Source organism: Camelus bactrianus, chromosome 16 (genome assembly GCF_048773025.1).
Source record: "Camelus bactrianus isolate YW-2024 breed Bactrian camel chromosome 16, ASM4877302v1, whole genome shotgun sequence".
NCBI classification, from domain to species: domain Eukaryota; kingdom Metazoa; phylum Chordata; class Mammalia; order Artiodactyla; family Camelidae; genus Camelus; species Camelus bactrianus.
This window is the reverse complement of record NC_133554.1, coordinates 9,206,490-9,277,053: the sequence shown is the minus strand read 5'-3', so window position 1 is coordinate 9,277,053 and position 70,564 is coordinate 9,206,490. Positions and strand designations below refer to the sequence as shown.

Genomic DNA, 70,564 nt, shown 5'->3' with positions numbered 1-70,564 from the left:
CCTGAGAGAGTCCAAGCAAGAACTGCCCAGCTGAGCCCTTCTGGAATTTTTGACCCATAAAATTGTGAGCAAAAGAAAAATTATTGTTTCAAGCTTCTAGGTTTTGGAATTATTTGTTACGCAACAGTCAGTAGAAAACTTTCAATGATGAATAAAATTCAGCCTTTGCATATGGCAGATTCATGATTTAATTAGAGTCTGGAGTTTCTTTGATCACTGCCCAAACTAGGACAGGGTGGGTGCTTAACACAGGAGCACACATCGGAGCTGGCCAGTGAGGGAGGAACGACATTCATTCAGAGAGGGAGGAGTGGCATGTGGAAGACAAAGAGGTATCACAGGAAGTCAAGTAGGTGCCAGGACAGGCAGCGCCTCTTGGTGCCAGGATAGGTAGCTCCAGCATGACCTCTGAGACGTAGCATACAGGGGTACTCAGAACCACTGGTTAAAGATGGCACATCTTCCTAGAATATGCCTTCAGCCTATTAGGAAGTAAGTTAAAGCATTCTCATATGAACACCAACAAGAATATATTACAAAATAAAAATGGAAAAGCTACATGATTTTTTAGGATTGAATTAGAAAAGTTCAAATTAATTTGATACCTTTTCAGTTCTTGCTGAAGCCTCCGGGGAGTTTCAGGCTGCTTGCTTAGGGATCCTCTGATGGAAACTTGGAGAAGCTCTGTATAGGGGAGGGGTTGCTCTCAGAAGGTTTTCACCTGGAGATGCGTATAATAATTTTAGAAAGATTTCTCAGCACACAACTCTGGAAGATGGTCAGGGCAAGATTGAAAGCAGAGAGCCTGTTGGAATGTCCAAAGTAGAGGCTTCATGGAACAGGAAGACAGTGGGGATGACCACATATTTATTCTTTTACATGTATTGCTCTATGCCTGTCACTTGACATAGTGCATTGTCACTGGTGGCTTGATGACTGATTGGATGCTTTATTGACAACCTAATAAAAGTCTGTACTCATTCCATAGCTGGCTTCCCTGGCTTCCCTGGCTTCCATCTCCTGACATTGGAAAGAGAGATCAGAAAGAATCTCCATCCTGGCATGCCTTCCTCTTGCCCAAGGTCAGCTTGGATTTGATATGAGGACTAAGTTCTGCTGACTGCCAGCCCATGCTTGGCTGAGCACACCAGGGCTTAACAAGGTCTGAATTGTTTCAAAGAGTGTTTTTAACAAGTTGTAAATGTATTTCACCAAGTCCCACTGCTGTATATAATTGATGCAGATGATGGAAAGCAATCATGATCTTGTGAATCATTTCTGTCTGTTTACAAGTACTTTTCATTCCCTATCTTCCAGAAGGATGCACAAAGCTAACTTTAAAGGAAAACGTATTTGATATTGACATATGGTAAGACTGTCTTGCATTCCACTCCCTCACTGGCTCATATGATATGTGAAAAAAAGGCAAACTCATAATTACTATAGATTTTATTTTTTAAAATACCCACAGATAGTTGCTTTTAAGTATAAACAAGGACATTTGCAAGAATGATTATTTTATCTCCACTTGGTTTGCTTTAGGATAAGAAACACGGCTGGAACCTTGGGATGTTATTATTTGCTTCTGCATCTGTCTCTCTAATTTAAAGAAATGAGATGGGTCCAGTTTATAGCCACCCCTTATTTGACCCCCCCCCATTGCCCTTGCTAAGCCTTAGCACAAGTCTTCATTTATAGAGTGTATGAACAAAATGAATAAAGGGATAAAACTTCTGGAAGAAAAACTGAAAACCCTGAGGGGAAAGTTTTTCTTGCTTATGGTGATTGAGGTTGTCTAACAATCTATACAGTAGTTGGACTTAAGGAGTGAGAGTTGAGGACTTGAACTAGTGAGTTTGTATCAGTCAGCTAATGCTGCAGTCATGCTGCATAACAAACTACCCCCAAACTCAATGGCTTAAAACAGTAAGTCTTTATTTTCCCAATCTTGGATCTGCAGATTGATTATAGTATAGCTGATCTAGGGTGGGTTCAGCTTCAGCTACAGGGTAGACTCAGGTCTTTTTCACATGTGTTTCTTCTGGGGCCCAGTTGGATGTGGCAGCATCTACCTGGTAAGAAATCTTCTCAGGCAGATCACTGGATTACAAAAAAGCAAACTAAAAAAAAGAAAAAAAAAGCAAACTCAATTGCACAAGAACATTTCAAACCTCTGATTGCATCACATCTACTAACATCTTATTGGCCCAAACAAACCATGTGGTTAATTCAAAAGTCAAAGAGTAGGGAAGAACATGAGGCCATGGAAAGGGTGTGCTATTAAAATTTATTACAAAGTGATGAAGAGTTAAAACCAAAAATTCAGGCTACCACGAAGGAAGCCACAGGGGTAAAGAGGAGAGAACAGATAAATAAGAAGATAAGCAGGAAAAATAAACAGAAGTTGGGAGCAGATGGGCTGTAAGTGGAGAGAGAAGGGGAGAAATCTATGATCCTTCTAGGTTACCAAGTCCAGATTTTAGTCCCATGAAACAATGAAAACTACTACCAGAGACTGGGCATTCCCAAGCTCAGGACACTTCCTGAGGCATCTTAAAGATCTTCCAATGTAAAAATGTCACAGTAGCCCATAACTTACTCTGTTAAAAAGCAATAATATGTTCTTGTCTAAGAGTTATTCGGTCTCTTGATGGGAGTAGAGACCTCAAAGCAAACTGGAAGTAAGATGGCGGACAGCTAACTGGTACCAGCTCTGTGACTCCTGCCCCACACCAGCTGGCCCCTCCCCACCCTACTACCACCTGGCCCCTGCTCCTCGGGCCCCAGTTTTCTGATGCGAGTCTCATAGGTTCATCAGTGATTTTCTCCATGTGAAATCCAAGGCACTCTTGCCGGCTCTCCTCTTATTTTAATTCTCAACACCGTGAAACACTGTCAACCACCCCCTTCCTGAAATTTCTATTCCTTGGGATTCTGCTTTGTGATTCTCCTTGGCGTAGCCCTCCTACCTCCCTGAACATTTCTTCTCAGTGTCTTTTCCTGGCTCATTCGTGTTTTCAAGGAGGGAAGTGTTGGCGGAGGAGAGAAGAAAGAAGTATTTGGCAGTCAATGGTCCAAAACTCTTTTGCCTTGGAAACAGCTAGAGCCTTGTGCTGACAACGCCTGCTGTGATACGGAATTGGATGGACGGTGAGCTCATCTGGGGCCCACTGCTTCATTTGAACAGTGACCCCTCCCTCCTCCTCCCAACTCCTATAATAAATGCAGACATGAGCTCAGTCAGTTTTGGCCGCCTCAACATTTCTGCCTCCCTTCTGAGTTTCTGGGGTTAGGTAGGCCTTGTAGCTAAACCGTCTGAATCTCTCCACATAGCCTAGCGGGGTCTGGCAAGTAGTAAATGCGCTCTTACTGATCGTACCAAGTTAATATTTACCACAGAGGCAGAGGGGAAGGGGCACAGCCTTGAGTTAAAAATAGGCTTCTGTTGCCAAAAAAACCAGTCCCTGTACCCTGAAGAGCGGATCCAGACTCGGAGACAGAGTTTTGGGATCAGAAAAAAAGAGCAGCTCTATTGGTTTGGCAGGCAGAGGGGAGTCACAGCAGACTAAAGCCTCGGAGACTGTTCACCCCCCCTTGGGATTGGGGTCTTGGGGTTTTATAGAAAAACTAGATGGAACAGAAAGGAACGATTTGTGGGCACTTCATCTCGATAGGCTCCCTCTGGCGTCAGGGAAAACTCCTGAGGGTCAGCCCATTCTTCTGAGGTTATCAACCTGAGACTTTCTTCCAGGAACACAGCTTCTGGGTTAAAGGATAAGTTATTCTGGGTAAAGTTTGGGGGCTATTTCAGCAAAGCAGTTGAGCAAGTGAAGCAAGGAAAGAGAAAAACAAGATGTGTCAGAAGAATCAGCAAACAGCAGCGAACAAACAGCAGCGAACAAACAGCCTTAGCATCGGGGAAGCCATTTTGTTAGCTGGGTTTCTACTCGTGCACCTCTACTTCACAACAACCTTCTGCCCAACTTTCCACTGCGTCTCTCCTCCCTGCCCCTGTCTGCACTCCCACTAAAACTGCACCCTTATTAGGCTGTCTGAGCCTTAGCTCCATGACTTAGCTCTTCAGGATGGCCGTGCCCCTCCCTACCCTCTCCCACCTATTCATCACTCACACGTCAGCTCAAAGGCCACTTCCTCCAGGAAGCCTTCACTGATTTTTCAGCAGGAAGCGACTCTTTTGCCTCTGAGCTCCAGTAGCCTTCTTTCTGCACCTCTTTTGGAGCTCTTTTCTTTTTTTTCCCACTGTCCAAATGGGTAACTGTTAACTTCTGTCTGCTGCTAATGTATTTCCTTCCTTGATCGCCAGCTCCTTGTCATGGGGAATTTGTTTCAAGTTTTGCTTTTCCCCTGGTATTTAGCTAATGATATGAAGAGAGTAGGTCCTCAAAACATCGTTCAATAATAAACACGTGGGGGCGGGAGTGGCCATTGAGTGAGAAATCTGATATATTCTTGAAAACTCCTAGCTCAAGCTTGTCATTTTGGAAGAGAGAAGACTAAAATCAGTTTTTATTGAAGCTGTCGCCTCTTTGCAGAATTATCTTGTGGTCTCTTTCATTGGGCCAATTACGTTTATGAAGATGAATTACGACAGACGAGATCCCACTTGCCCGGATTACTGTGTGCTAACTATGTAATTAGCGGCTGGCGTCTAGGAGGGGAGTTTGTTGGATACTTCCATCAGGAAAAAAAAAACAAGCACATTATGATCCATAAAAAACAATGAGCAGTGATAATTTCATTTTTATTGGTCATTTAAAACATTCACTGATAATTCACCCCATGTTTAATAGGCATCTTTTTGGTTCCTTCGAAATATATACATAAAATTGTCACTCCTCTAAAAAAAAAAAAACCCTCTTACATAACCATTTCACTTCCTTCCATCAGGAAACCTTAATGAAAGACTTTCAAAGACGGAAAGTGTGGAGTGCAGCGAGGGCTTCAAACCGGCGGTACAAGTCGTCCTGAATCAGCGGGTCTGTCCTGAGACTCCAGCCTGGGCCAAGCCCCAGACTAACAACAGCATTCTCCTCGACGCAAGGGAGTTTTCATGCTTGGGAGGGTTCATCCACTGTTCTGCATTTGAATTAGTACTGGATGAGCCCTTGTGACTCGTATCTCTTTCTTTCTATAATCGAGAGGGGTTTCTGGGTCCTTCCAGGAGACCTAGACTCCAGGGCTAGGCCCAAGGTAGGCGTGCAACAGGTGTTGTGTTAATATTAACTACATGAATGAACGCCCTTAGGCTGGCTTGCTGCCTGGCTGAAGGCTATTTGGATGGACAGATGGATGGATGGATGGATGGGTGGATTCAGTTGAATCGGGTGGGACTCCCCATAAGCCCTTCCTTGCAGAGGCTGCGTATCCCACTCCCCCTGGCTCCTGGCTCTTACGGAAAGAGGACCAGATTCTTGAGCTCCTAGGAGGCAAGTTCTAGCCTCTGGACCCACCTCTCGAGTTCAGAAAGGATAATGCTTTCATGGGTTTCCAAAACGACCTTAGGAAATGACTTCCACCTTCCTAAGTGGAAATTCAGTCCTCCACAGGAAATGTGTTTTCTTTTCCTTCTTGTTCCTTTTGGCCGTGCAACTTCGTTTTCTGGCCCCTGTCAGATCGCACCCTTGGCCTCTAAGTTCCCTTTTCTGTCGTGGGCCAGGCCAGAGAACCATCCGGGATGAAAATGGAGTGTGAAAAGCCTACTGGAGGCCTCTCAGAAGTAGGAGCCCAGCTCAGCAGCCTTCAGGACATGCTGGTTTCTTTCCAGAAACAAGATCCACTGATTGACTTGCGCTTTGAAGTGCTGGGGGCCTGACAAACCTCCTCAGCGTATGTGTATGTGTGTGCGTGTGTGTGTGTGCGCGCACACGTGTGACTGAATGTCTGTATGCTCCCGTGTCTCCAGAATTCTCCCTGTGTGGGGCAAGCGGGGAGAAGGGAGGGTGGGGAATGCTCCAAGGCTTGCCCGCCGCCTTCTGAGCATCAGGCAGGGCTGGGTGGCTGCCAGCAGGCAGCCGGGCCAGGCCACAGTCTGAGTGCTCCTGGCTGAACCCCAGGTGACTGTGGCCCATCCCTGAACTAAGCTTGTCTGCCGGATGCTCACCCAGCACCCACGGCTTTTCAGGGACCAACACACAGGTCATTCTTCCTACCTTCCTGCACCAGGGACCTCCATCTGCAGGCACCTGTGGCTCCCCACAAGCAAAGCCCCAGCTGCATCCTGGCGTCCGCTCTGCCGTACGGCCCTCCATCTGCCCTTCCTCTCATTCCCTGCATCCCACTCGGCTCTCTTGGGCTCTGCAAACATTTCCTGCCTGTACTGCTCTCTGACATTATGTAGCAGCCTTGGAACTAGTGCTTGTAGCTGGAGGATCATGAGAGGAGCTGTGAATGAGCCAGAGGTACCCACCCCTGCTGGCCTCAGGACAACTCTAAGCTCCTGTCCTCCTGGGCTCATCAGAGCACTGTCCTGGAACCCAAATAATGAGACATTCTTCTCTTTTCACTTAGGACTGTATTTGGAATGACATTCATTGGTGTGGCTTCTATAGTAAGTGTGTCAATGGAATTTTCCCAAGTGGCAGGGGGACCACCGTTGCGTGATGGAAAAAAATACTTATGATCACTGCTTTGATTCTAGGAAATGCCTTGCTTTCATCAATGGAGTGGATAATTTTTCTATATTTGTGTGATTTTTCCCCCTCATTACTCATTGGCTCATCGATGAGTTTGATTATTCATTCAACAAACATTTCATGAGCACCTAATGAAGCCAACGGATCAGAGTAATTAGCTTGGGAACTGGGCACCCTAGATTCAAATCCCAGCTCCCTCAATTCCTTATCTGTTAAATGTAGTAAATATAGTATCTGTGTCATGAGACTGTTCTGAGGGATTCAGTAAAATCATGTTTTACATCCTCCATAAATGTTAGCTACTATTACTGTCATTGATGTTGTCATTGTTACTTTTAGCCAAGTGTCAAGTGGGATGCTGGAGAAACAGATAAATAGCATGGCCCCTGCCCTAATAAAGCTCACAGTCCAGCAGCAAAGGCAGAGATGAAAAGCACCAATGACGCTTAGTGGCAGAAGGATGGATGTGGACCCTGGGGATTCTGGAGGAGAGACCTATTGACTCTGCCTGGGGGAGCAGATGGAAGGCTCCTTGGAGGAGGCAGGTCCATTCAAATTGGGCCTTGACAGGTATTTAAGAGGCTAATAGTCAGAGAGGGGAAAGAATGGCATTCCAGGGAAATGGGAGACCAGGATCGTGGGCAAAGGACAGCTAACCATCTTGAGTGGCTGAGCATCAACTGAAGATGACAGCAGTGAAGAGGATGGTTATACGGTCAGATTACAGAGGGCCTTGAATGCCAGGCCAAGGCGGGGCATTTGGGTTTTATTCTACCGGCCGCAGGAAATGATTTCAGGATCTTAAGCAAGGGAACAATGGGTTCTGATCGTTGCCAAGGGTACAACTTGCCATTATAAAAATAAATACGTTCACCCGAGACTCTGAGAAAATTGGCAGGAATAGGCAGCCAGATTTTCAGTGCTTTGCCTGTGTGAGTCTGCTTCCTGCCGCAGGCAAAGGGGCCAAGAAGAATGATGTCACGGGGGCTGTGGGATGCCGCATGTCCAAAGCAGGCAGCCAAATTGCACCTACCAGGGACCATGAAGCGGGGGAGGTAAGAAGAAAGCATTTAGCCCGACACCTAGCTTCCTCAAGTCCCCACGGTCCCCGTGGGCTCCTAGAGATCTGGGGAAATTAGAGATGAGACAGGGAAGCACGGAAGGACCAAAACCAAAGCAAATTCGAGTCTGAATCCTCGTTCTACCACTTAACTAGCAGTGGGAACATGGAAACCAACTGCTGAAATTTTCTGAGGTTCAGTTTCCTCATCTGTAGAATGGGAATAAAGGTGACTATTTCACAGGATCATGGTGAGGATTCAGGGGGAGAATATGTGGGAAGTTTTAACGCCAGGTATGCAGGACTTGCTTTTCAAATGGTAGTTGTTAAAAGGGGCCTTGAGGACTTTGAACAAACTAGCAGACCTCCCCCCCCACCTCCCACCACCCCTTCCCCTGCCAGATCTTCCCAGTTAGACTCTGCGAGGCTGCAAAGTGCCCCAAGACTGGCTAGAGAGAAACAGGAACGAAAAGCACAGCTCCCCTGCCTTGGAGGGTTTATCGTCAGAGAAAACAATAGCATATCATGCATTTTTCACCACTTTTCTCCTAAGAGGGTAAAACACGCATCATATACCTTTTATTCCCCCCCAGGACCTTTCATGTTTTAGCCGTAAATGGTAAAACACATCAATGAGTTTCTCCATGAATATTTATCGAAATTGCACTTTGAATGCAAAGCCATTTGGAAAGTGAAACTCCAAGGAAAATGCATTTTGTGCAGCCATTGATCTTAAAATATTTACTATGAATATGCTCAGCCTGGAAATATTACAGATTGCTTTTTATTATTTGCTCTGGATGAAATCGCAGGGATTTGGCCCAGGTGGTTTTTACAAGCTGCACAGTCTTGGCAAGATGATCTTCTGGCCTGCATTCAGCTTGCGCTCTGTCTTTCTAGTCCTTGATTTGTCGGTTTCCAGAACCGTCCCAGAGATGTCTCTGGGATTTACAAATGGTGAGTGAAAGGGAATGAGAGGCACACCTGGAGCAGGTGAGCTTTGAAAGCAGATAATTAGAGAATCATGGACACTTGAGCTGGAAGGAGCATAGAGGTCACCTTGTCCAAAGCCCTCACTTATACGTGACGGTGCCCTCAAAGATTGGATGCCATTTCTCAGCCCACCAATTGGACTGGCAAAAAATGGAAAAGAGTGATCCTTCCCAAGGTCTGTGAAGATGCAGGAAAATAAGCATTTTCTGCATTGCTGGTGGAAATGTGAATTGTTACAGATTTTTTTTTGAGAGCAGGCCACCAATGTTGATTAAAATGATAACCACACTCACCCTGTGAATCAGCAATTTTACTTTTGGGAACCTGGCCTATAGCTCTAAAAGTGCCCGTATATAAGCGCGTAAGTAGGGGATGCTATTTGCAGCATCGTTTGCAGTGGCCCCGACTAGAAATAGCCTGGATATCCATCCAAAGGGAAATGTGTGCGTCGTGTTCCCTGAGTCTGTAGACTGGTGGTCTCTGAGTATTTCTGATTGCTCGTTTAACGACAGCATGCACCTCCAATAAAAATATGGATATTTATTTGCATGTATGAATATCTTAAGTGTAGGATAAACAAATACAAAACGAATTTTGAACAGATGAGATAAAATTAGAGATTAAAACCTTCAATATTTTTTCCTTGTGCCAGTGAGGCATATGCACCCTGTTTTAGAGATCTTTACTAGAGAATATTATGCAAAAATATGATAAAGGAATTAAACTGAATTTGGGGGAGCCATCACCTGTTTTTGCAAAAGTGTGATCATACAACGCAGATTGCTCTGCATTTTTATCTTCCACTGAATGATGCACTATATTCGTGGATATCGCTTTTTAGACAGAGACACACACACACGCACTTTTATACACTCACAGGAGTACAGAGAACAGTGTGAATGGGTTCCCACTCTTGGGACTATATCAGAGGCAGGACAGGAAAGTTGGAAAAGGAGAGAAATTGGGGGGAAAGATATAAAAGAGGCTAAAGCAAAATGGGAAAATATTCATGATAGAATGCTAAATAAAACGGTAGGTAAAATCTACGTTCTACATTAGTTCACATCGGTAAAAAGTAAATTAGCAACTGAGAAGGAACTAGGAAACAATATAAACAAATGAAAGGTTTGTTGAAGTGCACAACAGTTGTCTTGGCGTTCGGTTGTCATTTAACGTTGCTATTAACAGCTTCCATCTCGGGCTCGCTCTGGGATAGTTACTACTTGGTTCTCCTCTCGGGACAACGCCATCCTCCATTGGTCTCTCTGCAGAGACCTTGTGTGTGCTGGTGTCTGTGCTCCCTGGCCCCCATGCTCCTGTGCCTTCATTTCACACACGTAGCAGACAGGCTGGGGTGTCTCAGGACCAAATCCAAGTGACCGACAGAGATAATCCAGTCGCCCCAGCTCAGGTCAGGGGGTCCTCATGAAACTGTCCAGGAAGACAAGGTCATGAACTTAAACTCAGACGTCAGCTCCACCACCGTGCTTGAGTGGGAGAGAAAGGAACGGAGTCTTCCACAGATGAATGGATGGGTAGGAGCAGAGACAGTTCTGGAGCCCAAGTCCTGCAGATCCTGGGTCTGGTGATCTTTCCCTCCCTCGGACTTGTCTCATTCTCCATGTCCCAGGCTGGCGACCCTATGTAAGACTTGCTCAGTGATTTAGGGGGTTAGGACAGGCAAGAGGTGTCAGGGCATTTCCTTGGGAAAAAGGCAGAGTAATTCACAGAACAGAATGTGAATCTTTAAAAGAATGAGACTAAATGAGGGTGTCTCTGGGTTATTTCCATCTGTTGTTCTTCTGAAATCAAAAATCTGCCTAACACAGTTCATGCATGGAATCCACTGTCCTGTGTAGCCGTCAGATCTGAGGGTTTGCAGGCATCCTTTGCACCCAACCTTCTCTTCCTGGCCCCATGGCTTGGCCTGACCCTGAGCAGTAAAGCAAAGCTCAGGCCAGTGATGAGAGAGAGAGAGCAAGAGAGACAGAGGGTCCTTGGACGGGGGAGCTATGGTTGAGATAAGCTGTGCCCAGTGCTCTGAGGGGCAAGAGACCAAGCCACATCCACATCCTCAGTCAGAACTCAGTGGTGTCAGAGATGGTCCTACTGCCCTTGGCTACTGGGCCATTTGAAGGGAAAATTGAATTATAATCCTAACATCCTTTGTACATCTGGTAATTTGTCATAGCAATTAAATGCTAATAAGGCAAGGGAGATTAAATGGCTAGTTTCCTTAAAGATTACACTCCACCACCCAAGGTCAGGTGGAAATTATAAGTAATGTAGTGATGTAGTCAGATCACTCTGGCTGAATAAATGTCACGACGAAAGCAAGGAGTCGTTTCGTTGAGTTTTCTATATTTGAACATCTCATTAGAGTCTGTGTCATTCAAAGACGTATTGGGTGGCAGAAAGGTGACATTTAAGGTCTCTCATGGAAAGCCAAGCCCTTAATTATCTGGTGGAGGTTAATGTGGCTGTGGAACAGGGGACGCCAGGGCGGAACAGGGAATAATGGATTATGCGAAGAGCTGGTTTCATGGGTGAGCCCATGGATGGGCCATCCCACGAGGATGTCTGGCCAGAGTTTTCCTGCCTTGCTGGTTCCCTGCCAGTCTGAATGTGAGGACCAGGACAGTCCTCCTCAGTATCAAGAAGAGATGTCTGCAGCTGTAAGGGAGGAGACAGCAGGAAACGAGCCCTCACCCTCAACGGTGATGCAGGCAGGAGCCCAGCCAGCCTGCATGTCTGAGGAAGCATGGCTGGGGACGCTGAAGGCTGTGATGTGACTGTGCTGGGGACAGGCCCAGCAGAAGCAGAAGCAGGGTGGACTTCAGGGGGCTGACTCAATGGTAAAAGGTCCTCCACTGGAGCTGGTGGGCCGCTATGAAATGGCTCCCAAATGATCTCACCTTTTGGTATCCATGCCCCTATATCGCCCCCTCCCCTGGATGTGGGCTGAACCTACTGACTTGCCTCTAATAGATACGATACAGTCAAAGCGATGGGATGTGACTTTCAAGATTAGGTGACAAAAAACTGTGACTTCTGTCTTGTTCACACTCTCTTGATCTCTTCTCACTTTCTCCCTCTAATGAATCAAGCTGCCGGGTTGTGGGATGCCTGACAGAGAAGCTCACGTGGCATGGAACTAAGTGTGGCCTCTGGCCACCAGCCAGCCAGAAACTGAGGTCCTCAGTCCAACCAAAGCCTGTGGGGAGTGGAATCCTGCCAATGACGACGTGAGTGAGCTTGGAGGCGAGTCCCCTCCCAGCTGAACCTTCAGATGAGACTGCAGTCCAGCCCACTTCCTGGCTGTTTAAAGTTGTGGCTTTAAGCTGTGCCCAAGTTTGGGGATAATGTGTCACACGGTGATAGATAATGAATACAGTGCCCTTTAGACTCCACGAGGCTGCCAGGGTGGGGAGCTCCAGGCTCCTAGGAGGCAGACCCTCACCTAACCTAGAGAATGGGGGACTGGGAGACAAACTCACCTTTTCCTGCCTGAGCCAGGGTGTGGGAGCGGGTCCAGGGAGAGCATCCTCTGTCCTTTCCTCTCTCACCACCTGTCCAGACACAACCTCCCTCTTCTGTTGCTCTCAGGAGAGAATGGTGGTGTCATGGGCGTGTTCTCTGTGTTATACTTTGGGGCCTCAATAGAAAGAGGTTTTTTATTTAGAAGAACAATGTCTTGCTGAAGGTTTAATGATTAACTTTAGGGAAGTGAGCTGCAGAACTGAAGAGGCGAGAGCAGCTGCTGCTCCCCAACTGCCCCAAGGCAGACAAGAAGGGTGCCTGTTGGCAGTGGAGACCCCCATGGAGCAAAGATGGAAATGATGCCATTAGTCCGTCTTCCTGAACATCTCGGAAGGGCCTTTCGACACGAATCCTGCTAATCTGTCTCCTGTCCTTCTCCACAGGTCAGGAACAGAGGGCTGACTGAGAATGTGTGTCCTAGTCAGGACAAGTCTCCAGTGGAATTTGGGGGCTACCATATTTCTCCACCTTTTTTTTTTAAACCTGTAGCACTGAATAGTTATAGCTCAACCCAGTCCCCAAGCATCTCAGTGAACAGCTGATGGAAAAATTCAACAAGTGTCTTCAGCAACTTACCCTCAGCTCACAAACAGGAAGAGCATGGTTATTTTCTTCCAGGAACATGTTGTTTTCCTGGGCAAATTTAAAAGCCAGGTGATTTGGGATTTTCACGCCTCCTTCTTCCTTCCACTAATCTTTCCTGTACCTCTTGCCTACCAGGTCCTGTGCCGGGGTTGAGGTTACAAAGACAAACACAAAATACAATACTGTTTCCGTCTCCACTGGTTGAAAAGCCAGTGGAACAAATATGTAGATACGGCTTTCCAAGGGAATGAGAAACGTTAGTAAGTCATCTATCAAGCTGAAAATAAAGAAGTATGGAAGGAATAAATAAAAATGCTTTTAAGAGGATTTTATTTTTCCTCGGGCGCTATCCATTTTGGAGAAGACCTGACAAAGCCTGGCTTCTCAAATGACCTGACTCTTGTCACTTGTAGTGGTCAGGATGGCCGGCACATGATTTAAAGGGGCAGCTGGAGCCCACAGCTACATGCACACATACACACACTGCTGGGCTCAGGTCCACCAAAGATGCTTCTCTATTAATATGTTGGAGAAGCAGGGCCTTTCTCTCGCCTAGGGTGTTTGTGACTTAGGATGAAAACTCTGGGCACTTATATTACAGCAATTATGGTCTCTCTCTAACCTCAGCCCTTTGGAACGGCCTGCTCCCTCTGAGTAGGTTTTCAAATACTGGGGATGCTTGATACATGGCCCTGAAAATTGAACTCGGGTGCCCACCCAAAAGTATTTTGGCAAAGAATCAGCAGTGAAGTGAATGGGGTCGCTTCCAAATGAGCTGAATGTGCACACTTGCCTCATTTCCAGCAAATTCTTGAAGAGTTATAGGGAGGCAGTACAGGGGCAATCAGGCGGTTTCGGGGAACAAGCCCACACTCCCGCCCCAGTTCCCCCACCCATTCTCATCGGCTGACCTTGTAGGAAACTCGTCCCCCCACCCCCCTGACTCATTTTTCTCATTGGTAAAATACCTTTATTTTGCACTTTGGGCAAGTCAGTCTCAGAAACTAAAGTTTTCTTCCTCCCCCAAATGGATGGAAAACTAAGGCCAGAGAGGAAAAAAGCTTTGTCCAAGATCACAGCAGAGCAGGGCTGGGACCACAACCCAGCCCTTCGATCTGCAGACCCTACACCATTTCCTCTCCACTTCGACCTTGCTCAGGTCCACTCGCCCAGTATTGAGTGGTCATCGATGTGGGTTCAGAAGAATCAATTTCTCCCCGAACCTTAATGAACTCCGTTGGAGGCATAACACTTTAAACACCTCCAATGAATTTCCGGTCAAAAGAAAACAAACCTCAGCGCCAAGAGTTCTTGCAGCCGCAAGGATCAACCCCAGTGCCTCCATCTCCCCTCTTGGGGCCCCCTAAGGACTGAGCAGCTCCTGCTACTTTTAAGAGGAGGGGAAATGCATTCTGGTGTGCAAACATTATCACATATTCATGCACCGAAAATCTAATTTTAGCTGCAAGAGGCCTCATTATAAGATGCTCACATAATTAAGCAGCTTCCTTCCCAGGGTTTGGAAGCCTGTCTATTCTTCTCTCTCATTTATACATCACTGGGCCTATCAGAATGAGTTTTCATTTTTAAAAAAATTATATACTTTGGCTTTTCCAAATTGATCCACAATGGGGGTGAAATCCATGAAAACGAGATGTTTTAACACAGGTCTGGGTAACTTAACTCCACAAGCCTTGGTGTTAAAGTTGGAATCTGTAGACAGTCACGGCTTCCCTGTTCTGATCTGACTGGCTCCGGATGCGTTTGTCACACTTCTGTCCTAAATACAGAGCCTCTTACTCCTTGGCCAGCTGGGACAGTATCCTCTTTGCAGAGAAACTGAGGGCTATAGATGAGACCAAACTTGAAGAGAGACCAATGGACCTTCCCCAAAGGACAGACATAGCCCCTTCCTGTGCTTCTGAGGGGCTGACTCCCAGGGCAGGGAGGTGATGGCTGCTGAGGACCATCAGCATCCAGGGCCTTAGAGCTTCCTCCCTCACTCAGAATCTGGGAGCATCTGCCAAGGGCTGGCCACACGAGTTGACTCCACTCAATCCGGATACACCTGACCCCATCATCCCACTCACCTGCATGCCTGGCTAAGGTGCACAGTAAACTACAAGGCCATTGAGCAGGTGGCACTCCACCTGGAAAGAGAGGAGGTCTGTGTGTACCCCAGCAGCAGGGAACATACACACCAATCTACTGGGAGGAGCGGGCTGGTGCCGTTCTCCTGATCCTTGGGGTGGTGGGGGAAGCCCAGGAGGTCATACTCTGGCTGCGGTCCTGGCTGGTCCGCCAGCCACTCTTGTGGCCTCACAGCCCCCTTGGCATCTGAGCCTTCTCCTCAGAGATCTTCTGGGTGGTCAGGAGAGTGGGGGCCAGAGCCAGGGAGCCAGTCTCCAGAGGAGGCCAGCTTCCATCTTTCCCATCACTCAGAGCTGCTGTCTCCTTTGAGACTCTGCATTTGATTTGGGATGCAGGTATCCCCTGGCCCCCCTTCCAAGGCAGTGTGGAAACTCCTGGTGGGTCTCAAACGCTCTTACAACTTGGGAGGACCCGCCTCATGGGAGGGGGCCATCACAGACTTAACCGTGGAGCTATGCTACATCGATAATCGTTTATAAAGACCCCAGTGTTTCCAGCTTGGAGCTGAGTGGAGTGCAGCTCTGGGAAGATGGGAAACAGACTTGGCCTCAGTGTGGGTTTGGGGGAAACTCAGGGAGAACCTGGAGGCCACCAGAAAGAGATGCTCAAGGCCATTCACCAGTGAAATGGAAGGCTTAGGAGGCTTCCCTCTGAGGAAGGGCAGCTCTCCTGGCCCCTCCAGCCCACCTGCCCACTGGGGTGCCTCTCCCTCCCCATCACTGGCCAGGGAGCAGAGGACAAGACATCCCCACACTCGGCTCTCCCAGAACCCTCATGCAGTTTTCTCCTCTTGATGCAGCTTGACTCAGGTGGGGGGAAGTTCAGCCCAGCCAGCCCAGCCAGGGTGACCCCAGAGCTGGAGAAGTGGCAGGGGGGCTCAGGGGCTGCCCAAGTGCAAGACCACCCGCCTTCCTCCCCTTCACAGGTCAGTGCGCTCCTGGGCTCACCCCCACCCTCCAGACCTGAGCCCCCTGGTCTTCAGAGCCTCATTTCTGAGTCCAAGATGTAGTGAAGGGTGACCCAAGAAGGTGATCAGCACAGCACCCCTGCCTCTCCCAGACCGAGCACTAAGTGGCTGTAAGGACAGAGTCCCTTTCTGTGTTCCCTTTGTCCTCACCCACCCACTCCTGTGCTCCTGCTGCACAGACTCAGAGAGACACACACGCCCCACATCCATTCACCTGTTTTGCAAAACACCTGAGGGTCTTCCAAGCCTCTGAGCCTTTGCACATGCTGTTCTCCCTGCCTCAGTTACCCTTCCCCTCTGCTCTGCTGGAATCAGCCCTGCACATTCCTTAAGACCAGTTCAAAGCCACTGTGAAGCCTTCCCCGAAGACCCCAGGCTCACGGGATGACACCGTCTGAGCCCGCGCAGCACACACACGCCTCCGCTACTGGGCTTCTCACTCCCCTGTGTGACAGCCCCTCTCCCGTCCCTGCTGAGCGGGGTGGGGCCTTAAGATTCCATCTTCTCAGGAGGCCTGGAGGCCTGTACACAGCAGGCGCAGGGCCTGTGACTGGCCTTCCCCTTTTGTTGAGGGAATGGATGAATGAGTGGGAGAGATGTCAGCCCCACTGGAGCAGAGACAGAGGGTGTGACAAAAAGGCCCAGTGACAGGAAGTGGTGGGTGAATAACAGAGGGACAGAGCTCAGCTAAGGCCTTTCCCCCAGCGTCCTGTGGATGGGCCTTGCAGCCCCCCTTCCTCACAACCCTGGTGTTGTGGGTGGCCCTGTGGAAAGCAGGTGCCTGTCAAGATGGGTGGGGCAGCCGGTCGCAGTGACCCCGACTCATCCCTCCTGGGTCTCCCCATGCGCCCCCAACCTGCCTTCTGCTGGCATTGCTGGTCTCCAGCCCCTGGGGTCTCGGGCTCCCCTGGAGGTGCAGCCCCACCCCTGCCCCACTGTCTCCTCGCCCTCACACCCTGCTTCCGGGATATGACGCGAATCCCCAGCTTTATGGGGACAGTTGGAGAAAGAAGCCAGGCAACGAGGCACCAGTCCAAGGAGTGCTGATATTGGATGAGGTGGTGGGGGGTGCACAGAGCTTGCGGCTGGTCCTGAGGTTGGCGTGTGCGTGCGTGTGTGGCAGAGGGCTCCACTCTGCCTGTGGTGCAGACAGCCCATCCGCAGAGAAGAGAGAGAAAGGGCTGTAGAGCCGGCGGTGCCTGGGCCTCACACCACACACGGTGGGATGCAGACGCCATCAGGCTGCCTGGCCCGGCAGCCACAGTCTGTAAGTCCATCTCAGAGCACTAGTACCCGCCCAGCCCAGCATCCCGCAGTCAAGGACCCCAGCCAGCAAGCCTGCACCGGGCTGCAAACAGGAAGCCCAGGGCCTCCGACAGCCCAGGGTGCACCTGTGTGTCTGTGTGTTAGAGAGACAGACAGGCAGCCTCCGGAACACATCACCTGGCGTGTGCATCGACGTCTGACTGCGTCTGCGTGCGGGAGTGTCGGGCACACCCAGCGTGGTGGCTTTGGCGCATCATTACGGCACTGTGAGCAGGGAGTCTAAGAGGGTCTAGCTAGGAGTGTGTCCCCCTTTGCATCTGTCCTGTGACATCGGGTCTGCCTGGCCGGAACTCATGTCCGGGTCTCCCTGCGCGAGAGGGATGCAGCCCCCGGGCGTCTGAGCATCCCAGGGAGGCGCCAGGAACCGTCCGCGCATGCGCGCAGCCCCGTTGGGGCGGCTGGCTCCCCGCAGGGTGGGCAGAGCGGGCCGGGGCTTATCATCTGGGCACATACTCCTGGGGGAGCCCGGCCCAGTTGTGGTCACGCAGGGCCTGGTCCACCGTCCGGATGTAGCCGTTGATCAGGTCCTTCATCTCCGGGGTGAAGAGCTCGGGGTCGTGGGGGCGCCGGCCGCGCCGCCGGAAGCTGCCCTCCTTGTTGTTCTCCACGCAGAGCAGCCGCTCCTCGCTCACCGACACGTTGAGGAAGGCCACCATCTCCCGCAGCGTGGGCACCAGGCTGCGCCGCAGCTCCTCGTAGTGCACCACCAGCAGCCGCTTGCCGTACCTGAGCCAGTCCAGCACGTGCGAGGACCACCAGGACGCGTAGCTGTTGACGAAGTCCGGCCACTCTGGGGCGGGGAGACGGGGGCACCGCATCAGTCTCGTGCCTGCGGGGCGGCTGGCCTCCCGGGGGCTGGGATTCCCCACCGCCCACCGCCCAGGGCCAGCCTGTCCGAGCCCCGACGCAGGGAGACTCTCTTGGTGACCTCGTGCCAGGGAGAGTTACTAGCAGGCTGGGCTCTGAGGCGTCCTAAGCCCGCCTGGGAGGTGTGACCTTGGGTCTGCCTTTCCCCAGCAGTTTCCTTGGAAACACACCAAGTTAAGACAAATGTGGACTGTGAGTTCCCAGGGCTGGTTCCTTGTCTGGTGGACTGTGGCTTCCTTGAGCCTGGGGTCTCGGGCCTACTGGACGCAGTGGAGTTAAAGACCAATGGCTGGCATCTCTGCTGAGATGACCCTCGTCCACCTTTTCCTGTCTGGAGACTCTGCACGTCCAATCCTGGTGAGCCAGGCCAAGCTGGGCCTCCTGGTGAGGTGGAGATGCTGTGCGGGCTGGATTTCCTGTCCTGGGTCCTCCTACACAGCTATGTGAAGGGGGTGTCTAATTGCTGCTTCTCATGCCCTGTGGGTGGGACTGCCAGTTTAACCTGGGACCCTGCTGGGCGGTGGGGCATACAATGAAGCCATGAACAGGGGCAGCGGCCAACTTTGCAGATGAATCTACTCCATGAGATTTCTTTTCCAGCAAATTAAGAAATTATGTGGGTCTGGAGGGGGGCATGTAGGGAAGGGTGCAAATATCATGAATCACCCCAACAAAAACAGTTGCCACCTCAGACGCTGTGGGAAGCACTTGCTTTCTCTAATCTTCACAATGACCCTATGAGATTCGGACCACCCTTCTTTTTTAAGGTGAGAAAACCGAGGCTCAGAAGATAAGGTCTGCAGTTTGCCCTGGGTCACTGGGCTGGGAAGAGGGCCGGGAGGGATCAGAGCTCAGCCTGCCTGCATCCTCAAGGGAAGTCAGCAAGAGAGGGCAAGGATAGCTGGGGGGGCAGGTCTAGGGGGAGGGCGATGGGGAAAGGGGAGGACACCAGCCAGCCTCAGCTGACCCGGAGTCACGCAGGGACAGAACAAGGCTGCCCGGCCTCAGGCCGCCACGTCTTATCATGCCATCCACACTGCTGGACACAGCTGTATTTCTGATGGCTTAATGTTACATCACTCACTACCCTGACTTGTGTCTCTTTAATTCATTGCCCAAAGGCTAGACTGCGCATGCTGTGAGGGCAGAGATCGCGGCCCCCTTTAGCCTGGGCCCCCAGTGTCTTGCCCAGGGCCTGGCACCCAGTAGGACTTCAGTAAGTGTCAGCAGACTGACTCCATGAATAAAGTTGCAGTGGGTCCCCCCGGCCCCTGGCCCCTTCTGCTCACCTTTGCTCTTCCAGTTACGATCAGCTGCGTAGCCCAGGTGCCCGGCGCATTTACGATTGAACTCAGCTACCAAGGACCTGTACGGGTTCCGGATCAGCAGGATGGCGGAGTCGAACATCTCAATCTCCCTCCTGCCGCTCTCGTGGGTCTTCACGCAGATGGTGCGCCGGCTCCGCCAGTGGTCCTTCTCGCCCTTAAACCCTGCCCAGGAGAAAGGAGATGGCCCTTGGGAGGAAGGCATCATGGGGCCCCCACTACCAAAGCAGCAGACAGGTCTGAATGCTAACCTGCACCCCCGAGAGAGAGCCGAGACTGGGGGCACAGCTGAGGGTGCTGGGGGTGCCTGTGAATGGCTGCTAGGGTCTGACCCTGCCCAAGAGACAGTGAGAGCAGGAGGCATCCAAGACTGGGGAAGGATGGTGTCTCCAAGAGCAAGGAGATAAGGCACTTCCTGTAGACTGCAGAAGTCAGGAGGCAGAGGTTTGACCGTGCCCCATCTCTGGATGCTGGAGATGCATGTGTCCCGGCAGCGTCATGGCACTCTCACCTGAGCATTGCAGACAACCCTGTGAACTGACTATGGCTGCAGGCGCAGCCAGATGAAGCGACTGAGGCTCACTGTGGGTATGTGACTTGCTCAGGATCACACAGCACCCCAGCAACAGAGCCAGGGCTCTCTCCACACTGCTTTATGTCCCTTTGAGGTCTGGCTTCTACCCAGCTCCCCACAGAAGGGGCAGGCTCCCTTTCAACAGACTCAAGGGCTGTCAGCAGCTGCAGCCCCACCCTCTGACTTTATGCCATGGTCCTATAGCAGGGCCTCAGCCTTACATCTCCGGAGACTCTCACTCATCCCTACAGAGTCACCCACTTATCAACAAAGATTATTGTGTTGGACTCTATGTCGGGGGTAAAGGGGTAGGACCCAGACCCTGTCTTTAAGCTTACAGTCTGGCAGGGGACTAGCCCATGTGTAATACAGCGCACAGGGGCTTAAGGGAACAAAGAATAAGGGCAACTAGTCAGGGGGTGGAGCGAGATGTCATAGAAGGCTCCTGGAAGGATACCCCTGAACCTAGTCCCCTGGCCACATCCCAACATAGCCCATGCCATCCAGCTCTGGGGTCATGCTCCATAAATGTGCGTAAGCTTGTCTTGTGCTCTTAGAAACATACATGAGTCCCCCCCACCCCCCAAACACACACCCCTTCATGAATGGCCGGGAAGCACCTGTATCTACAGTGAGCAGTGAGGGAGTCTCTGAAGCCTGGAAAATGCAAGTCTCTTTTGAATCCGGAAATCTGGGGTCGCCTGTTGAAACTCAACACCTGTTTCAAACTCATCTCTGCCACAGGCCAAACACGAAAAGTCTTTGCTTTGATTCATTCTGTTAAACAGCTGGGAAGTTCCGGGAAAGAATGCGTCAAACCATGGGCTGAGTAAACAGGAGATCAGGTCTTTGACACCCTGAGGCCCAGGGTGCCGTTTTTACTGCCTCAGCCTATTTCGACAGCCACCACTTTTCCTTGTAACTCACACCACACCCACCCGTGACAGGTTTGGCATTTTGGCACTGGAGCTGCCTTGCAAAGTTCACGTGTGTGTGTGTCATTGCTCTGTCAGTGCTCTGAGGTCAGTGGCTACATCTAACCAGTCCCTTGAGGCTCAGAGATACGCTGGGTATCTCTAAAGCCATTTTGAGGCAGTGTGACCCCAACCCTTCCACCTGGCTATCGAGCCAGCGGGCCATTTAGCCATTTGTAGACGAAGACAGCCAGCTGTCTGAATAAGGAAGGTGGTGGCCTCCTAAGTGGGCGTGGTGGGTAGTTGGAGCCTGTCCACAGTAGGTGGTGCCCAGGGGACTGGCCCAGAGCGGGCAGGACCACATGCTTCATCTGGCCACTTCACCTGTAGGTACCGTAACACTCAGGACTCCCAAGGATGATGAACTGGGTTATGTGGACACCCCTGGTTTTTTCCCAAGCAGACCAAGACGGCTGTGGGCGATTTCAGAACCCTCTGCCAACCACAGCAAGTCTCTGTTTTCTCTAGGATGTTACTGATGGTATGTCCTCTTTTCCTAAACCAAGCTCTAAGCTGAGAACCCAGGAGAAACTGTTGCAACAATCGTCAGCAGAGAAATATATTTCACCAAATATAGATCCCACTTGGCTTATCTGAGGTTCTGAGTCTTAAACAGTGCAGAGATTTGAGCCATTTTAAAGTTCATTTACTTGACATAATGAGGCGTCTTATTTCTACAAGAGAAAGATTAGAAATCATTAAACTCTTGAAGATTTTTGGACCTGTTTTTTAAAAGTAGTATTTTGATCAGCTACCCTTGCCTCAAGAAAAAAAAGGAATGAGCAGATAAAGTCAGTTTCCCATAATTACTGAGGGTTTGGAAAATTAAGGAAAATTTAAGAGATGTTTATAGAGAGGAACCTGAGCTACTGGGCGTTCCCTTTGAATGCAGCACAGATCTTGTGAGTTTTCCCTCCAGGTGTGGTCCTCGGGCTGGCCTCATCAGCATCACCTGGGGGCTGTCAGAAATGCCAGCTCCTAGGCCCCATCTCAGATCAACTGAATCATACTCTCTGCGGGTGCAAACCAGGAATCTGTTGAATTTAATAAGCCCTCAGGATGATTCTTAAGCCCATTCAAGTTTAGGAAGGACGGTTCAGGTGCTCCAAGGAGGAGCTGGGCGGGAGAGGCCACGGGTCTGGGTGCTGGGAGCTGCCTCCCTCCCTCCCCTGCAGCCTGTGCTCACCTTTGTTGTAGAGAGTTCCATCAAAGTAGTAGCTCCCTGTGTAGAAGCCAGTGGCATGCTCGATGAGGTGCCGCGCCCACGTGTTCCCGGCTCCCGGGAAACTCGACAGAGCCACGAACACTTTGGATTTGGTGGGCAGGAACCTCCGGTCGGTACACCGGGTGTCTGAAAGTCCAGAAGTCATCTCAGGGTTACCCGCCTCCACCATGGCTTGCAGACACACTATCAGACTCCCCTAAATGGGAAGTGTTGATCCAAGACTCCCACTTAATTGATGGGAAAACTGAGGTCCAAAGAGGGGAAGGTGTTTGCCACCTTGACCTTGGCGGCACAGGTCTGGGGCTGGCCAGAGAAAGCCCCAGTGATGGCAAGGCCTCTCAGGGTAGGAATTGGGTGGGAACTGGTGCCCTTTGGACCCCCAACCCCCACTGTGTCTCCAAAGGGGTCACAGCCAAACCCTTCTGGCACAGCACAGATGATGCCAGATTCTGCAGGGGAGGTGGGTGGGGATCGTGGCCGGACAGAACAATGCCACACAACAGGCAGAGCAGCAACGAAGCAGGGCTGGACTAATTTCAGGCCAGTAAGCTCTCTGTGCCTCCTCTTCCTCCCCCAGGGCTGCTGCAGGGAGCCCAGGAAATCACCAGGCGAATGCCCCCAAGACCCCAGGGCTTGTCCCACCCCACCTGCTCTCCTTATCTGCTCCTCTGACACTCGCACGAGGAGGATGCTGGGGTCTGGGCACAGCCAGGGGCACTCACTGGTCTCCAGGGAGGTCCCTGTGGCCACTGGGCTGCCCTGCCACCCAACCCCACCACCTTGCCATTGCTATCTCTCAGGGCCTTGCCTCCCTGCTCTCCCTCAGACCACCTTCATCCCCAGAGAGACTCGGAAAAAGGTCAGGTGCTCTTCAAACTGAGCCCTGCATCCTGGGTCCATCCTCCAGGGATGGCAGAGGTCTCCCTGTTCCCATTAGCCCAAGAGGGGACCACCCACCAAGACCTCCCCCTGCCCCAGGCTATACACTTAGCCATGGTGGGCCTCTCCAAACCCCAAGGCCAAGTGTCACAACCAGCAGGAGACACAGGAGGAGGATCCTGCCCGCCTGCCCACCTCTGAAGCAGAACCCACCTTGTACGGGCGTCTGGTAGACCTCGCAGTACTTGGCCAGCCTCTGTGCCTCAGGCTCCTGGCCACACAGCGAGGCGTCCACAGCATCCCGCAGGTTGAACTGGGGGGTGGGGTAAGCACAGTAACACTCCCAGCCCCTGAGGATGGCCAGGGGGAACTCCTGCCATGGAAGGAAGAGAGAGGAAAGAGGAGCGTCTTGGGTGAATGCAGGGGCCAAGCTGGGGGAGCATGTGGGATGTCCTGCCAGCTGCCTGGGATGGACAGAGGTGTCGGTCCATCCTTCCAGCATTGGGCTCTGGGCCCTAACCCAGGGGGAACAAAGCTCAGTGAGAAGGGACCTCTGCCCTCCAGGAGCTCATCACTGGCCGGCGACAAATCAACCGTTACCCCACAGTATGAGCGGAGCTCCTATGGAGGGGCCAGTCCAGCGGGTGGACTGGGACTGGACTTTGGAGATGCCTAGGGGGTCAGGAAGGGGCCAGACACTGTAGTTGGGGAATCATCTGAACGAACGTGTGTGGGGGTCAGGATGGGATGGAGAAGCCCCCTAGGGCAGCTCCGCACTCAACATCTTTAACCAACAGACTGTGAGCACTGAGTGAGGTCTGGAATTCCCTCCCACCAGCCCTCCCTGGGAAGAGACCAGCCTAAACCCTGTTTCTGAGGTCCTGCTGTGGGATGGGGCACAGGGCTGGCGAGGGACCCCCACACAGCATCTCTCCAGGACGGGAGGGGTGGGCACCAGCAGACCTTGATTCCTTGGAGTTGCTCAGCCTGAGGGGGGCTTCCCGAAAACAGAGGGGCCCTGCCAGGGTTAGGAAAGGGCCACGCCAGCTCCTGGCAGTCTTTCACATGTTTTCTTGTTCCCTCTGGGGAGGCTGCACCCACCACACAGTGGAGAGAGCTGGGGCGCTGGCATCCGGAAAGCCTGGATGTGAATTCAGGTCAGGGCAGGGTCACTTTGAACCTCTCTGAATTTCACCGTGAAACAAAGGGGATAAAGCCCACCGTGCACATTCGTTGCGAAGACTAGCTGAGAAAGATCCAGATGGCCCCCGCTGGGCCCAGCATACAGTAGGCACTTTCCCCAAGGAACTGGCCGTCCTCAGCCTGCTTATCCCTGTGGGCGTCAGCCGCGCTCGCTCAACGATTCCTCCACCTCCGCTCCCACACTTATGACTTGGGCCCCTACTATGTGCCAGGCGCTAGGCAGACACTTGGCCCCATTTCAGCTCTGCCTCTCCGTGCATCTTGCAAACAGGAGATGCGAGGTCCCCCCAGAGCACAGAGAGAGGAGAGGAGTCTCTTGAGTGCGTGTGAAGGAGGAAGGGAGGGAAGCAGTGGGTGGAGAAGACATCTCGTGGCTGAGGGAAACGCTGAACAAACCTTTTTATTTTTTGCCCACAGCAAAATCGCATAAATAAATAAATAAAAGAAAATCAATAGCGTTTTCTGAGTGTGGCTTGGCAGAGCCGAGGATCTCAGCCCTCAGAGAAGACAAGAGGTGGTGTCCCAGCCAAGGGAGGGTGGTGCAGAGCCTGGGGGCCAGGAGGGGTCCTAGGAGGGAGGGGGACGGAAGGCTGTCCCCAGGGAAGGGTTGTTCTCAAGCGCAGGCGGGATGCTCTCCCAGATGCCTCGCAGCTCCTATGAAGGCCTCTCCCTGCCTCCCTTGTCTTTCGCCAAGGCTCCGGGGCAGCTTCACCTCTGCCAGGAATTTCAGCAGGGTCCAGGCCCGTGCTCCCCTCTCAGGACTGAGCTGCCACGTGGGGACATTAGAGAGGATGCGTTCACTGCTCCTACAGTACATACCCCTACACACACACCCACACCCATACACTCCTACATACACACACACACATATACACATCTCTACACACACATACCCCAAATCTGCTTCCAGAACTCAGCGCTCCCTTTTGGATTAGAAAAACGCTATACAGTCCTTGGTTCCAGGAGCAAATCACTTCCTCTTTTGGAACCTCAGTTTCTCTATCTGTAAAATGGACATAGCCCTTAATTTGGCCTGTCTGCAAGAGTCAGAGGACCTCATTTCTCTCCCTCTGGTCCACTGACAGGGCCAGTGAGACCTGGACATCTCTCCTCATGCCTTTTCTGGATGAGGTTTGAGTTGGGGATTTCTCCCAGGAATGGGGAAAGGGGGGAGGTAGTCATTCTGGGTGTCCATGGGTTTGTGTCCAGAGGTACCAGGGAGAAGCACCGGGCAGCAGAGAAAGCACCAGGTTTACAATCCAACAGACCTGGACTCAAATCCTAGGACCACAGTTTAATATCTGTGTGACTTTGGGCCAGTAACTGACCACCCCTCCACCCCCTCCTTGCCGAGCCTCGGCCGTCTCATCTGTCGCGTGGGCACAGTAATATTCACACTGAAGAGTGCTGGGTGAATGAAGGGAGGATGATGCAGGGAAAGGGCCCAGCCCAGGCCCAGCACGTAGTAGAGTCTCCTACTCTCATCTCTGAAGGTCTCTCATTGTACGGGAGGTGGGCCCCAGACCACCTTCCTGACACTCAGAGGACCTGAGAGCTTGGCTCCTAAAATTCCTCACTTTGGCTCCCCCTCCAAGGCCCCCAAAGCTCAGGATCAAGCAACAGTGGGAAGCCCCTCCCTCAAGGAGAACGTGGGGCCCTTGGTCTTGATCAGACATGTAAAAAAAGAATTGCTTTGTGTACTCAGTAGCCACCATGAGGCCCTAACGCTGCAACCTGCACAGCCTGGCCCACAGCTGCCGTCATTGTCACTTATTTACCTGGCTTACAGTCTGCCTCGATCCAGGAGAACGTAAGCGGGGATTTTGGTGTGTCTGGTGGGCTTTGCTGCATTCTCAGTACTTAGAACAGTGTCTAGAACAGGGTGGATGCTTAATGAATGTTTGATGGGTGAACCAATGAATGAATGAATGAATGAATGAATACCCTTCCCAGATCCCAACTCCGCCCCCAGAGTTGTTGGCGATGGGCTTGGACATAAGCCTTCTGTTGGTCTTCTGCACCCCGGGCATGAATAAAGAGAAGAAAACCTGTCACATCTGAGCAAACCCCTCCCCGACAACAGGAACCCCAGGGGGCTGTGCTGTCCTGGGATTCCTGTTCAGACAAGAACATTTCATCAACAGAGTGAAAAAAAAGTGTGTTCAGGGCGGGTTGGTTCTGTCTCCCTCTCCGACGGTGAGGGTGCTGCTGAGGTTGACACCTCACAATCCTATCTCCCAGGGCTGGGTCCTGGCTGCCCCCGACCGTGACCTGAACCTTTTTGCTTCCTTGAGTGGATTAAACTGTCAAGTTTCCAGGTGTTTGTCGAGCGACGGGAGAGCCGCAGACAGTAATGTGGTTTTATTTACAACATAACCTCTTCAGCAACATCACTGGATTCTGAAAACACAGAACAATTTTCAGCCTCTAGGGGATTTCTAAGACATGATTTCCATAAAAATTAAATATTGATGAATCTTATCTCTCTGCCAACCTCCCTGTTCCCCGCACTTCCACCCTAAGCCCAAGTGAGAGGCAGAGAGAAGGGGAGAAAATGAACTGAAAAAGCAAAGCAGCAGAAGAAAGCGGGGACAGAGATGTGGGACCGTTTCAATTAAACAGACGCAGCGTTAGAGAGGGAGCTGGCGCAGCTGAGTCCGCAGGTGGGGTAGGGACAGGCGCATCCTAACCCCGCACTTCCTCGACAGCCTGAGCCTGGGTGTCCAGGATGCAGCCTCGGGCAGGGGCTGCGGGGTGGGCGGGCACAGTCTGGAGCCAGGTCATGATACGGCCAGGCCTGGGCCCGCTGGGTCCACGTGCAAAGGCTTGGGCATGGCCAAGGGGTCACGGAGTAGGTCCTGGTAGTAGAGCCTCGATTTTGTCATCCGTGAAGGGGGTATCGCTTAATGATGAAGCGCTCTGGAGTCAGCAGGTGTGAGTTTAAATTTAGATGGACTGAGTCTTGAATTCTCCAGATGTAAAGGGGATTCAAGGATGGAATGAAATACGGTCATCCCTTGTTATCTGCAGGGATCAGTCTCAGGACCTGCTGCGGATACTGGAACCCGCGAATCCGCAAGTCTGCGGTTCTGCATCCACAGATTAAACTAGCAGCAGAGGATGTAGCACTGCGGCACCGATTTATTGAAGAAGATCCGCGTGTAAGTGGACAAGCACAGTTCACACTCCTGTTGTTCAAGGGACAGCTGTATTATTAAGGTGACTTTCAGAGAGTAGATTCTCAGCAGCGTGGTTAGTTCGAGTCCGGGGAAGACTAAATGCACGTGGTGGGGACAGAGGCACTGGCCTTCCCTCTGAATCCATTCTCCACACGAAGAGCTGACCCACCAACCCCCTTCCATGTGTCCAGCCTCAAAGGTGCTGCCTCAAGATGGTTTGGGGCAAATGTCAGAGTGTCTCCAGGGGCCCCTAGGGGATGTCCCCTTGGGCAATGGCTCTCTGCAGACCCCAGATAGCAGACAGAGCTGGTAACTCACAAACCCAGACCCTTACAGACCCAACCCTTGGCAGAGACGTGAAATTTCGTGCCACATGGAGGGAAAGGGGCCACGCGGGATGGACCGCATCTGTTGGGATCCAAGCGGATTTGGCCAGAGCCGCCACCCAGCAGAGAACAAGCGGGCTCCACGTTGGTGAGTGCCTTTCCATCCCATAGGCAACTGGGTTAGCGCTGCCATGAAGGGGACAAAGGAAAACCCTCAGAAGAAAGGTCAGTGGGAAAACATCCAGGGACGACGATTCTGCACGAAGAACTTAGACACCCAAAATAGGCCAAACAAGGGCGAGCAGAATGGGTAACACCTCTCTCCCTCCAAAGCTTTTCTCAGTAGAACCACTAGACATTGCAGGGAGAACCAACCTCAGATCACAAGGCGTAATAGCTGGTGAGGCGTCACACGTTAGTAACCTATTTGCAGATGGTGTTAGATTTCAGGCATCCGCCCCACCCTGGGAACACGCACTCCCGCAAACGGTCTACCCACCTGCGCACAAAATGGGGCTTGGAAATGAATTACCCTGGACCCAGACTGGTACCAATGCAAATACCTAAGCTCATTCTCACCTTCTGTCCAAATGAGGGAGGTGACAGGATCATGAGTACTGAGAATGAGCAGGTTTTCTTCCTTCTCCAACGCAATTGCAGAAAATTAGACAAGATCATTTTACCGAGTTTAAAAACACATCACATTGGTCAAGTGCCTCTCACTGGCAGAGTCAGATCATTAAGGTGCTGATACTGCCCCAAATGTTCTGTCCCTGTCAAACTACACTCTGGGAGCTTCCCAAATCCATTTTAACCAACTAGCAAAAAAAAAACCAAAACCCCAAAACAGTAGAGATTTCTAATTGGAGCCGCAAATAAACCTCAGATAGTGCTCAAAATTGGGGCACAGCACGAGGAGGGTGCCCCCTTTTCCCACTTCCATGATCCACCTCTGGCATCTGCTGCTCCCAGCCCCCCTGCCCAGCCAGCCCTAATTAAGCCTGCAGCCCCCACCCCCAGATTTAGCTCTGCCCCATTTAACCTTCTGCTGTGAGCCTTTTCCGTCATAAAAGTCTTTGAAAACATTTTCAATGGCTGCATTATAGTCCACCGTATGGCCGTGGCATAATGTAACCGCTCCCACATCGCAGGACATTTGAGCTTGTCTTGCAGCCAAATTAGGAGGCGATGAAGCTGCCATGGGACGTCTCTGCAGCCTCAGTGCCGCTGGCCTTTCCGGAGAGAAAGTGCTTGGCACTTCGGTCAGAAAAGTACAGCCAGACATCCTCAAATTCACCTCTCTCCACGTCCAGGAGAGGACAGAGAAAACCGTTCCTGCCAACAGGTCCCTGACCTCCACAGGCCTGCATTGGCTGAAACACCATCTGATCTCACATTCACCAGATCTCAACGCTGGAGGCGAAATTCACTTCTTCTACTCACTAAACAGTTGGAAAAGATGATCACCAGGATGCAGATGTGTGAAGAACGTGGACCAGGCCTGGGCATGGCCGAGCCAACACCTCCAAGCTGGCCCTCTAGGAGAGTGGTTATCGATGGAGGGCCCTGCAGGGGACCCCGGCGATGTCTGGAGACAGTCACAGCTAAGTGGGGGGCTCTACTGGCACGCAGCGGGCAGAGCCCAGAGATGCCGCTAAGCATCCTACGATGTACCAACAGATTTCCAAACAACTACCCGACCTGCAATGTCGACAGTGGCAAGGGTGAGAAGTCCTGCCCTAGAGTGAGGTCAGGGTCCCAGGCCAAGCTTCCACTGGGACCACCCAAAAGGCTTGAGTCCAAGTCATACCAATAACCACAGGGCAGGACGAGGGAGAAGGGATGAAAGACATTGTGGGAACCAAAGGCTCACTCTGCTGGGTAGATGGTGGTTTTACTTGGAAGCATCCTTGCCCTTCCTGGAATCCCCCAATTCCAGAGCCAGGACACAGGTAGACTTCGGTCGCAGTTTTGCCAAGGCATCTCTGGGGATGGCCCTGAGGACTGCCGCCTCCCAAAGAGGTCCACAGAGACCACCCTCCACCCCAGAGCATCCTACCCACAGCCATGAAACCCCACCCCAGTCGTATCATCCCCGCCCCCCACCACACAGTCAGTAGCTCCCTCTTATCCACCGAAAAACATCTGGACTTTTGAGGCAGGCATCCAAGGCTCGTTGCAGTCCCCGCCCTACTTTCACAGGGCACCACAGAGCTCTGCACTCCCGACAAGCTGGCTGCCTCCCCGTCACCTCGCCCCTACTCAACCATTGCCCAGTTTTGGGATGCGCTCCTCACATCCCTCATCCTCCAGCTCTAACCCTTCCAAAAAGTTGCAGCCCTCCTCCCTCAGCCTCCCTCCAAGACTCCTTCATCCCTGCCAGGCACTGACCTTCCTCTGCCATGGGTCACAGTCACCCGGTTCCTGTCCTGGCCCCAGGAGTGAGCTCCACCTCATGGGGGGGGTGACACCCCCCGTAAGTGTCAGCGTATGTGTTTGGCCCCGTTCCACTGAGTGTGTCTTGCCAAGACCCGCTTTCAACCTGAAAGCTGGAAATAGTGACTCTGCTCCTCACAGCTGCAAAACTCTGTGGATCTAAACAATGAGACTCAAGGAAGCAGCCGCCATCCCAGCCCCATCCGACAATACAGGGGAGGCCAGGATAGGAGCCAGGCTGACAGCACAGATTCCTATGCCTGTAGGACAAAGGCCACTTGCTGAGAACCCTGGATGCCCTGGCATCCTTGTTCTGACCTGAACAGCTCGCAGCGTCACTGGCCAGAGCCGAACAAGTAATGGGTCCTTGAGGTGCATCTCGAGGGGAGACGTACAAAGCTCTAAGATGTACGGGGGCATAAGACACCAAGAGCAAGCAGGCACCTTTCCTCACATGCTCCAATGTGAGACTGCAGGAGCCTGGATTTGTGCCTGTAAATATGAAGAAAGGCTGGAAATAGGAGTTGAAGAGCTTAAAATCTTCAGGTTTTGTATCTGTAACCACAAGGCAGAATTCTCTGAGCCCCGATGGGCTCCACCAGGGGAGGTGCCCCCCCCAACCCCCAGCCAAATACCGAGGAATCGACCAGGGATGCTGTTTTGAAGCCGTCCTCCCTTAAAGAGGAGTCACAGGAGTCCCTGGTTTCCCTCTTACTTGTAGCCAGCAGGGGCGTAAAATTAACTCCACCTTTGCCAAGGGCAGCCTGGCAAAGTTTACTCATATGACAAGGACATATAGCCTTTGACCCCAGCACCTCCTATAAGTTTTATCTGGCAGATCCGCCAAGACAAAACGACCCACCTACAAGGATAATCATTGCAGCCTTTGTAAAAGCAAAAGACTGGAAACAACCTAAATGCTTAACAGCAGGGGATTGGTTAAATAAATTATAGGACATCCGTGTAATGGAATAAAAGAGTGGGAAAGCGCTTTCTGTGCCAATCTGGAGCAACTTCCGAGATAGACTGTTGCCGGAAAGGCGTGAGGGGCAGGGTAGTGTGTGTGGCTCGTTACCATCTGTGGGGTTTGCAAAGGCATCATGACTCTGTAAAGGAATAACCGCTTGAATATTCATAGACTCTCTGAGAGTGGACTCGGGAGGTCTGGCCCATCAGCTGCGTCCAAGGAGGGACACCGAGTGGACGACACACAGGGGAGAAAGGAAGGCTTGCCTTTCGACACCCTTTGGGTATCTCTTTACTGTGTTCCGTGTGAGGCTATTATCCATTGAAAATAACTTAAAGGACCAAAGTCGCACTCCCTTTCCTCTTGTTTCTTCTGTCTCCTGTCTCCCCGTCAGCCACTCAGCCGGCTGTCCCCTTCCCCATCCCCGCTGATGTCACACAGAGAGGCAGCAGCATAAAAAGCACGGGTGTGTGGTGCCAAGAGTGGCATGGAAAGCCGGGGGCTCCGTGCCCGAGCGTGAGAGCTCTCACTCCCGCAAACCTGCATCGGCCCTGCTGCAGGAAGGGGCCCGACCATCCCCCCTCACGGAGCGCTGGGAGGACCAGAGCCCACCACGGGAGGGAAGGCAGCCGCTGCCCAGTGTCCAGCACGCAGGCGGACACCTCCACGTCATGGACCGAGGAGACTGGCCTTCAGCAGGTCCAGACCAGCTGAGTTCCTCTGATTGCAGCGGGAGGCTCTCCAGGGAGCCGCCCTGAACTGCAGGTGTAAAGGAAGCCCAGACAGGGCAGCTTGCTTCCCTGCATGTGTAAGCAGGTGTCCCAGCCCCAGCCGCCTCTACCGGGCTCTGCCCCAACTAGGGGGAGAGGGGAGGAAGGGGTCCTGGGGCCGGATGTCCGTGAATCAACAGTCTTCTCGGCTTCCAGCATTGTGTCTTGTAAGCCCTGACGCCCGAAACATCCTTGGCAGTGGCTTCGGAAGTGCTGGAGATGTAAAAGCCACTTCAAAGGCTGCGCTTGCAAGAGGAAAGCACGTATGAAAAAGGCTTTGTCTGCTCCCTCCTCCAAGGGAAGCATCTCTGGGAGGTCGAGAACACAGAACAGACGGAGGGCAGGGGCGGTGAGGCAGAGGGTGTGCTCCTTTGTGTCCAAACACACCTGCTTTCACTGAAGCCCACGTCCTGCACCCTTCAAACCACCAGCAGGCTACAGAGCTAGGCGGAGTTCAAATCCTGGCTCTCCCCATTCCTGGCTGTGTGATCTCAGGCAGAACCCTCAACTTCTCTCTGCCTGTTTCCTCACCTGCAAAATGCAGTCAAATCATAACACCTACCCCATACGATTGTCAACAGGATTAAGTGGGATTAACACCTGTGAAGTTGGACAAGAACCTGGCGTGGAATAAACGATCGGTACCTGTTAGCAGCTGTTGATAACCAAACCACCACCGCCACCACCATCATCACCGCCAAAGCCCTTCTCTCTCCTAGCCCCACTCTGTTATGCTGCCACTATCACAGTCCCATCAAGGCTACTGAACCCCAGCACGTAGCAGCAGCCCCAAACCCCAGCCTACTGCCACCCAGGGCCACTCCTAGGGCCATAGCATCCAGCCCAATCCGGAGACGGCAGGACTCCAGCCCCAGACCTCGATGTTCTTCCAGCAGCCTGCTGGTCCTGCCAGCCTCCCTTCACACCCTGCCTGGGTCCTGCCTGGGTCCTGCCTTTGACAAGCCCTGTCTGGCCCTGACCAACTTTTCCCACCCTAGAGCCGACAGGCGACGCAGGGACAATGGCCTTTGGTGCCCAGCCCGGCCTCCGCACAGTCACACTCCACTCCTCGGTCCAGGCTGAACCAAAGGTACATGTGTGACTTCAGCCCCCAGAGTCGATTCACAGCCCAATGCTGTCGCACAAAGAACAGAAAATCCATCAGCATGCCCCAAGTCCCCAGCCAGCATCTTCTTGCTTCCAAACCAAGTCAATTTAATATCTGACACTTGCGCCCAGAGCTCACATCGGGAAAGGCACGATTCTTTCAGCTTTACCACCTTCGCTGACAATTCCTGACCCAGCCTCGGATCACCGAGTTAGCGGGCTCCCTGCCGGCACCCTCTGAGACTCCGCTGCATCGCCTGCGGCGCTCCCACCCCGCCCTCCTCGCCTCCCACCCAGGCTGGAGAATGGACACCCCTCTCTGAGACCGCCACTCACACTGGAAGGTTAAAGGACATGGCTGTGATGTCGCAATCGCTCTTACTTTCTGGGAACAGAATCCTGAGCACGTCTCCACCGTCACGTTGGCCTGTACCAGGGAGTCGGGGAAGGCGTGCGTGACATTCTCCGGCAGCCGGAAGCAGCCCCGGTATGTGACGGTCCTCCCTGTGGGGAAGGAAATAGGGTTTTGGTTGAGAAACAGTGTCCGCCATTCTCCGCGCCTGTCCCAAGGGGAGATGGTGGCTTCAGGTCCTGAAATAGATGGAAATAGACTCGGGAGGGGGCGGATTTCCAATCAGAGAGAGCAAACTGCCTGGAGAGGCTGTGGTCAAGACAAGCTCCTGAGAGAAATCAGGCACTAGGCCCTTGGTCACCCAGGGGCACTGATGAGGGGCCACTTGGCTGGAACTGAGCTCATGCCTTGCTTCTCCCGTCAGCCCTCAGGGAACAGTGTCCATCCTCCTTTCCATCCCTTCCTTCCACGAATCCGGATTGTGTATCCATCATGTGCTGCACTAGGGGACCCGAGAGACCATGATATTCTGGAAAGTTCTGCCCAAGCATGCCAGAAAAGAGACGTAGATTCTAAAATCTGAAATCCCGCCACCATCCCTCTTGCTGTGCCGTCGAGTCACACCGCAACTTTGCGCTTTCTCTGATCTTGAACTCTCACCAATTTCTAGGAATACTCCTCACCCTTGTGGTACCAAGGAAGCCTCCTGCCAAACTGTTCTTCAACCTTCTGGTGGAAAAGTCCAGCCCTCTAGTTGGCTTCCTTGGTGCTAAACAAACCTTCTGGAATGTTCTGACACCAACTGCTCCTATCTCTTCCAGACTCATCCAAGTTTCTCTAGCTGGCATCCTGATTCACATCCCATTCTCTTTCTAACACATCTCCTGGGATTCTTGGCCTGCCACACGTCTGGGCCAGCAGCAGAAACCCTCTCGCCAGTCAGCACCACGGCAGGAGGGCTCTCTGCATGCAAAACTGCCAAGCAGGACCAACCTCTGGGTCTGGAAACCCATCCAATCGACCATGGCACCAGTGGTCTGGGTGTCAGGGAATGGACCTATTAGGGCATAGATAAAGGAAAGCAGCCTGGTGCTGGGAAAACAGTCCAGGCCGGGTATCCTAATGGCCCAGCACAGAGTATCTGTTCTGTTAAAGGTCTCATTAGTGAATCCATAAAGAGTGTGTTGTCAGAGTCTCTACCCCTGTCCCCATTACCCCATGTGGAGCCCTTGTTCCCAAACACATCCTGTCTGAATGCAGGAAGCACTTAAGCAGCCTAGCTGCCCGGGTCTGAGCACCAAGACACTTTCCTCATCACCCTGACACTATAGACAGTGGCCAGGGTTGGTTTTGAAACTCACCCCTGCTTCTCACAGCTGGGCTTCCGTTCTGCTTGGCAAACTCATTCATCCCTAGGAAAGCTCTCCCAGAAACCCCTCTGCAGTCTTAGCTTCTGACCTGACACCTCTTTCTCTGAGCTCTGCCCAGTTCTCAAACTAAGCCAACAGCTCTCCTGAAGCCCTGGTCCATGGCCAGAGGCAGCTGAGTTCATGAGTTGATGGACCTGGGTGCTGGGCTATCCCTCCATCATCTGCCATCCTACCCTTGCCAGTGGTGGGGAGAGGTCTCCCACATCCTGACTTCTTCCCAGCCTGGCCCCTCTCAGTCAGGAAGAGGGTGGTCCCCAATGTGTGCAAATGTACACAGCTGTATTATTCTATAAAGGGAGACTTTCATAATTACATAAAGTGGATCTGGGTCTTGTTATCTTGCAAGAGGACAAATCTGAGTTTCCCATGCACTGAGCTGGGTCCCCTCAGTTGTCATCTCAATTTGATAGCATGCTCAGCTGAAATTCTGGGAGGTTCCATTTTGCTGTCTGACACATCAGCTGACTCTCCCTCATGGTTGATTATTTCCTCCTGAGTTCTGTAATTGTGAATTACAAACTCATCTTCAGTGAGAATTTATCTGTGGGAACTCTTTATACCTGGGTTGGCGGCTGAGAGAGATTTTGTATTTGCCTCTATTAGTACTCCAGACGGCCCAGAGCCGATTTTCTCTTCCTTTCTTCCTTCCTTCCTTCCTTCCTTCCTTTTTCTTTCTTTCTTTCTTTCCTTCTTTCCTTCTTTCCTTCCTTCTTTCCTTCCTTCCTCGCTTTCTCTTCCTCTCTTTCTCTCTTTCTTTCTCTTTTTTTAAATGGAGATCCTGGGGCTTGAACCCAGGATTGAACTTAGTGCTCTATCACTGAGCTATTACCCTCCTCCCCAGAGCAGATTTTCATCTTGGCACTTTCAGAATTGGGCACGTAGCATAAATCTGAACCTCAACACTCATATAAATGCAGGCCTGCAATGATAAATTCTCAAGTTATAAATTCTTAGGAAATCTTTTTTCACCTGAAGTTCAGGTCAGAACAGACAAGTTTTTCTATCTCCCTGAACTGGTAGGTGGTATTTTGTTTAATTCTAAAATTTCACTGATTTATACTTCAGTGAAATTGGATTCATCTTTACGTAGAGGTTGCCATCCAACTTCCCAGCCTGACAGGCTCAAAGCCTCCTTTTCTGTCCTGCTTGGACACTGAAGCCTAAGCCGTGTGGCCAGCAAGACCAGAAGCTTCCCCCTGAGGAGACCCTGAGCTGTAGAGCATCCTGTCTGACCCTCATCTCTTCATTTACCGCTTCCTTCCTGGAGCCAGAGATTTCCTTACTTTCTTGTTAGTTTAGCTCTGCATTTAAAACAACATTTGTTCAACTTGACCCAGCATTTCTGGCTGCTTTATAGCTAGGAAACTTTCAGACTAGCTGGTCTGTCCCATTGCCAGAAATTATAGTCTGCCTCTGTACTTTACAAAATAGACTGGAACCCAGAGAGGGGAAGCAAGCTGCCAGAGGCCACACAGCGTGTCTAACACACACTGAGACCTAGACCCTGGGCCCCCGATCAGTTTCTCTCTCCTGCAGAGGACAAAGAAAGATGTGCCTCAGCTGTGAACTCAAGCAACCTTTAGTGGATCCTAACCCTCCTCCTGCCTTGCCACGAGCCTGCCCGGTGAATGTGATGAGAAAGGGAGGGCACAAGGTCTGTCCTGCGTAGGCTGGATAAGGGGATGCAGATGTGGGGACAGACAGAGCTCAGGGAGAGGCTGGCACACTCACGCTTCCTGGAGCTGGGCTGCAGCTCCTCCACGCGGTACACAGAGAGCCGGCCGGCACCCCCGCACACCGAGCGCTTCTCTCCTTTGCACTCATGGTTACACTCCTCTGGCCCGACACTCACTGCTGGGAGCCGGTTCCCGCAGTAGCACTCGGCCCCTGCCTCCAAGCCTGCGTAGACGTAGGACCTGCAGGAAGAGCGGGGCCTGGGGTGAGTCCCGACCTTGGCCCAGAGTGCTGAGGTCTGGATCAATGAATGGCAGCTGGGTCCGGGGCCAGGATAAGTCTGAATCCCTAGCAGAAGTAGAACCCCAGGTCTTCCAACACTGAGCCCAGGGCTCTTCCCATAAGCCCCTGCTGGATCATCAATAAACTTTCTTCTTTCCGGACAACTGGGATCTGACCCACTGAGCTCTAATGAAACTACAACAGCAAACTGTCAGCCCAAGAATCACCTCGGGGGATATCACTCCCACTTCCTGGGGCTGTATCTTCACCTTATTTCCAGTGGACTCGATGTTCAGGGCCCCAGACTTACCGCTCAGCGCATGCGTCCTGGCAGTGGGAGATGGTCATCTTTCTCAAGTCAAAAAATACAGCCCCTTTCAGAGTTCTCTCCTGGCCATCGTCACTGAAGCATCCCACGTATGTGCCTGCCGGCAGGGAAACACAGCAGAGACTTAGAGGTCCCGGAGAGAGGAAGGGTCCAAATCGTGGGTCCACTCTCAGCACTGTCCCTCCTGGCTAAGGCACTTGTCGGAGGAGCCCTGGGGATGAGGCTGTGGTCTAACCATCCCTGTGGTGCTTCTGGACACTTTCACCTTGTTCTCTCCCCACCCCTTTTCTTAATGGCCCACTGTCCCCCAAGACACACAGCTAGGAGCCTGGCCTGAGCCAAAATTCCACTTTCTTCCACCAACCTCAATGCATCAAGTCTGCCTGGTTTAATTGCTTCCCTTGGACCCCCTCCTCTCCATCCCCTCCCTTTCTCGGCTCTGCCTCCACAAATGTCCCGATAGGCAGGTTCTGTCACCTCCTTGTGATCCAGAGGGGATAAATTCGTTATGGGAAGTCTGATCTTACCCAATCTAAAGATCTGGCAAACAAAGAGATTATTTTTTTCCAGAAAAAAATCTACCATCCCGGGAGGGAGGAAGCCCCCCCTCGCCGGAGGTGTATAAGCGGCATCTGTTAACATGTACGAGAGCTGTCCCACGTGGGAATCATTAGGACCAAGGGACCGCTGAGTGCTTGCCTGTTCAGGTATCTCTGGCTCATCCCTGGAAGGCGGCCTGGGGGACGAGATTCCACAAAGCAGTGGTGGTGCTGATGCAACTGTGCGCACGCCAGTGGGATTCGGCAACGCCCCTGCCCTATCACCCCAAGAGAGGGAGGTGCCTCCCTGAGATGCCGGAGAAGCCTGGAGAACTCGAATACTAAGCAAGGGCGGTAGGTGTGTAAATGTCACACGCACCATGGCGTGTTAAAGGAACCGTGCATCGGGAGTTTGCAAACACGCCGTCACATGGTCCTGAGCTGTGAATGCACGCCCACGCTAGCTGTGCCGAGATCTGGATCCGGCACCCGTGATGAAGATGCTGCCCGTGTCCAGGGGAGCGTCTGTGCCCAGCCCCAGGGATCTCCAGTGGCCCCTGGGCAGCACACTGCCGCCTCCGGAGGTTAGGCTGTCTCTGGGAAGCAGCACACCCAAGGCGTCCCAACAGCCTGCCAGCTCTCAAACAGCTTTGCGGTGAGGAGTAATGATCTTGTCTGCAGGTCCAGGAGCTCCCTGATCCGGTGAGACTGGCTTTTTATTCCTGCCAAGAACCTGGCCCAAAGCAGCAGCTCAGGGCCAGCAGCTGGGCGGTTTGGAGGGGAGGGTCCTCCAGCTTTCATTCCTGGGCCCCAACCAGGAAGCGATGTTCCTGAGTGTGAACACCATGCATAAATCTGTCTCTGACCTTGACTAAATCGGTTCGACATTCTGTGCCTCGGTTGCCCCTACTGTCAAATGGATAAATGCACCCCTCCCCCTCCACCTGTCTCAGGTCACTTCTCCTGCCCATGTTGGAACGTGTCCCTGCTCCCTCCCTCACATCCATGCTCTGCTTCCTACCTGACCTTGACGGCTTAGAGCCCTGGCCACTCCAGCCCATTATGGCCTCTCCTGTCTCTGGATTCTTAGACTGAATGTCTGAAAAACTTGCTGACACCCAAATCCTTATCACTAACTATTGTTGTTGAAAATCTTTTATACCTGCGTGTCCTGTCTCAGCAACAGGATTTAAGGCTCATTAAGAGCCAGGACCACAACTTCAACTTAGCTGGTGACTCCCCAGGTCAGGCAAGATGTCAACAATCAACATCTACTTGCCAGAAGGGGGTCAGAGCTCCTAAAATGCTGGCATCCTTTGAAGATGCAAGAGCGGGAGCAGAGAGCCCAAGTGCAAGGAGGGGCTGGTCCTTGGCTACACCAATGTGCAATTCCCAGGGCCCCGAGTTGAGAAAGGCAAGGCAGAGGAAGATGGCTAAGATGGCGGGAGACTGGACTCTCCGTTATGCCAAGAACGGCCGAAGACCCGGAGACCTCAGGTTAGAGAACACCAGGGCTGCGGAGAGAGCAACAGTCACCTTCTCAACATCTGCCAGGGGATCTCGCCCCCTTCTAGGCAATGAACCTCTTGAGGTCACCTTCACTGGCGATGCCCATCAGCACACACGTGACCCACACCCAGTGGACCACACCCAGTGTCCCAGTGTCCACCCAGACACAGGCTCCATCCCTCATTGTGGGACCCCAGACACCCATGTCCCACAAGCTTCTCTCTCTTTATATAAGTCTCAGGACTGTCGATACCAGAAAGCTTTCACTCAGGTTGGTGAGAATCAGTTGCTCCCCTCAGTTTGCCCACTTAGTGAAAGAAAACAAATATTTGAGAAATTTCTGATGTGTGTTGCTCAGCAAAGAGGAAATTCTATTACAGCTTTCAGGTAGACATCAGGAGCACAAGCTCAGGGGTTGTTAAACATGTATCACTGTTGATGGGAAATTAACCAGAAGGTTCTAAAGGTGCCTGGGCTCGAGACCCCTGAAGGCTGAGACTGGCACATAGCGTTTTGGGGGCTCCACCTCGAGCTAGCTGTGTGACCTGGCATGTGCAACCTCGCTTTCCCGAGCCTCCACTTCCCCATCTGTAAAATGGGGCTAGGGTCCCACGGAATTCATGGAGTGGTCGTGAGAATTCCATGAGGTCCCACGCCGGCAGTGTGTCTAATGCAGGCGTGGCATGGAGGACGGGGCTCAGTGGTAACTGTTTTTATTTTTACTATATCCTTATTAATAATCAACATTTCTAGATTACTTCCCTGAAATGCAAATCTTTCATCATGAAAATGGTGATGGCACGGCTGACATCATAAGGCTGTCTGAAGATTAAATTACGTGCGATAACAGACGTACATCTAGGCAGAACAGTGCCTGGCACATGACAGATGCTCAGATAAGTAACAACCATTATTATTCTGATCTGACACACTAACCCGGGGCCGAGGGTGACTATGGCTCCGTAAATATTAGCTGAATAATGAACGCATGAGTAAGAGAGAAAGAAATGGTTCCGAGCAGGCAGGCTCGCAAAACAAGCAGCAGCTCGCTGGCTACCAGCTGGCCATCGGGTGGAACTGACCGGTCTGGAGGGGACGCCCACGCCTGGCTGGCCCTGTCTCAGTTTGTAGCGAGGGCCTGAGCCGCAGATGCCTCCCTCTCTGTGAGGAGGCGGTGAGCCCTCTTTTCCTGGAAAAATAATGAATGGCTTTTCTAACTCCCTGACAGAGGTGAGAATGTGCAGAAAAGAAAGGACTTCCCAGGGATGTGCTGGGACACATTCCGAGGCGGATTTATTACTTTCGGCTGAAATGGAGGCGATGCATTATTGTCTGTGACTCCGCATCTGTTCATTTGCACATCAAAATGGACATGCCGTGAGGCTATTAACGATGGCTTTGGAGATATTGGAATGTCTTTGGAAATTACTATCAATAAAAAACAAACTGGCTATGGAGAAGTTACTATTTTTCCCCCAGTAAACTTACTGACATTTTATTCCATTATGGATGTTGTCCAAGGTATAATGAAATGCTCTGTGATTGATGGGGCCTCCTGCAGCTTCCGAGGCTCACAGGATCCCCTTGCAGGAGGATGGCGGGCTGCCCGGGCCGCAAAGAGACGCTGTCTTTGTCTGCAGCCCCAGCAGCTGTCCCAAGGGCCAGCCTGCGGGCTCCTCTCCACCAGGGAGGCCCACCTGGCTGTGCAGGGCCCACGGAAAGAGGGGAAGGGGGCTCCCAGAGGGTTTTCAGGTCACTGCCACCTCTCCCTGCTTTCTCTGAAGATCCCCAGCCACGTGACACCACGGCCTCTCCCAGAGTGCGAGTTCTTCCTCCAGTCCTGGGAGATGTTCAATATATCGAATGACCTATGGAGTGGGGGACAGTGACCCATCAGAACTGTCACCATTTTATATCAGAACTTAGTACTCCTGAGGGACCAGGCATTAACCCTTCACTGGCTAGGTCTGGGGATCACCAGAGAGGGTCAGCCAGAGTGCAGAATTCAGCTCGGGGGCTCAGGGCAGGAGCTGTTTCACTATTTTAACGAGAAAGAACACACTGGTGTTGAATGGGTGACTTATCTGTCCTGTTCACATCTCACCGTCATCTCTTCAGTTTTCATCATAGCTCCTTCCATAGATTCTGTAAGTGATGACTCAAGTAAAGGGGTGCCCACTGGTTTCTCTGGATGTACAGAATCTACATCTACAGCTAAAACCAGGTCACCCTGAGTCCTCACATCTGCTCGTCAGTCACCCCAAAGCCAGATTACAAAGAACCTGTCACCTCTAATGGTCCCAAAGCTCCTTGCACACGTCTCTAACACGCCTCAGGCACACTGTGTGGGAATCATCTGGGTGCACACCTGATTCTGCCACCAGACTGAGCTCCTCTAGTGCACAGTGAAGGCACACACAGAGACTCATCCGTGGGGCTTCAAAAGATGTGGATTGAGAGAAATAAAGAGAAAATCGCATCTAATTTGCCCATGGTCACAGAACCAATAATTGGCAATAGCAAGAGAGAAACCTAGGTCAGTTTTCAAAACTTGTGCTCTTTCCATGCCTTCTTTTCAAGAAATCCATGACAACTTTGGTCAGTCATTTACACTTTAGTCTAAACGAGTTCCACTGGCGTTGCCTGCATAGAGACCCAGCTTTTTGGTGTGCAGTTTACAGCGATCATACCTATGTGAAATGAGCTGTAGAACCAGCTCCTGAATTCTCTCTCATTCTTATATGGAAGCCTTGCTGAGGAATCCCATACTAGGTTTCTGACCTAGAGGATTTCAGATGAAACATCCTTCCATGGAAGTTTCTTTCTTGTTGAAGGCACAGTCCTCCAGTCTTCATTGTACTCGGCTTCCAGAGTTGTTCTCCTAAGGCTCTTGCCTCTTCTGCTCCTATATCCTGCCACTGAGGACTCTCAGCTCCAACCACACTTCTTACAGTCGAGAGAGCAGTTTCCCTGTTATTGGTGGTACAGAACCAAATGGGGTGGTGACAGGGATGTTGAGACACTGACTGAGATCAGTCACCACCCCATAGTGGCCATGACACTCCCTGGATGCTCAGCAGATCCAGGCTAGGTTACTGGGCCCTGCACAGTCTGGATAACTCTGTGTAAGGAGCCAGGTTCTCCCCATGACGGAGCCCCAGCAGTGTGACTCTGGCAATCCTGGTTAGTGCCCTGACCACATCTCCCAGGCCTTGCTGTCTCTAGGCTGCACCCTGAGACACACGCTCCACACTTGCTCCAAGTCCTCACCAGCTCCGTCATGTACCCTTTCCTGACCACCTTCTCTTCCTTGTCTCACCTCCCACTCCCTACCTGTGTTCCTGGGATCATATCCTAAACAAACCACGTCCATCTGAATCCTGGTTTCAGGGTTTGCTTCCAGGGAACCCCAACTAAGAGAATGACCTTGGGAGAATTTACTTAACATCTCCATGCCTCGGCTTCTTCACCTGTAAAACTGAGCTACAGTAATAACAGCACCTGTAAATACTGCACTGACATGCACGTGGTCACTGCTGTACCAGTTAGCTGTTGCTATTAAACAGTAATAGCTGCCGGTTCCTGAGTGCCAACGAACACACGAGGCCTTCCAGCCCAGTGGTCCTCAGCTTGGGCACGCATCAGAGCCACCTGGAGACCTCTGGCCCCTGCTCCAGAGCTGGGGACTTGGTAACTGTGAGAGGACCCGAGAATGTGCACTTGTAACGAGCTCCCAGGTGGTGCTAGGTGGCTGGTCTGGGTCCCCACTTTTTGAAACACCACTCTATATTACTGCATTGAATCTTCACCCCAACCTTGGGGAAGGAATCTCTATCTCCGTTTCCAAGGGACCCAGAGAAGTTCAGCAACATGTCCAAGGTCACCCAAGATGCTTGGGAATGAGCCAGGATCCAGCCGAGGTCCGTCTCAGCTCTAAGATGCTCGCACATCTCAGCCTCAAGCCACGCGCACGTCCAGCTGGCAAGTGAGCAAAACTCCAAAGGGCGACCCCTCCCAGGCCCTTCCTGTCTGCAGCAGAGCAGGGGGACGAAACAGTGAGCGAGGGCCATGGGCCTGCAGTGCCTACTTCTCAGGCTGCTGCCAGGGCTAGGGAGAGGGGACACCAGTCCTATGTCTCCAAACGGGGCTCCTAGGAGTAGCTCCCTTACATGCAAGGAGGCCCAGGGCTGAGCACCTACCTCGGCTGCTGGCGGCTGGCCTGGGGGCCTCGGGGCCCAGGGCGGACGGCCCCTGGGGGTCCCCCATGAAGTGATGGAACCAGCGGCGCCGCAGCTGGCGCAGCTCCGAGTTGCGGCTGCGGAGCCAGCGGGGGCCGGGCCGGGGCCGGGCCAGGGGGCCCTGCAGCACGTCCACGCCGAGTAGCAGCTCCGGGCTGACCCGAGGGTCGTGCAGGGCTCGGCTGTCCAGCAGGCCCACGCCCAGCGCCACGGCGGCCACAGGCAAGGCCTGCAGGGGGCCAGGCGCCCGGGGGCCTGGCGGCAGGAGGCCCACGCGGGCCCGCTGCAGAAGCAACAGGCTGCCAGTCATCAGGTAGGCGGCTGTGAGGAAGAAGAGCAGGAACTGCGTTCGGCGGAGAAACTTCTGGAGCCGGAAGAAAGGTTTGGCCATGCCCCTGGGCAGCGGGGCTCCCGGCTGGAGCCCGGGACGGCTCCTAGCACCCAGGCGGGAGGGAGGCCGGGGCCTCCAGAGGCGTCATCCCCGCATCCTGGCACCAGCCGGCACTCTCCTGGGACTACTGTTCCTCCTGCCCCGTTTCCAGCAGGTGCTCAGATGGCATCATCACTCATCTCCACCCCTGGACCTGGCAGCTGCAGCTTTTGCCCAGGGGTCAAGAACCTCACCATCCCTGAGCTCTAGCGGCCCTCATCTCCTGGCTCAGAAATCTGGAAAAGAAGAGAAAAAGCACTTAGATGCAATAGGAGGGTCCACCACTCCCACTGCTCCAGGGTCAGGAGCCCTGCACTCCTGTGCTCTGTTTAACAAAAGGGCCAGCTGTGTTGCTGGAGCACTGGACAGAGAGCTGCGTTCAAATCCCAGCTCTGCCACTGGACAGCTGTGTGACATCAGGTGGGTTACCTAACCTCTCTGGGCCTCAGTTTCCTCAGCTATAAAATGAGACTCACACTATCCTGGAGCAGGAGTGAAGATCCAATAATGACAGCAGTAAGGGGGAGGAACAACAGTGGCTTTGTACTGAATCCTAGCTACGTGTCAGGCACTGAGCTAAACACTTTCTGTATCATCCAGTTCAATCCTCACACCAATCCAGCAAGGTAGATACTCTGTTCTCCCCCTTTTACAGATGAGGAAACTGTGGCAAAGGAGCCAAAGTTACATTTCCAAAGTCACACAGCTGGTGAGCAGAGGAGCCAAAGGTTGGCACAGTCTGCCTCCAGAGCCTGTACTCTGGACCCCTACACGGCCTAGCCTGTAATAAGACCCCTACCACCTACGAGGGCACCCAGCCCAGGGCCTGAGTCTACAGCAGGTGCTCGATACATGCGTGCCAACTGCTGACTCCCGGGGTGCATCAGGACTGCTAGCTGTCTTTTGGAAATGGTTCTGCAGGGATGGGTGGGTTTTAACACAGGAGAGGGCACAGGGGAGGGGGTAGGCTTGCATAGCCATCCAGGCTTCCTGAAGGTGGCAGGTCAGAGCCAAAGGAACAGGAGACCACCTGGCCGTGCACCTGCCAAAGGAGGCGGGGCCCCGGTGTGGCCAAGGTGGGGGCAGGGGAAGCTCTCGGAGCAGCCTTGCAGGGGCCCCTCTGCTCCCCAGGACTCAGCTCTCACACTGGGCTTTGGTTTCCACTGGTGGCGCCTCTGAAGTGCACTGTTGGGGGTTGGCAGAGGGGTCTGCAGCTGCCCTGAGCCGGGCAGCTGGGCAAGGACAGCCTTTAACACAAGGACAGGCTTGTCCCAGGGAGAAAGGCTCCGAGGAGCGTGACTAAGCCACTGCCTGTAACTACCATGGCCCGGGACCCCCGCCAGGCCCGCACAGTTCCTCAATGGCTGCTCTGTGCCCTGGGGACAGCGGCCGGGTGTGAGAGGAAAGACAACGTTTGGGCTCTTGTGGCCTGGCATTCCAGGCTCAGTGTCGGGGGGCCAGACCAGCCTGACCCTCTCAGACGGAACGCCAAGAGCGGCCAGGTCCTGGGGCTTCCGGGCAGGATCTGGGAAGATGGGGTCAGCGGGTCCTTGAGGCTGGGGGTGGGGTGGCAGGCTTGGGCGTTAGCAAAGGAAGGTGGAATTAAACTCGGAGTCCGGGAGCCATTTCAGATGGGTCTCCAGAGCTTTTATTTTCTCTCTAAGCTGCTGCGTGCCAGGCCCACCCCCGCCAGCCTCGTCAGATTTGTGAAACTGCAGAGAAAATCCTAAGAAATCCTGACTGATCTCCCTGCCTCTTGCTTTGGCCCCTCCAATCCATCCTCCACAGGGCTGCCAGGGTGATCCTCCTAACACGCAAGTCTGATCATGGCGCTCCCCTGCTTAAAACCCCTTTCAATAGCTCCCTGTGGCTTTGGGGATAAAACTCCAAGCTCCTTAGCGTGACATACGAGGCCCCCTTCCTGATCCAGCCTGTCCAACTCATCTCTTGCCAGGCCCTTTCCTTCCGCTGCCCCATCCCATGTGCGCATGTGCGTACACGTACGTACCCCCCCACACACACACACGCACGCACCCCACGGTCCAGCGGAGCTATCACAGCACATCTGCCCTGGTGCTTTTGGACACACTGCATTCGATGTATGTTCCTCCCTCTCCACCTGGCAAATCACCTGTGTATCCTCCAAGGCTCAGCCCAGGTGTCACTTCCTCCGAGAAGCTTTCCCTGACCATCATCCACCCCCATCCCGGCATTCACCATCCTGGGGCAATTTTAATTGTTCCTGTACTTGTCAGTCATCCTCACAGGACTGTGACTGACTCAAGGCTAGAGGCCATAATACCCTATTCATTTTGCTAACTCCAGCCCCCTGCGTGAGCCCCAGCAGCTTAAATGCTCAGCCACTCTGTTTTTGAATAAATTTTTTCTAATGAATGGGAAGATAAATTGACAGGCGAATCCTGATATCAGAAACCTGCTTCTGTAGGGGTCTTAGGGCCATGAAATCTCAAATTGCACTTATCCAGAACCGCAGGGGCCTCTCCAGAACCATGGGAGACTCGGAGGGTATGTGAGCACAAAGGACCCAGCGTCACCAGTTCGGGTCTCACAGACGCATGGAAGTTAACACGGTGCCCGAGCTTCATGTGTAATCCTTCCTGTGTTGTAATTCTAGGAAGAGAGGTTTCCAGATCTGTTTGCAAAAGGCCTCTGGTTACAAGACTGGGATTCTATCAGTGAAAAATCCTGTAAAACTAAAATAAGAGGGGAGCGAGGACTCCTGCTGTGGAAAGAAAGGTTCTGATGAGATGGAGCCAAAAGGCGGGCAATAGATCAACCGTTCAGAATTTTGAAGGCAAGACGTGGCCCAAATTCCACACACATTTTGTACACAGGGTCTGGGAACATGCTACAGGAGGGGAGGGTGCAGTGGGGTGCGGCATTATCAGGGCTGATCATTATGGATTTGAGTGATCACACCCAGGTTCCCCAAGACCCCCCAAGGTCCTCTTTAGAGTCTCCCCTTCCCAGAGGGGCCTCCCCTGGTCTGGGGAGGTGGGCACTGGGCATGGAGATAGGGGACAGCTACTTTCAGGCCAGAGCTCAGTGACCCTGACTTCCTATTAGGCAGGCTGCCACTCCGAACCTTTAAAATCACAGAGCTGACTCCCAGCCTAGAGCATCTGCTGTGGCCTGGGCAGGGTAACTGCACACTCAAAGCATTAGGGACCTGTCCTTCGGCGCACACTTCCGCCACACTTCCCACCCATATTACACTTGCCACCTGTCCCCCATTCCTGCCATGCTGACCTCTCCCCCGGGGTACAGATCACACCTGATTCACCTCCACATCCCCAGATCCTAGCACACAGCCAGCACGGCAGGGCCCGTAAGTGTTTGTGGAGTGGCTGAACCCAAAAGCAGCCTCGGGGTGGGCTGAGCCACGTGCAGCATCTGCACAAGGGCTCACAGCCACGCCACGAGGCAGCTGGCCAGCAGAACCGGACAACACCTGGGGGGATACCTAACCACTGTCCATCAGCTGAGCCCGCTGCACCCCCAAGCTGGGAGGCCCTCAGTTATAGCAAATCCACCTTGAGCAAGTCACTCCACAGGGCAGAGCCTCAGGCCCCTCATCTGTTAAATGGGGGCAGATCAGCATTGTTGTGGGATTGGATCAGAGCAAACCTGCTGTTACCTACAGACCGTGGCTCATGAAAGCAAAAGAGGCAAACACAGAAACGCTGGAGGAGAGGCTCGCGGCAGCTGTGCCGTGGGGGACGCCTGCCACCCTCACCTCCTCTTGGCCCCCAACCCCCTGGGGTGGGCCCAGTGTCCCAGTCTTCCTTGAGGCTGCTCCCATGCTAAGAGAGCTGTTAGCAACTGTTTGATTTTGCAGTGCCACCACTTCTGAAGCCCTTGCAGCATTAATCAATAGGCTGCACTGGGCTGTGTGTTTCACTTGCACCATCTCGTTTACTCCACATCTCCCAGCGACGCAGATCCCCTGATTACCCCCACCGGAGAACCCAAGTCTCTAATGCTCAGCTGGGCGGAACATCTTGGCCAAGGCCACCAGTGGCCACTGGGGTTCAGTCAGGTGACTCTACGGCCCCACCATCCCTGGCCAGACAGGACAGGCAGTGGCAGGTGAGGGGAGAAAAATTCCAGCCACCCTAGAAGCGTCTCAGCCACTGTGACCACTGCAGGGAGGGCTGCAATCCTCTGGGGATCCAGAGTGGTGCGCTCTTAGCAGGGTGAGAGCCCTGAAGATGAGGAACAGGGACCAACGTGTTGATCCCCCGACCGGGAGATGCTAGACTCGTGGTCCAGCAGCCTGGAGCCCCAGCCTCCATGACCAGCGGCCAGGGTAGGAGGGATGTCTCAGCCTCGGGACCTCAGCAAAGCCACACCAGGGAGCCTCCAGCTGGGCTCAGGGCTCTCAATCACCCCTCCCCTGTCTCTTCTCACCCTCCACCCCTGCCTCTGCCTGGCTCAGCCTCAGCACCTGACATCTGGACCCTGCCTCCTCTCAGAGACCCAGAGGCTGCCTGCTCCCAGCAGCCTAACAAAGAGATCTTTCTAACACCAAGAACTAGCAATGCTACAGCCTGCGATGGCTCCCCAGGACTCAGATGACCAAGTTCAAGTGCCTCAGCCTGGCATTTGGTGGCCCTTCCTAGTTCAGGCTCCCAGCAACTTCCTTTCAATATTCCTTCCAGAACTTTGTGCCCCAAACAGAGCACTGTCCCCTGGCCAGCAGTTGATGTTTCATGCCCAGCCCCCCAAGCACACACATACTCTTCCATTGGCCAGGGATGCCTGGGCCCCATCCTGATGTTCTGAAATGCTTTGTGACCACCAAGGCTCAACTCCAATACCACCCCTTCCACAAAGCCTTCCTGATTCCCAGAGCAGAGCTGCTCTACCGTGCTCAACGGTGAGGCTAGATGCTCTGGGTAACTTGTCCTGCCTTGGGTCAGGGCTCCTAGCTACTCTGCCCACCTCTCCTCCCAGCCTGTGAGCCCCTCACAGACATAGTCAGTGCCTCTGTCCACCTCTGGGTGGGGCACAGGGCAGACCCCAGAAATCTGTGCCCATTGGCCACCCTCCAGTGCTCAGGGCCATGCTGCCCTCACCCCAGGGTCCCACGCCTCCGGATCTTGGAAGCTCAGAAAAAGAGCAAAGGACCCACTAAACATACGTCTTCTGGGCCCTGGAGTGGGAAAAGGTCCAGGAAATGGGAAGAGGGTGGAGTCCCTGCCTTTGAGGAGGCAAATCTTTGGATCTGGACTTAAGAGAAAAGGTCCAAAATAAGAAGTGTTGCAAAAAGGTATAAAGGTTGAAACTCCAATGCAAACCCAATGCTGCAGTTCATATAAATAAAATAAATCTTTAGGTACCACATTAGAGACTACAAGGTACTTTCACACCCTCTCAAGTGCGCAGAATGAATCAACAGATCACCAAGTGAATGAGTGGTCTTCCCATAGACTTGTGAAGTCAAACTCATTACCATCTCCATCATGGAGATGCAGAATTTGGGACAGACAGAACTTAAGTTAACCTGATCAAAGACAAGCAGCTCTGGTTAGACTGAACTCAAGTTTTCGGACTCCAGGTTGGTGGCATCATCTATCGTATCATGTGGCCCTCATTTGTTCAACTCCAGGGATGGCAGTTCTTCCAGGCACCACGCTAGGGGCCGAGGATGCAAAGAGAGACAGAACACTACCACGGGGGCTGGCATGTCCCCTTTTAAGTTGGTTGATCTGGAGCCCAACCCACTCTTGCAACAGCAAGACACAGACTCTCCTAGGCTATCTCTGGGCCACCTCTTTAATAGAACCCAATTTTGTTCATGTGTTCATATGTTTCTCCCACTGAGTGGCAAACTCTTGAGGGCTGTCCAAGCCCTGCTGAATGATTTGGATAAATCTGGGCAAGTGGGTGGAGCACCCAGCCAAAGCCAGCCTTGCCCCACTCTGGCTCTAGGCCCACTGGGCCTGCATCACTGGGATGGGGGACTTATGCTGTGGGAGGCGGCCCAAGACACCTTGGGGCTTCTTGTCCTCAGAATCCTCCTGGCCCCCTCAGGAGTTTCTAGCAGCAAGAAAAGAGAACCAAAGTGGAGGGGAGAGGCCTGAACAGCTACTGAGAGGCACACGGTATTTTATGGCTTCCAAAATGAATCCAGTCCACCCTTGCAACTACTCTCATGTCCACACTGGGAGACAGAGTTCCTCCCTAATTATGTTCTCCAAAAGTGCCACCCTGCTGACAGCTTTCCAGGTGATATGTCAAATGCTGATTCTTAAAGCCACAATGAAGAGAGATCAGAAGCAGCAGCATGAAAACAAGACCACGAGGCCCAGGGAGATGGGAGCCAAGGCCACGTTGAAGCACTCACTCCCCAGCTGAGCAAGGCCTACCTCCAGCCCCACTCTGCCCCTGCTAGGGGGACGATCATCACTCACATCTTATGGAGAAAGACCCTGAAGGTCTAAACACAGATCTGTCCCAGAGTCCTTTGCCCAGACCTCAGCATAGCTTGAGGGAGAGTCTGGGGGACTGGTCTCACCCTGGCTGACCAGGGTCTGAACCGGATGGGAGCACAAGCCAGGAGGGTCTGTAGAGAGAAACATGTCTCTTCAAGAGGCGCTGCTCAGATACGGCTCGTTTCTGGCCTGGAGGCTCAGGCTGTAGCAGCTGACCAACTGGTGGTCCACAGCCTTCACTTCTGCCTGGTTAGGCAAACAGGAGGGAAGGGGAGGGGGTCTGGCCTTTTGCCTAGTCCAGGCGTCTCTTTGCTTCCAGCCAGACAGGCTGTAGGCCACAGGACAGCACCCCATAGGGCTCCAATGCCCACTGAAATGAGAGATCTGTTCCCCCACAAAATAGACATCCCTCCGGAGGAGCTGGGGAAGTGTCCTGCTGAAGACAGGAGGATGCAGCTGTAGGAGAGGGCCAGGGGCTTCTCCCGGGGAAGATAAGGCTGCCACGGTCAGCCCACCAGCCTGGCTGCCTGCCAAGCTTCCTCTAGCCAGCGTGCAGGGGAGACCAACACTGCTGCTCCTCCCCCTAGAACCGCTGGACTCTGGTGGCCCACTGGAGCATCTTCTCCAAGGGACTTTCAAGGCCAGAGCTAAGTATGTGGGGCGGGTGTGGGGATGCAAGGGGAATCCTTGTGAGAAACCTTCCCTATGCCTTCTCTCCACCTCTTGCCACCGTCAGGTAGGGGCTGCTGCAGACAGAGCAGAGCTAGCCAGCTTTCTGCCTCCTGTATTCCATTCGCCGCCAGCCCTCACTTCCTGTGCCTGACAACCTAGGCAACTCAGAGGAGAAAAAGAAAAGGCCCCCAGCTCCCGACCCCAACCACGGTGTCCCAACATGGGATCGCCCAGGTACTCCAGAAACTGAACGACGCTGTTCCAGCGACAAGAGGGATGACAGCCTCTAATGTTGTTGGAAAAGTACAGTGGAGTTCTGAGTCTGTACATCTTGGGAGTAGTTGGGGACCAGGTGAGTGCTGGGAGGCGCTGGATCCCAGGGCAGGGCTGCGGGGGCTGGAACCCTTTACATCCAGACTTCCCACTGCTCAGAGAAGGGACAGGAGTCTTCCTCTCCGCCCCTGCCTCCCCACGGGCCAGCCAGCCCTGAGCAGGCACCATCCGCGGGTACAGATGCTCAGGAAAACAGACATCCGAGAGAGGTTATCCTGAGGCAGAGGACCCCCCCAAAAGGCTTCGCAGGAGAAAGGAAAAACGCAATTAGCAGCCTCCAGTCGCGAGTCTCAGTCTACACCTAGGAAGATGCAAAGCTCTACTTGGCGTAATTTTCCGGACAAAATACGTACATTTCGCCTTTGCCCGGGCCTCCGTTCAAGTTCACCAAGAAACGGAGAAAACCCTCCGCTGACCGGAAGCCTGGCGGTGGCGGAACGAGAGGGAGCTGCTGCTGGGTAAACGTCTCCTCTTAAGAGAGGCAGTGCGCACCCCAAATCCTGTCCTCGCCCCCTCCCCGGGCCCGGACCCGCGGCTCCCTCCGGGGAAACGGACGGTCTCTGAGGATTCCAGGAGGGGGACGCAGCTTGGAAAACTGCCTGGAGCACCCCCGCCCCATCCCGCTCGTGCCGGAGCGCTCACCCCCACCCCCGCCCCGCGCGCACACACTCCCGGGCCAAGCCGCCCCGGCCCCGCGAGAGGCGCCCCGCGCCAGCGCGCCCCGGAGCCGGAACAGGTGCAGCCCCGTCGCGCTCCCGGCTGCGTCTACACAAACTTGTTGGCCCGCGGCTGCGGGGGAACCCTGCCCGCAGCCCGCGCGGGGGTCCCGCCTAGGGTACCCGGAGACGAGACTCACCCCAGGATCGCGGCCGGCTGGGGCGCCTGCTCCGGCGGCCACGCGCCCGCTTCCCCGGGGCGCCGAGCCCGCAGCCCCGCAGTGCCCGGAGCCCAGGCGCCCCTGGCGCCCGCACGCCCCCGGGCGGCCCCCGGCCAGCGGCCCGACGCGCCCCGGGCACTGGGCGCCGCTGGCGCCTGGCTCCCTGGGCTGCGGACGTCCCGGCTGAGCCGAGGCGGCGGAGCAGGCAGGCGCCGAGCGGGTGGCGGGCGGCGGGCGACGGGCGACGGGCGGCGGGCAAGCGGGCGCCCGGCTCTGCACATGCTCACTCGCGCGGCCCGGGGACAGCGGCCGGCCGCCGCCGGGTCCTAGAGGCACTCGTCTGCCCGCCGCCCCTGGGAGGGGTCGCGGTTGGTGGGGCGGGGGCCCACCCCAGCCCTGGTCCGTGAGGGCCCACCCTAGCCCTGGACCGCGGGACAAGCCCACCCGGCGCGGTCACACGCGCCACTGCCCAGCAAAGACGCTGACAACCATCCCCATATACGTGCAGGCACACACACACACACGCACACGCACACACACACACACACACAGCCTCGCTGGCCGTAACACACACCAGGCGAATGCGTTCGCGCTTTCAGCAATACACGTCTACACAAACACATTGGGCACTGCCACACTGAGCAGCACGCGGCCACACTGGCTCAGACACAAACACGGAGACAGGCGCACATTGATACAAACACGCTGAATGGACTCTGACACCCACATCACACACACACACACACACACACACACACACACACACACACACACGGCTCTTTCCCACTTACTATCAGAAACAACCTGGGACAGGCACACATATATACACTCCATAGCATTCCGATAGCAATACACAGAGGCGAACACACACTGGATCCCTGTCCCGTGCAGAGCTAGACGCTGACACCCACGTCCTTATGCGCGCGCGCACACACACGCATACACTGAGGCGGACCGGCGCTGATAGACACAGGTATACAACCACACTGCTATACGCAACCCCCTTCTTTAAATAAGGGCTGGATCCAAGCTTGAGAATTTCCCCTCTACTCCCCATCCCTGCTCCTCAGAAGTTCCCAAGCCGCGGTGCCACCCTGCCCTGCCAGGCGCATCTGTGGGCCCTATCCTCACCCAGGGCTGGCTGCTGAGATGCTCTGGAGGCTGAGGACCAGCAGAGGCTGCAGGAGCAGCTGGTGGTGGCATGGCTCTAACCTGATCTTTCTGAAAGCGAGTTTCATGCCTCCAACTCCCACTAGGGGCAGAGCTGCTTGGCAAGGCTCAGAGAAGCCCGTTTTCAACAGGTGGAGGGCAGGCAGGGAGAGGATTAGCTTGGGGATCAGACGGAGCCCTGCTTTATGTAGCTCAGTCAAGTGGTACCCAGAGGGGAAAGGGACTTGTTTAAGTTCTCACAGTGAGTCAGCCAGAGTTAGAACAGTCAGCCCCCTCAGGATGAAGGTGGGGGCTTCCTTGGGGGGAATTGGGAGGTGGCACAGCCAATACAGGCTTCCAGAAAAGCCCCCATACATGTCCCTTTCGGATTGTGAATGTGTGTGTTGCTCTTATTACCAACAATAACCCACTGTACATGGTTGCAGTGCATTTTGATTTGCAAAGCCCTCTCCAGGAGAAATGATCCCTTGATGTATAGGCTTGTGGTGCCTTCTCGTCCTCCAAATGCTGCTTGCCTGGACGTCCCAGCTGAAGCATCCACCTCGCTGTCCAGTTCCCGGGCTGCATCACTGCCTTGTGTGTTTATTTCTTTATTGTCTGTCTTCACTCCCCAGATCTCAGAGCTAGAATTTCCACCCCCACCAAGCCAGGAAAATGTCTGTCTCAGAACTGTTTCCTTAGTGTCTAGCTGAATTCTTGACACATAGGTATACCCACTAAATATTTAGTAAATAAACAATTTTTTTTTAAACACAATGTGCCTAGCATGACTTTTTAAATGGAGGTACTGGGGATTGAACCCTGAGTGTGCTTTATCACTGAGCTATACCCACCCCCAATGGCATGACGTATTTTTATGAACCCAAGCAATTTCCCAAAGGTTGCCATGTTTCTTCCTAAGAACTCAGAGATGGCTTCCTCCTGTTCAGGTCACAGACAGATCTCTGCATCCAGTCATCTTACAAGTGTCCATCGGATTCTACTGGCCACCAGGGAGAGTGTGGATGACTCACTGCATGGCATCCACCTACCAGGAGCCCCTCCAATACTTCTGGGCACCTGCATCCAAGCATCCTCCTTCTTTGACCATGTAGCTCTTGGCTGCTGCTCCATCCATACCCTGGCAGGGGGACATGGGCTTGACCATCCCAGAGTAGCCTGTGGAGGTTGCCTTTGCCTCCTGGTGGAGCCCTGCATCGTTGGAGAGAGCATCATTCAGAGACGGAGAAAATCTTTGGCAACATATCAAAAGGGGGGAATGTAGTTTCTTCCTTCTTCCCTTGCTTTTTTCCCATGGCGCAGTGACTTATTGGTACCCAATCGTGCACTCAGACCTGAAGCTGGCTTCAGCACTTTGCTGGGCTGCCTACTTACTTGCTCTCTCCCGTGAGTACCACAGAGACTTTAATATGCCTTTGTGAAGGTGCCAGCAACACAGATGGTAATTGTGCCCCCTGCTGAGCTCTGCCCACAGATACCAGAGCCGGGCAGGCGAGGGCAAGAATCCGTACCTGCCTGGGAAGGTAGGCCAGACTGGTCTGGTCTGGGAACAGCTGGACCTTCCAGGCACGGACCAGAGGTGCCCTGAAAGTTTCAGGAATTCAGAGGCAGCAGAGAGAGCCCTGGGCTTCGAATAGGCAGGAAGCCCGTGTTCCTTTTCTGGCTAGACCTGAAGAGGCTGTGTGGCCTCATGCAAAACTTAACTTCCTGCTTCCTGGTTTGCCTTTCTGTACAATGGGCAGGTTGTCTAATTGATATTGAAGGGTTTTTCTTTAAGAGAGGCAGGGGAATGAAATGAGAGTGCTCTGGAGTCAAGTCTGCTTCTTTTGTTGGGCAAATTAAATCATTTCTCCCAGATACAGTTTTTCAACCTGCAAAATGGGGAAAGTGTCTCCTTTCTAGCGCAGATTTCCTGGCACAGGGTATATATACATCCAATAATTGACAGCAAGGATGAGTCTTCCAGCTGGTGGTAGTTCTGATGACAACCCTAGCTGGCCCTGGTGTGGGGTCTGATGTGACAGGTGCTGGAAAAGGGGTTGTTGGATTCAGTTTAGAATTGCCTGACCCCACCATCCGTCCTACCTGCAGAGAGGCAGCGCCTGGGTGGGGCAAAAGAACAGAAAGCACTGAGGGTCTGCCAGCCAAGGGCAGGAGTACCTCGGGTTAGACACAGAGCTTAGGGGACCAGTCATCAGCTAGAAGGTGTAAGGATGCTCAGGCAGCAAGTAGGTGCTGGTGGAAGAAGGTGGCAGAGTCCTGCTCCGTTCCTCCCGCCTGCCCGCTGTGCACGTGTGTGCTTGGCAGAGGAAGCACCTCATCTTTGTTCACTTTTTATGAACTTCCCTGTAAGTCATTTATCAAACGCCTTGAACTTGCAAGTCGTCATTTCAGTTAAGCTGCTGGGGCACCTCAAGCATACGGCAGTGATTAAAGGGGAAATGGGTTCACTTCAATGAACTTCTTATTTTGGAATAATTTTCAATTTCCAGGAAAGTTGCAAAGGTAACAGACCATGCTCGTGGACCCCTCATTCCGTTTTCCCTGTGGTTAACATCCTATATTTCTAGGGTACCTTTGTCAAAGCTGAGAAACTCATATGGGCACACTGCTTTTGACAGAACTCCAAATTATATTTGTAATTCACCAGTTTTTCCATTAATGTCCTCTTTCTGTTCCAAGATGCACTCCAGGTTTCCACCTTGCATTTAGTTATCCCATCTCTCCAGTCTCTTCTGCCCTGTGACGGTTCTTTCTTTCCTTGCCTTTCGTGACCTTGACCATCTTCAGAAGTACTGGCCAGGTATCCTGTAGAGTGTCCAAGAGTCTCATTTCAAACTAGACGTCTCAGACTAGAAGAGTTTTTGGAGGTAGTGTCATCATGTGCCTATTGATGCCGTCTCTGTGAGTGAGCCTGTTGGCCAGGATCCAGTAAGAGACACCTGGTCAGCATCCGAAGGAAAGGAGAAGAGATGGAGAGGCCACCATGGAAGAAATTCCAACAGCGTAGGAGCTGGCAGATGGCTAGTGGCTGAAATGAAATTCTGGAGGGAACACGATGTCAAGTCCCGAATGTAACACTGGCCGACTCCCACGGGCACACCTGAGACTCAGGGTCTTCTCATTACCTGTGACCCTCCTCATCCCAGGTGTCCCAGCAGCACAAGAAAGGTCACTGGGGAAGGAGAGCAGCTTTCCCGGAATCCCCACCTCCAGCCCCATCCTTCCTCTCACCCTGTGTGGAACCCCAGATTCAGCACTTACACATGTGGCCACCTCCTCTCACCTCAACCCAAAAGAAAACAGCTTACCAATGGCTATGGCACAAAGTCACCCCTTGTTTGGAAACATTTTAAGAAAGAGGAACACAGTTAGTTCTTTCCAGTTCCTTTCCTTCCCCCTCCCCCTTGTCGGGATTTCTGTTGCAGCGCCTTAAACACAGCTGGGCTGCTCTGTGCCCGAAAGTGAAGTGGCCACCTTGAGACCACGAAGTGGCCAGCCAACGCTCTAAGCTGGGCAAAGCACAAAGACAGAAGCAGCCACCTCTGAACCAATGGAAGTCACCCTTCCCTCTGGACACATGTGAGCACCCGATGTCCAGCATAGACTCAGCCCAGTCTTAATAACCAAGTCTGCTAGCCAAGGGAGTGGAACTCCAAAAATCCTGCATGCTTTGAAGTTTCTGGGAGGTTGGATGTGTGGATGGGTGGAAAATGGGTGAAAGGGCTGGGTGACTGCTGATGGATGTAAGGAGTTGTGGGCAGGCAGGTGGCGGGTGGTGAGTGGATTCCATGTCTGAATTTAATCCCCCCACCCAATCACTGTTCCCACAGCTTGGTTGTCAAGATAAAAGCCAGGATGGGGAAACACAGGTGCCAAGTAGGAGGAAAAGGCACGTGTCTGCGTGTGAGGATGTGTGCGGGGGGTGTGGGACTATTCAGAGCTTTACTGCCCCAGAAAGTATTTATGTCCCCGCTCATCTGCCCCGGTTGAGCAGGCAGGAGACAGTGCTTAGGGAGAATCCATGGCTTTCTGGGTTCTACGCTCAGCATTTTATGTTATGTTGCCTTATGTAATTCTCCTTATGCCCCAATGGAATATGAACTGTTTTAATCCCATTGTATAGATGAGAAAACTGAGGCTCAGAGGGGTTAAGTGACTGAACCCAAGTCACACAATTAGAAAATGGAAAAGCTGGATTGGAGCTCAGGTCTAGTTGACCTCAAAGGGCCTATCCCCTTGGGCTCTCGCTTGGTCACCCACATCCACCCCCCGTCCATACTCCCATCCCACCCCTGGGGCACACAGGGACAGCCTCTGGCCTCCTTCCCCTGCACAGTCATCCCAAAGCCACCACACACGTCCTTGTCCTCCATCTCAGATTATAAAGGAATTCCATAGAAAGGACACTGCTGAGTTGTAACTAACAGAGGACATGGCCAATGTCATTACCAGAGCCCAGGGGATCATGGGAGTGGGGAGGGAGAGCCACCAGTCCCTTAGAGATCCTTGAGCTGGATCAAGGGATCCTCTGGGGAGAAGAAGAGAAAAGAGCTGCAGAGAGGAATTCCTAGCCCTGCCCTGCATGCACCTCAGTGCCAAAGGCCCCAGGCATGTGGGCTCATCCTCAGGAGAAAACTATTCTGTAACCAGACACACATGGGAGTGGAGGACAAAGTCACTGGGATAAATAAAGTGCTCCCCCATGCTTTTGTCTAGGTCCTTCTTGCTTTTATGTGTGTTCCCCAAGGAGAGCCAAGGGATGGAGGTGCTAAGAAGGAACGGAAATGCAATGGATCAAAAACCCCACCAGTCTCTGGAAGCGCATCAGAGCAGACTGACTCTGTCATTGTAATCACGTGACTGTGCGTACTTGAGCAATGCCCTTCACCTCTCGGACCCTCAGTTTGTTCATCTGAAAAATGGAGACAATTAGAATGAGAGGAGATAAGGTGTGGGGGTGGCCCTTAGTCCTGTGTTTCCCACCTTACATGCATGATACTTCTTACTTCTTTTCCTTTGGATGTGTTCTCACAATCTGCAGGTATAATTTCCTTGGGGGTACCTACTGGGTTAGTGTCTGCTTCTGACACTAGACTTTGAAACCCAAAGGCAGGGGTCGTGCTAAAGTTCATGAAGGATGCTTCCTCAGGACCTAGGACAGCGCCAGCCAGGGGGCAGGGCTCTGGAGAGCTGACTGCTTTGTCCACCCTGCAAGAATTGTGCATGAGGCAGGGGCATGCACATGGTGTCTGGACAGATGCAGCGCTGGAGGATGGTGGGTGAGGCCTGGATGCTGGTGGACACCTGGGGACACAGAGAGTATCTGCCTAATTCTAGTGGGCCCTGCTGACCCTGCTTTCACCAGTTTGTGCAGCTTAGGAGAGCAAGGAGTTTGTTTTGGAGGAACAGGAGTAGAGATGGAGAAAAACAGTTCAAAGAAGAAATGTTGGATGGATGGAGGAGAAAGATACTCTAGGATGAGGAGGGAATGGTGCAAGTCAGCCAAGACCAGGGCTGCAAATATACCTGGAGCGCTCAAGGGAAAGTGAGAAATTCCCAGTGGTTGGCAAGCAAGTGAGGGCAGGAGGCTAGAAGTGAATTAGGAAAACCTGAGGGATTTGGCCCTTATCCTGGAAGGGGCTGGAGAGCCACGGAAGGTTTTCCACCCACGAATGGGAACAGTGATATGGGGAAGGGAGAGGGATGGTGGGTCCTGACCATCCTGACCATCATCCCCAGGGCTGCCTGTTACCATGGCAACCAATGGTGGGGTAGGGGGAGCATGGAGAGGGATCCTTCTGTTTCTGTGAGTTTGACCCTCAGTGTCTCCGGCTGAGCCTGAGACAAATAGCTGTGGCCACCTCCTTTCCTCAGGGTCCCCAGGTGAGGAAGCCATTTCAGCACCATCCCAGCAGCAAAGGCCTGGCCTGGGGCCCGGTGCCCCGCCTAGTCCCTCATCCTCATCCACCCGAGGGATGACAGGGCTCAGGTGTGTGTCGGGCTCTCTGACCACCTCCACCCAGTTCCAAACAAGCTCGGAGGAGCAGGGAAATGGGAAGTGATAGGGAGTGCCAGGAGTCACTGAGTCTCTGTCACCTCGATTTCCAGGCAGACAGAGCTGGTGCTGAGTGAACGCGGCACTTCAGAGACACCCCTGTCCCTGCAGGAGCCACCTCAGCCAAGCTGAGGTCTGGCCCCTCCCTCAGCCCGGCCTCCATCGCTCAGACCCTGGCCCCTTGTGTCCAGCCACAGCCCTGCCCTCGTCCCCAGAACCATCTTTTATAAAGACAGATCTGACTCTTCCACACCCAGCCCCAAGCTGGTGTGTTTATCTTCACCCATCATTAGAACCGTCTCCTCAAAAGAAACGACCTTCCTCGGTGTCTTATAAAGATAACCTTTGAAAGATTTGCTTACAATAACATCCAACAATTTAACAATTCTGAGGCCAGACTCCCAGGAATAATTAATTACTCCATCTGTGTTCAATGCCTTTGTCTTTTTAAAATTTTTACCAACAGATTGAGGGGTTTTGGGCTACCACGTCTTTCCCCAAACAGTTCTGCTTTTCGAAACAATCTGGACAGCATCCTGTTTGTTACATGCAGATTTTGGAAGGAATCTTCTCCACGCAAGAAACTGGGGGAAAATAATCTCATCTTACATGCAGGCATTTACAGTCTATCAAATGCAAATCTGGCCAAGTCCCTCTCCTTCTTAGGATCCTTCAAGGCTCTACAAGGTAGGAACTCCTTCACTAGTCGAGCCCTGATACAGCCAAACGTGCCACCCATACACTGCCAGCCTTTATGCCACACCTGACCCTCAGCCCCTGTATTAAATCATCTGACTCCCCCAGGCTGGGTTAGGCATCCCCAATCCCAACACAGACACATACATGCACAAACAAGAATCGTGCACATAAACATGCACACATGTGTGAACAGACACGTACACACATGTACAAACAATGCACACCTGCACACATGAACACACGTGTGCACTGCAACATGTCTGCACACACGAGTGCATGCATACACAGAGATGCACGTGTATACCAAACACACAAATGTTTTTTGGTGTGTGTTGGTTTTAATCATAACATGGATACTTCATTCTTTCCTTGGTGTCTTTGGGTCCTCCTGTACGGGACCATCCCTCCTCACTGTCAGCTCCTGGTCCTTTGGCAGCGGACAGTGCAGTGCCCAGTGAGAGATGAATGAACATGCTAAGTGGTTGGGATGCTAGGCCCTGGGACTGGCCCTGTCACTGCCCTTCTGTGGGGCCATGGATGGGTCCCTTCCCCTCCCTGGGGCTCAGTTCCCCACAAGGGCGATGGGAGTGGACAGCCTGGGGCAGGACCCATGTGGACCAGGTAGGGGAGCAAGCTCCATGCCTCAGGCTGGGGGGAGCTGGGAGACCGGTCTAGAATTCCCGCTGCTGCCAGCACAGCCGGCACTGCCACCCAACCCAGCTTATTTACGATGCTTTTAGCTCCAAGCGGACCCATTTCCGAAGTCCTCCCCGAGATATAAATTATCTTAAAGGGCTGATTTGTATCACTGTGGTTGGACAACGCTTAACCAGAAAGCACTCCAGCCTTTCAGCAATTTCAATCCAGGGAGAGCTATGGATTTTTTTTTATTCACCCTAATTGAGCACTTCAGAAAGGGGGGGGTTGAAAACCTTCAATAGGTTTCATTTTTAGGGAAAGCAATTTTGACTTATTAGGCTCTGTTGGCTTCAGAAATATGCTCACTAATGACTTCTATTTAAATATTTTCCTCCAGCTGAGACTTTTTTTTTTAAATACTGTGTTAATGGATTTGACATCCCCTAAATGCGTATTTTCCCACCTCGGCCTCTGAACTTCCTTGGCTAGATCCTCTCAAACAGTTGAGAGGTCCCGAGCAGGCTGTGAAAAACCCTTTGTCAGAATTACCTTTGGAAATGATTTCCCCTTTCTCTTGTTCGCACCCACAGTGACCTGCTAGGCAGAAGCATAAACTTAGATGGAGTCACTGGTTCTTCAAATCTTTTGCTGGCACCCCGACCTTCACAGGATTCAATCCAAACCCTCTAGTCTTGCATGAAAGGCCCAAGCTGTCCCCACCTGACACCAGGATACCCATCCTGCTCCCTCTTTAACCCCAGGCAGGGAAGTCCAGGCTGCCTTGGTGAGCATGTGACCGGGGGAGGTACACAGGGTCCAGCATCCAGAAAGACTGCGTCTGCTTTAAGGCTTTTCTGTCACCATCCTGAAAATCTTAATAATTTTTGAACAGGGAGCCCCCATATTCTCATTTTGCGCTGGGCCTTGTAAACAATGTAGCTGTTCATGCCCAGACTCACCATTCTCTCCCCCTCCTCTCTACCTATCTTTGTATGAGCTGTTTCCTCCACAGGAGGCTGATCTCAGCCTTCAGCTCAGCCCTTCCAATTCCTTGTCCGTGTGATAAACCCTGGGGAGGGGTGCACTGGGTAGGTGAGGCAGCGCTGCCCAGTGGCTGAATGAAGCCAGAGGCCAGGGAGCACATGTCAGCTCCACTACTTCTGGGTTACATGACCTCAGGCAAACAATTTAGCCTCTCCGAGCCTTAGTTTTCCCATCTGAAAAATGGGATCGCCATTGTCCCTACTTCCTAGGCTGCTGCAAGAACTAATTTAATCATGGAGCACTTAGAAGAGTGTATGGCACAGTGTTCATCACTGTTATCCATCCCTTAGCAGCTATGATTAAATCACGAGCCTCCAATGAAGTCTTCCGTGGCTGGCCTGACTCCTTCACCTAGTCCACATGACTACCACCAGTTGACTGCAATCTGTCATACCAGTTTACAAACACTTGTGTTTGCAAGCATCGGGAACTCGTTCAAGCTAGCTCAGGCAAACAGACAGGCTGGTTGTAAGTATATGGGGATGTCTCACAGAATCCCAAGGGCAAGAATGTAGGTGAGCCTTAGGAAGGCTTGGAACATAAACTTGAAAACACAGGAAGTATCCACTTTCCCCATTTTACTTCTGCTTTTATCTTAGTGTTGGCCTCATCTCTCTCTCTCTCTCCCTCTCTATCTCTCTGCAGACCAGCATCTTCCTCAACTCAGCCATAAGGTAGGAAAGTATTATTACTGACAGCCTGTAACTCGCCCAGATGGTTCTAGCCACCAGAAAGCTGGACAGTTCTCAATTCACAGTTCTGCAGACAGAGCCCCAGTTGGCCCCTTTAGGGTCAGCTCATCAATGGAGCCCAAACTATTGGATGACTTTACACTCCAGAGTGTCTTCATCCCTCACACCTGTCTGTGTTTCCCTAAATGGCCATAAAGGACCCCTAAAGATCATGCGTTTCTCAGCTTTGCCTCCTCCAGTACCCCATCCAGTGCTGAAGCATAAATTGTTGTTGCATAAAGGAAGGCGAGAATGGTGGGGGACGGACTTGCATTTCCAACCCAGAATACCATGAACTCTCACAGCTATTCTGTCCCCTGCAGGGACTTAGCAAAGGAGCCTGTCCTAGAACCAAAAGCTTCCCAGGCAGGCAATTCTTCCAAGGGGAGCTGGAGGGCCCGCCTCCCAGCCTCGCCCATTCAGGCGGAGCTTTGCCTGGTTCCCCAGGCGGGACCCGGAGCAACTCCTGTGGATGGCTCCCGCTCACATGTGAAACAAATCAGGGCCCGGTCTTCCTGAATATGCAGTGTGCAGCTTCAGGATTTAAGTTGATTTCTGCAGGAGGGGACCTGCTCACTCAACAGAATCCATACTCCCAGAAATTATTAAAGGAGCAAAATTAAATTCACGGGGGTCACACGTCAAGGGAACACTGGAAACAAGGCAATCCCAGCAGAGCTTCAGCTAATTGCCGCAGTCGAAGATGCTGGAAGAGCAGAAATGCTGCTGAATTATTCACTTGGGTCCTAATATCAAAGCAGATAACAGATAATCTGCTCCACGGCGGGTAAGCCTGTGAGTTCTGGGCACAGTGGTCAGCAAATCTCAGCACCTAAGGTGTCTCCAGACCAGGCACCCCCTGACCTTTTCTGACCCCTGCCTGGCGAGGATGCAAAGGAAAGAAAAAGAATGCATCCAGGCAGGAGTTCCCAGACTGAGCAAACCCAACACGCTGACTGTGAATTCACAGTTTTCATGGTGAAATGTATGTTCCTTCTACAAATCCAGCTTAATGCGCCCCTTCCTGGGTCCCTATCTTAAAGAATGGTATCCGAAGGGAGAGCCTTCTCCCCTCGCCTGGTTTCCACATGGAAGCCCTTTCCAGAAGTCCCTCCTGGTCTCTGTCTCTATGTCCTCTTGGGAGTGAGCTGGCCCCAGGGGGTGGCACTGTGCTGCTGCGCCCCCTGCAGGGGACGACCTGCCTTGGTCCAGCCAGCGGAGCGGAAGCCATGCCCTTCAGCCTGACCGCTGCAGTAGTGAGAGCTCTGGGGGCCTCCATCCTTATTCTTTGTTGGCTCCCCTTGTTCAAAACCCAGGTGGGGAATAGTGACGCCAAGTCTCAGAGGGGCTCAGAGGCCCTAGTGTTTGCTGCATGTATCAAGTCAATATACCACTCGGCCTGGGACACCACCTTCCCACACACCCCAGAACTGCTAAAACACATCACTCAACTGTAAAAACAAACAAACAACAAACAAACCAACCAACCCACTGGGCCTAATCCAAGCTTCCAGAAACCACCAAAGTCAAAATGCTCTGCCCACGTACAGAAGCCCCAGGCCACAGCAGGCTCTGGAGGCCCATATCCTTCCTCTGTATGTATTTGGCTTTCTGAATTCTTTTCTTTTTTTTTTTTAATTCCCCATTGAGAGCTGCTGTTGCTCCCTCACCAGCATTTGTATTTGGTGTCGTATGTGTTCTGGATATTGGCTGCTATAATCAGAGGAGAACTTCTGCCCTTTGTAGTCAAAAGACTTAACCCCAAGAGTAAGTTTAAAGCCAAGCAGATCACCAAGCAGATGAGTCCGTGTATGAAAAGACGGAGAAAGGCCACACGTGCTCAGGGAAAACCCTTATTTTCATAGCTCTCATCCCAGCAGCCTTCCCTATTTTATCTGTCTCCATGCCTGGCTTGCATGCATTAGACACTCAATAAATTAATAAATAATCACTAAATGAGTGAATGAATGAAAGGTAAGAACCATGTCAGTCTTATTTTCTGTTGCATCTGTAACTTCTGGCAGAGTGATTGACACAAAGATTTGTTGAATCAATGAATTAACAAAGCAATGCATAAACAAATCAATGAAGGGCAGGGTCGTGTCAGTTGTTGGGTTCACCACTGTATCCTTTGTTCCTAGCAAAGTGCCTGACACCTGGCAGGGACTCAGTGAAGTATCTGTTAAGTAAACAACGGATGTGAATGGATGAATGACTAGGAGTCTATGGTGCAGACTGAGGGAGGTGAGAGTCCCGCCTGCCCAGGGGTGGTCTAACTCTAAAAGCAAGTCCAGAGGAGGTGAGCATTAATAGACGTCTGAAAATGCTGATGGAACTGGAGGTATGATAATCTGTCTTTAAATGTCTTTAAACATCTGCCAGGCTGTCATGGAAGGAGGAAGCAGGCAAACTCTGGGATCCCCAAGGAACCAACTGAGGAAGCTTTAAAAAAGGCAGATTTTGGCACAATTTAAAAATGAAAAGCACCTACGTACTCTGTGCACCAATCACATACAAGGTGCTCTGCAAGTTGTTGTTTAGCATGTGTTCGGTTACATTTCACACCTTCCGAAAGCAGGCATGGTTTCCCCACACTTAGACACAAGAGACAACGTGGCTTGCTCAAATTCACACAGTTATAACAGGAAAAACCAGGATGCAAACTCAGGACCAGCTGATTCCATGGCCTGCGCTGCTTAGTGCTAAGCAAAAAAAAAAAAAAAAAAAGTGTAGGCTGCCTTGTAAGATAGTGAGTTCCCCATCACTGGAGGTGGTCAAGTAGAGGTTTGGTCACTCACTTGGTTAAGCCAAGAGAGACTACACAAAAGAGCTGGAAGGAACAGACTGAACTGGAGTCTCTCTGGTTCTCTGGCTGTGGGTTCGCACACTCTTGTATTGGGCTCACCCTAGGATCATAATGGGTTTGGAAACAGTGCTTGCAGTCTGCAAGCTTACTTTAAAGGAGATCTGCCTGTCCTCTAAGCCATATCTACGAGGCTTATAAAGCACACGTGACATTAAGTGTAAGGATGGCAAATAGATTTTACTTTATGTTTTAATTTGATTCAATTGGTAGTGGCTGCCTGGAGTGCCACTCAAATCTAAAGCTTTGTTTAGCCTCTGTGGGCACAGTGTTTTGATTGATCAGTGACGTCTGTCATGGGTAAGGGATGGTAGCCGGCAGACATTTGCCACCTATCTGCCATCCTCGCTCCAGGATGTGCATTTTAACTCTGGAGAGCCCACGTGGATAATATGGCGAAGCCACATTCATCTGGGAAGATACCAAGGTACAGTGTCTTAGAGCCAGAAAAGGGATTAATTTCCCACATGAAGATCTGCAGTCGTCCAGATTTCAATTCTCGTGGGGTTGTCCTTTAATTAGGAGGTTCTGCAAACACTTCAAAGCCAAGCGGTTCCCTGGCCATCCCAGCCCAGTGGCTGTCCCCGCCAGCTCCCCAGTTCCCTGCCAGCCACAGTTTCCCCTGAGCACCGTCTGGGTTTTGATCATGCAAATAGAAATGGATGCTTCCCACTGTGCAGTAAATAGCCTGTCTCCATGCTTAACCACATCTTTATCCCTGAAGCCAATTAGAGGAATGGCTACCTCCCCATGCAGAACTGGGAGAGCATCTCTGTTCCTTCCCTTTCTGGATGCTGGGGGGGGGGGTGTGCTGTGCTCCCCCATCCCAATCTGTCTGGGCCTCCAGAACATCTGAGCTCCTTCCTTGGACGAGTGACTTAGGGAGGTCTGTGCCCTCCCTGCCTGTCCAGTGTGCGCACACCTTCCTGCAGGTGCTTCAGCGGTTAAAAAGGTGGGGTTGGAGCCTGATGAGTTGGGGGTTGGGTTCAAATCTTGATTCGCTTATGTACTTGCTATGTTACTTTGGGCAAGTCACTTAGCCTCTCTGAACTTTACAGTCCTCTTTCTAAAATGGGGATAATGTTATAAACTGCATGATGTTTTATCAGGTTTTCCCTCCCTTATTCATTCCACTGTCACTTATGGATGCCTACCACCATGGTTTACATTCAGATCTCATCAGCTCTGTCCTGTCTGGTTGTGCTTGGTGAGGTAGGAATTACTATTTTTAAAAACCAGAGAAGCTACTGTTCAAATTTATCAACTTCTCCATGAAGGGACATTAAGTCGTCTTGGAGCAGACTTTTACCTTCCTGGGACGAATCCCTGAAGGAGGTCCCTTAATAATGGAATAAGGACCAACATGGCACTTTCTATCCTCAAGAAGAATGAAGGAGCCTTTTTTGGAGTTTGACCAACGCTGCACCTGCCAGGAGTCCAGAGCTGGTGATTAAGAGGAAAGTGGGCGAATCAGCAGCCTCTTGGGAAAATTATCTCCAAAGGCCAACTTTTTCCTGACATCTGAAGCTCCATGAGACAGTTTGAGATGGTCCTGATTCAGTCTGTGAGCCGAACAGGACACCAAAGCTCCAGAGAAGTCACCTAGTAGGAAGGTCGTGACCTGGGCTCAACCTCAGAGCACGGGCCGTGGGTCTGTCTGGCCCGAAGCCCCTCTTTCTATGCTATTCTTCCCGGAGGATGTGCTCTGGGGAAAATCGTGGACCAGAAGAGTGGACACTAAGGAGATTATCCTCAGGGACTGAGGAAGAATCCCCGTAGCCTGCTGAGAACATAGACCTGCTCTGTTCAATACAGTAACTGTGAGATACACATGGCTATTGATTGAAATTAAATTAATTAAACTGAAATAAATTTGAATCTAATTCCTCAGAGTCACGATCAGCCACATTTCAAGGGCTCACTTGTCACATTAGACAGTGAGGAATTACAGACTGTTTTCATCATTGCAAAAAAGTTCCCTTGGAGGGTGCTGATCTAGAGAGGGTTTCTCAGCATGGTCACCGTGGACATTTGGGGCTGTAACTCTTGGTTGTAGAGGGCTGGCTTATACATTGTAGGATGTTTAGCAGCATCTTTGGCCTCTACCCACTAGATACCAGTATTATCCCCCAGTGTGACAGCCAGAATATCTCCAGGCCTTGCCAAATGTCACTTGGTAGTGGTGGTGGTGGTGGTGGGTTGGTGGTGGTGATGGCAAAATTGTCCCCCGTTGAGAACTACTAGACTAGACCACAGAGACCATCGTGGGCATCGCCTAGGGGGTGGGGACACCAAGATGCAACTGGGCTAGACCAGCTTTCTTCGGGCTGGGAAGGAAGCCGCACAGTACACAGCTGGCCCCGTCAGAATGGACTAGGCAGGTGTCCAGAGTTCTCGGACAATGAGAAGGATGGAAACAGAGAGAGCACTGGCAAGGAGGCCACAAGGGCCACCTGGGTCACACGGGTGAGGTCTACATCACTGCAGCTGCCTCCTCCAGGGCCTCCCAGCTTCCTGCTCCCTCCCTCACGATCAGCCCTACATGCTGGCTGCTAGAGTGAGGGATGAGCAGAAATAGCCTTGACTGTCATTCCCTTTTTTAAGTATACCCAGTAGTTTCCCATTGCTCCTAAAATCTAGACACTCTGGCCTAGCCCCCAGAGCCCTCATAGCCCATTTCCTCTGATCTTTTTCTTGTTCGTGACACTGTCCTCCAATTTCCCACAGGCCACATGGGTCTCTGCCCAAGCCGTGCCCTTTCACGCTTTTGTGAGGTGGCACCTGCTGTTTCCTGTGCCTGGACTGCCCTCTCTCCTTCTCTGCATCTTTCCATGTCAGGGGTCCCCAAGACCACCCACCTGCTCACTGAGTCAATGGAAGAACTCTCGGGACTCAGTACGCAGTTGTAAACCTCATGGCTACAGTTCATTAGCATGAAAAGACATACAGAAGCAACAAGGGAAGAGGACATCAGGTGGTCCAGCTTCTCTGCTCTCCTGCCCACAAGGGGCCGCACTGAGCATGCTCCCTTCTCCAGCAGTGGAAATGCAGCCACACGTGCATCATGTTTCTGCCCGGGCAGCCCGTTTGAGACTCAGAGTGTTGGGTGTTTATTAGGGGCGATCACCTGGGCTTTCTAAGTCTAGCAACTACCAAAATATCAGACTCCCAGAAGGAAAGTCAGGGTTCCAACGCACTATTTAACGAGTTGAGTCACAATCAAGCAGCCTTATCAATTAGGGAATATTTCAACAGCCAAGTTCCCTGACACTAGCCAAGGACCAACCTTGCAAGCAAGCTCTTCTAAAGATAGCAGCTTCAAGCTCGCTGTGTTCATTCTTTTCTGCAGACTTTTTTTCCGGATCAAAGGCCACATTCTTTGTAAATACTTTTTTGCCTCCCAAGTAAAGCTAGTTCGTGGTCTCTGGGTCTCCATGGCTTCCTCTGATTCCCTTGTGTCAAAAGAAAACATGAGGTTTCATAATTACCTGGGCATTTCCCCTCCAGACTGAGCACCTTGAAGGCAGGGCCAGCACAGGGCCCACCACCCATTAGGGACTTGTTAAGTGTTTGCTGAATAAATAGGCAACTAGAACCCATGAATGTGCAAGAGACCTGGGGTGTGGAGGATACAGACCAGAAAATACGTGGCCCCTGCCTTCAGGGGAGTGTGTGGGGACTGCCCAGGCCCAGCAGGTGAGCTCGGTCAGACAGAACTCCCAGCCATCCATCCTGGCCCACCATCCCACAGCCAGTCCTGGTGGTCCATTAGCCAGGAGAGCCCGCATCAGCTGAGCTCACATCCCTCCTCTGCTGCCAACAGAGGAGATCACACCTTTCGCAGGTGGCAGCTCATTGGCTGGGAGCACCAAGATCCCCATGGACATTGTGAAGAGCATCTTGGGGCACCCCTGTGGGCCAGACACGGGCTAGAGAATCACTTGCTAGAGAATAACGCTCAGCATCCATCCCTTTAAGATGCAGGCACAAGTAAGATGTGACCAGGCAGGGAAGGGGCAGAGGAGGGGCAGCTCTCAAAGCTCCAGGGCACTGTAGTTGGGAGATACAGCTCGTGGGCACCCCGTGGACTTTGGAGTCTGGGTGCCCTGGGTTGGAATTCCAGCCCCACCATTTGCTGTGAGATCTGGCAGGTGTCTTAGCTTGCCTGAGCCTCGGTTGCCTCACCTGTAACATGGGGAGGACGTCTCCTTCTCAAGGCTATTGAGAGGATCAAATGAAACAAGGGACTTAAGGGTCTAGCTTAGTCCCCTCCCCAGTGCCCGACAGGGGAGTGGATTGTGACTGTCATCCTCGTGGTCGCTGTATGATTACTGTCAGTATGCAGGGTTCAGTTTGCTCCGCCCCTTCTGGGGTGGAGCAGAGGAGAGCCCTCCTTCGAGTCTCAGACCCTCCCCACCTTGGCCCATCCTGTGGGCAGTGGCTCCAGCTACTGCAAGGGTGTTTGGGCCCCAGAGTTCCCCCCACCCTGCCGACCGTTTTGCTCAGCCAGGCTCGCCTTGGGCCAACATCTCTAGCCAAAATGAAAAACAGCCACGGAGACTTTTGGGTAACCATGGCAACTGCCTTCTGAGTGGGATTGTTGTGACTTTATCAGAAAGTTCCCTTTTCCTTCAGCTTTCGGACACTCGAGAGTTCACTGAATTTTGAAGTGTGGTCTTACTCTATCCTGGAGCTAAGTTTTTTGCGGCAGAAACCCTTCCCCAATTCAGTAATTCAAGCCGGCAGGGGAGAGTCTAGAAACCTGCTCCAATGACAACTTTTTTTCCCCGAGTTGCCCACAATCACTATTTTTACCCCCAGTAAATATGATAATCGGGGCCAGGTGATCGTGGAGGCTTGTTCTCTTGCTGCAGATGATGACTTTTATCCCTGGGGTGAAATGCCTGGTGTGTCCCAGGCGCTGCACTAGGCTCTTTGTGCCCTCTCCCTAATATACACCCTGCCCAGCAGAGATTGATGGGACATTTGACAGATGAGACCCAAGGAAGGAAGGAGCTGCTCCTGTGCCTCACCGTCAGTCCTTCATACTCATTCCACCTGGACCCGGCCGGCTGGCTCCATCTCAGGGATGCTGTGGTCCGTGCCTGATTCTCTCTGCCTCCGGAGAGCC

The 70,564-nt window shown here is 52.4% G+C and overlaps 1 protein-coding gene across 7 annotated transcripts; it reads right to left on the bottom strand.

The window, feature by feature from the left end:
• Window positions 1–16,976: 16,976 nt before the first annotated feature.
• WSCD1 (WSC domain containing 1) lies at window positions 16,977–53,471 on the bottom strand. 7 transcript variants are annotated; one of them, XM_074342444.1, is made up of 9 exons: window positions 53,361–53,471; window positions 43,421–44,125; window positions 37,156–37,270; window positions 36,621–36,805; window positions 33,490–33,611; window positions 23,333–23,492; window positions 22,202–22,366; window positions 19,432–19,632; window positions 16,977–18,065 (listed from the first exon to the last, which is right to left on the bottom strand). In XM_074342444.1, the coding sequence occupies exons 2-9, from the start codon at window positions 43,848–43,850 to the stop codon at window positions 17,713–17,715; spliced, it is 1,731 nt and encodes a 576-aa protein (XP_074198545.1). In that variant the 5' UTR covers window positions 43,851–44,125; window positions 53,361–53,471; the 3' UTR covers window positions 16,977–17,712. The 7 variants fall into 7 exon arrangements, with proteins under 7 accessions (XP_074198545.1, XP_074198547.1, XP_074198544.1 ...); XM_074342446.1 differs by lacking the exon at window positions 53,361–53,471 and adding an exon at window positions 53,021–53,038; XM_074342443.1 differs by lacking the exon at window positions 53,361–53,471 and adding an exon at window positions 52,209–52,694.
• Between the last annotated feature and the right edge of the window lie 17,093 nt (window positions 53,472–70,564).

What these genes read in the sequence shown, in the direction of transcription:
- WSCD1 (XM_074342444.1), bottom strand. Translation starts at nt 43,850, where the DNA reads ATGGCCAAACCTTTCTTCCGGCTCCAGAAGTTTCTCCGCCGAACGCAG. An exon ending in GCCAGCCGCCAGCAGCCGAG is followed by an intron (nt 37,271 to 43,420) that starts GTAGGTGCTCAG and finishes CCCTGCCGGCAG; the next exon opens with GCACATACGTGGGATGCTTC. An exon ending in TCGTAACTGGAAGAGCAAAG is followed by an intron (nt 18,066 to 19,431) that starts GTGAGCAGAAGG and finishes TCCCCGCCCCAG; the next exon opens with AGTGGCCGGACTTCGTCAAC.